This window comes from Anolis sagrei, chromosome 2 (genome assembly GCF_037176765.1).
Source record: "Anolis sagrei isolate rAnoSag1 chromosome 2, rAnoSag1.mat, whole genome shotgun sequence".
NCBI lineage: Eukaryota > Metazoa > Chordata > Lepidosauria > Squamata > Dactyloidae > Anolis > Anolis sagrei.
Window position 1 is genome coordinate 97,435,289 of NC_090022.1, and position 72,089 is coordinate 97,507,377.

General features: G+C 39.5%; 2 protein-coding genes across 6 annotated transcripts in view; both read right to left on the reverse strand.

Moving 5' to 3' along the window:
* Window positions 1–8,167: 8,167 nt before the first annotated feature.
* On the reverse strand, window positions 8,168–58,723 carry PRELID2 (PRELI domain containing 2). 4 transcript variants are annotated; one of them, XM_060765174.2, is made up of 8 exons: window positions 58,633–58,720; window positions 40,171–40,259; window positions 38,304–38,361; window positions 30,158–30,231; window positions 29,179–29,339; window positions 16,655–16,760; window positions 11,039–11,105; window positions 8,168–10,502 (listed from the first exon to the last, which is right to left on the reverse strand). In XM_060765174.2, the coding sequence occupies exons 3-7, from the start codon at window positions 38,347–38,349 to the stop codon at window positions 11,049–11,051; spliced, it is 444 nt and encodes a 147-aa protein (XP_060621157.2). In that variant the 5' UTR covers window positions 38,350–38,361; window positions 40,171–40,259; window positions 58,633–58,720; the 3' UTR covers window positions 8,168–10,502; window positions 11,039–11,048. The 4 variants fall into 4 exon arrangements, with proteins under 4 accessions (XP_060621157.2, XP_067319805.1, XP_060621156.2 ...); XM_067463704.1 differs by lacking the exon at window positions 40,171–40,259 and adding an exon at window positions 51,162–52,499; XM_060765173.2 differs by lacking the exon at window positions 40,171–40,259 and adding an exon at window positions 55,599–55,721 and having other exon boundaries at window positions 58,633–58,698.
* Window positions 58,724–68,583: 9,860 nt separating this feature from the next.
* GRXCR2 (glutaredoxin and cysteine rich domain containing 2) overlaps window positions 68,584–72,089 on the reverse strand; it is an 8,601-nt gene continuing 5,095 nt past the window's right edge. For both annotated transcript variants that reach the window (XM_060765168.2, XM_060765169.2), the window contains one exon: window positions 68,584–70,010. In XM_060765168.2, the coding sequence (XP_060621151.2) occupies window positions 69,831–70,010 (180 nt within the window). In that variant the 3' untranslated portion in view covers window positions 68,584–69,830. The remainder of the gene's footprint in view (window positions 70,011–72,089) is intronic.

The window sequence follows — 72,089 nt, forward strand, 5'->3', positions numbered from 1 at the left end:
ATGAGAGAAGCCTCCCACAAGGATGATAAAACTTCAAAAAATCATCCAGGCATCCCCTGGGCAACGTCCTTGAAGACGGCCAATTCTCTCACAACAGGAGCAGTCGCTCCTGACACGACAAAAAAAAAAAACCCCGAAGGGGACTCAGGGCGGAGCACAACATATATATGGCAAACATTCTATGCCAGAACATAAAATAAACTATAAATATATATACACTAAAAACAGTTATCTCTTTAAAATCAATTGTTTAAACCCATCTCAGATCATCCACACCAAATCCAGTCAGCAGGGTAAAGTTTCCTATTGTTGCCTATTTCACTGTCCCAAAGGCTTGGTTCTACAGCCAAGTTTTTTCCCCATAAGTGTTGCATAAGAAGAAACAAATGTGATTTCTTCTTCCTCTCTTCTCCTTTACCAACCCCATTCCCCATTCCCCCATCAATTCCTGTTAACTCATTAGAGCCAATTTGGAAGGTGCACAGAAGATGTAGGCAGGAAGAGGGCTTAGATTCCCCATTGATTGGATAGATGTTTCATTGAATTGAAAGAATAATTGGATATCAATCCTAGTGTTTCAGTTTCAACAGATAGCATTGTCCAAAGCCATGATTAAGTGCCATGAGGCCACTGTTCAGTTAAAATAAGCATATTTTTCAATCTAACCTGCTCTTGCTATTTTGCAAATCAACCCAACTCAAGCTGCTTTGAGTCTCCTTGTGGAGAGAAAATGCGAGGTAATAATAATAATAATAATAATAATAATAATAATAATAATGACAACAGCACAAAACCATGATCATTTACACTATCACCAGGCTGGGCATGATGCAGAATATTTTGCTATTGCATCTTGAACTCTAATACTTCATCCTCACCATAATGGACAAACATTGATATAAACAAGGACAAGTGTATGTTCATTACCCATGTATTTTCTGTTGCTTCCACTTTTATGGAAATATAGATGCACTGAATGACTTCATTTGCGGATTCTTGATTTGATCACAAGGACTGTATATACAAAAATGACTCCATCTGTTGTTAAATTTATCTTCTCCTAGTCCATTAGCTTCCTTCAGTTGCTTATCATGTCTCACACTTGTGCTTCTGATGCTTAATCCAATTTCCAGGTTTTCCCATCCTATGTGAGGTGGCTATTTCTAGCAGTACAAGGAACCTTCCACTAACAACCATGAATACTCTGCCCTCAGAGACATGCATCTCAACTTCTTCTGTCTGTACAGCTCCTAATGTTTTCTATGATAGGTAGGGTCCCTCCATTCTATCATTTCACTCTGTGACATGACAGGTTGTCACTTTCTTCAGTAACGTTACATACCACTATAATTGCATGCTACAGTCTAACCATCACTTTAAATGATAGTACAGGAGATCCCTATGCTGGCTTTTGACACCCTTCTTTATGAGAAAGGTATTGTTCCTTAAAGGAAAAAATTCTACCAGAAGAGTGGAGGAAGAGAACAGAAGTGAGGCTGTAATCTTATGCTACATGTAATACTATGGGACTTATTTGTGGGTGTATTTACTCATGACTGCACATGTAAAGCCTTTAAAAATCTAAAATATGTATACAGTGGTCCATCAAGACCCTCTACAAACTATCTGTCCAGAACAACAAAAATAAATGTAGTCTCAAGCACTTAGTGGGTTATAGATAGTTTGTACAAGCATGGGTTATGGTAACTAATGGATTTAGACTGCATAGTTCTATCACTTTGACACTACTTTGACTTCACAGCTCCATACAAATCTCCATCTTGGGATTTGTAGTTTTGTGAAGAATTCAGCATTCTGTCCAAGATAGCTCTAGTATCTTATCTCACTAAAAAAAATTCCATAGGATGCAGTTGTGGCAGTTAAAATGGGATCAGATGTTATACTTGTGTAGCATACATTTTTATCAAATACATTGGGTTGCTACAGTGTCTCTGCAAAATACAAAACCCCAAGATTCTATAGGATGCTTCAATAGAGTAAAGAATCATAATGCTATAGAAGTCCGCTTGGTACCCACAGCGTGCTTACAGTGTTGTTGGGGCAGAGGCAAAGAATATGGAAGAGAGGAAGAACATACAGTACTGTAATGGAAAGAAATCCCTGACTCCAGTCCTGAAGAGGAATACAGCTGTTAGAAGCAAGAATACATTGAAAACTTTACCTCTTACAGTCACCACTTTGTATTCATGGATGCTGCATCCAGGACATGAAAATAGGACATTTGCTTTAAGTCACAAATTCCATCTCATTTTCTGTCAATAACTCTAAATACTGTATACATATCCTGGCTCATGAGGGTCCATGTGCATAATTCTACACTGCAGATGCACCCTAAACCGTTTTGCTCTGTGAACTCAAACTCAGATTTTGAAATTCCGTGTTGTGTATCTAACCATTTCTTGTCCTTAAACATTTTGGGGTATGTTCTTCTGGGAAAGTCTTGTATTGCCAAACCCTTGAGGATTCAAGATGTATATTAAGCCCCTAGGCATAACTTTGTGATTCTCTTAAGAATAATTATCTCAATAATTTACATGGTTTTACAAGATCAAATGAAAAACATTTTGAGAAAGGTAAAATTATTTCCTCAATGATATCTTCAAATCCATAATCATGACAAGTTAAAATAACCTTGCAACCGTTTTATTATTCCTCACCCTTCCTGTTATTTGCTTAGGAGTCATGCTTTATGCCATTTGCCTGTAGTTTTTAAGTAATTTGTTTTGAAACCTTATATGGTGTGTTTTTGTTACACAACTTAACAGGGAAATAGAGTGTACAGAATATCAATAATCTATTTGAAGGACAAACATGAAGACTAGAACTTTTAAAAATCAATTGAACATTCATTATACAAATGGACGTGAATAGCTGAAAATACTAATTAATTCATCATTCCTTAATTATTGATTTTCAACTCATGTATACTGTGAGACAAGTTCTAATACAATGAAAAATATCTTGTGAAAGCACTGAATTTCACAAATGTGTTGGGATTTCCAAACAGGGAACAAGGCATAACCAGTGCTAAGTGGAACAATTTCTGGTATTTACTGTTATATACTTGAACACAAAACCCCTAAGCAGTTAACAGACTTGTGCAGCATAGCTTGGGACTAACCATGACAATTGCATCCACAATGGAGGAGTCTTTATAATTACATACTATCATGCTCCCAATCACCACTTTGGGTTTGCCATGGGGTGAGGGGTGGGGTCCCATGGTTGGTAACCATCTCTCCACAATGCAAGTACCATTTTAGAAGAAAAAAGGAAAGACCCTGTATAATGTAGAGGTTTGAATGTTGAACTCTCCGCTTGGCCCCATAAACCCATTGGGTTATCTTGAGCCCATTATATTCCTAAAGAGAAGAAATCTCAATCATATTGGGGTTCCCAAAACAATTTAAAGATATGAAGCAAAAAAAAATATTACAAGGATTTTTTAATGTATTAATTTGTTTTTCCAATTTATACAACAACAAAAAAGAAAACAGAAAAAGAAGAAAGGGGGAGTTATCATTAGTAGATTAAACTATGACAAATATTTAATTTGTCACAAAAGAAGAGGAAAGGCGGTAAAGAAAAAGACAAAGTGTGTATGTATCTACTAGAGTAATGACAGGTGTATTGTTGTCACCAAACAATAAGTCCAATATTGTATCTCCTGTTAGTAAATTAGCATTAAATAAGAAAGAGGTTTTTTTTTCAGTACTCTTGTTCTTTTTATTATTATTATTAATTTTTATTGATTTATCACATTTATTACACACTATTGCATTTTGTACATCAGCCTCTTTAACATGTTGTTTTGTTGTTTTGCTTTGACATTCCCCCCCCCCTTTTTTTTCTCTTTTTTTCCCCCTTTTTCCCACCACAGTGCTCCCCTCCACCCGTCTCAAGCCACCATTCTTACATTTCATCTGTCCAAAATTTCATTTCTTCTTGTGACGGTAATTTTCCTTCCTTATTTTTTAATCCACTTACCACAAATCTTCCCCATACAGCATAAAAATCGCTTTGTTTCCATGTACCTTTTTTAACCTTTAATATACATGTCAATTTATCATTTATTGCTATTTTCCATGCTTCCTTATACCACTCCTCTATTTCTATATTCATTTCTTTTTTCCAATTCCTTGCTATAAGAAGTCTTGCTATAGTTAGTAAGTTTGTTATCGCTTCTTTATCCTCCTTTTTCAGTTGCTTATTGTTATATAATGATAGTAAGGCTATACTAGGACTTTTATCTATTTTCATATTCATTATTGTTTCTATTTCTCTAAATACTTTCTCCCAAAAATTATTTACATATTTACATTGCCACCACATGTGTATATATGTTCCTGGTTCTTGACACCCTCTCCAACAATTTATTGAGTTATTTTTATTCATATATGCTATTCTTACCGGTGTCAAGTACCACTTCCATATTAACTTATAATAATTTTCTTTAACTCGTATCGATAAATTTTTTAAATGTCTTTGTCCCCATAATTGTTGCCACTCTATTTCACTTATTTTTATCCCTAAATCCTCTTCCCAAATCTCCTTAAGGGTACACTTTTTTTATTTTCATCCTTCATTTCAATTAGTATCTTATAAATTTTGCTAATTATACCTCTCAAGTTTTCATATTCTTCTACAGCCCTTCCCTTCTGTATTATTTGTTCGAATTGATTGAGTTGGCTTCCATTTCTATTGTTTTTTTTCCAGTTTATTAACCATTGTTCTAATTGTATACAATGAAACCATGACAATTTTATTTCTTTAAACTCTTCCAACATCATTTCCCTCTTCATTTCCACCTTCATCCAATCCCCTATCCTATCTAGATTTATTTCCCTTACCTTCTTATCCATTACTTTTTTAAAAAAATTGGGAATTTCTTTTCCATCACTATTGGGGTTATAATTGATCCCTCCTTTATTAACCTCCCCTTATATTTATTCCATACTTTCAGTATGTTACTCAGCATTGGGTTTTTAATTTCCCTCATTTCTTTTCTAGTAAACTGTTTAAAAAATATATTCCAGGTTTCATCTTCCACTTTTCCTGAATCATTACTAAGCCAATCTATCCCCTCTTTTTTAACCATTCCTTCTATAACCAAACTTAATCTACTTGCTTCATAATATTTTTTTATATTAGGTAGTGCTAGTCCACCCTCCTTTTGTGATCTATACCATAACTGTTTGTTTAATCTGTTTCTTTTACTTCCATTACAGTACTTATTAATCATTTGTTGCCATCTAGTTAGTTCTTCTTCTGTGATTTGAAGTGGTAGCATCCTAAATATAAAATTTATTTTTGGAAGTATTTTCATTTTTACTAATGCTATTCTTCCAAACCAGGATAAGCGTATACCTTCGTACTCTATTAGCTTTTTCTGAACTTCTTTCCTTAAAGTTACTACATTTACTTCCTCTATCTCTTTTAAATCCTTAGTTATTATTACTCCCAAGTATTTTAATTTATTCTTAATTCTTATTCCCATTTTTCTCTGTTCTATAAAATCTTTTTCTTCTTCTCTTGTATAATTAAGTAGCATCATTTCTGACTTGTTCCAATTAACTTGTAAACCCGTTGCTTTCCCAAATATCTCCAAATGTTCTTTTATTCTATCCATTTTCTCCACTATATTTTCTATAAATAACAATGTATCGTCAGCGAATAAGCTCACCTTCTGTTTCTCCTTTTTTCCTAACCCTTCTAAATTTTTATCGTTCCTTATGTTATTAGCAAACAGTTCTATCACCATAGCAAATAGTATCGGAGACAAAGGGCACCCTTGCCTAGTTCCTCTAGTCACTTTTATTTCGTTTGTCACTCCATCATTTATAGTTACCACTGCTGAGTTCCTTGAGTAAAATTGTTTTAGTACTCCTTTTATTCTATTTCCCATTCCAAATTTATTCAATATTTCCCTTAATGTCTCCCATTCCACACAATCGAACGCTTTAAAAATATCTAATGATAGTATCCCTGCTTTTTCTTTCCCCTCTTTAGCCCAATGAATTTTATTTAATACTCTCCCTATCAAATTTGACATTTGTCTTCCTTTTACAAACCCACACTGATCTTCTTTTATGTACTTATACATACATTTATTCATTCTACTGGCTATTATTGCGGACAATATCTTTGCATCCAATATAAGAAAGAGTTTAACGTATTTAATTATCTTTATTTGTTCCTTTTCTAATGGTACAGAAAATTTATCTACCTCTGTTTAAAAATCTAAAAATAGTAATAAAAGTAAGAGATTTTTTAAAAAATGAGTAAAACCATCCTCTTTTCTTCTGCTCCATATAGTAGAAAGGGGGGATATCAAGCAAGTCTCGTAGGTGATATTAATATACTTTGGTGTTACCATAATTTTGCATTTTCAATTCTAGCTGCTGCCATCATGTAAAGAAAAAGTCTTTTCTGTTGTTTTAATACTTGTTTGTCTAAAAATCCCACCTAAAAAAAAATCTGTATTCAGCAGGATTTTCATCTTTAAAATAGGTTCAATATCTCTATCTGTATTTATCCAAAAAAGTCCACCACAAATGGTAAAATATTCCAGTCTTTTGGTTACATTGTCAGCATAGGTCGGACCTTTTTACATCTGGTGTTATATACCATATTATTGTATAAAACGTTTCTTTGATGGCATAGCTTCTTGTAAATTTAAGTTGTTTCTTCCCGTTCTTCCCATTCTTCTACATTTATTATTCGGCCCACATTTTTTGCACATTGGATCATAGGGTCCTTTACTTGTTCATCCACTATGAAGTCTTTCAGAAGGAATTGATATTGTTTTACTATCTGTTTATCTTTTATCTCTAGCAATAGGTTTCATTTGACTCTCAGATTCCTGTATGTATACCTTTTTTTTATTGCCTAACCAACGTCTTTGTTGAAGTTGATAATAATGAAACCATGTAATTGCTGGATCTTCTTTCTGCAGATCCTGTAGTGCTTTTAATTTAATTTCTGTGGTGCCCTGTTATCTAATAATGGCCAATAAGTAAATATTCTCTCTTTGGCATTCTTAACGGTGGAAACGCAGTGAAACCTAGAATTGCCTATTGTGATTTCATCCATTCCAGTTTTTATTGTAAAAAAAAGTATTTTATATTTATTCCACATTCTTATCAATGAGCTTTTTATCCAGTGTTTCTTAAAGCCCAACTTCATATAAATATGTGCCAACCACATCTTAAATCAATGTCTTTGATTGTTAATAATATTTTGGTTTTAAAAAAAAAATCCATTATTTAATCTATGTCCATACAGCTGAATCAGAGTATAGTTCCATATTTGGTAATGCAAATTACTCCCTCCACTCTCTTTCACATCTTGTAGGTTTTCATTTTTATTCTAGGGGGGTTTTTTGCTATTTTTCCAAATAAATTTTGTTGGATCTTTATTCCAGACTTTAAAATGTTCATTTTTTGTCAAAATTGGAATTGTTTGAAACAGATTTATCATTTTGGGAAATACATTAATTTCAACTGTCGACATTCTTCCAAGTAGGGACACGTCCAAATTGTTCAATCACCCTTACTCTCCTCGGGGAGATAGGGTGGTCTATAAATGAAGTATTACTGTATTTCTTTCTATATTTTCTCATAATTATTTTTGATAGTTCAGAGTTATTATTTGTTAGTTGATGTTTTCCCTTAACTTTGATATAAACCTCTTTGATTATCTTGGAGAAAAGGTAGATATGTCTTTAGAAATGCATATGCTTAATGAGAAAATGGTTTGCTTTTGTTAAAAATAACCATCTTACTTTAGCTCATGTTTTCAGTAGTACAAAATAGTTAAACTTAATATAATTGAACAGATCATATAATCAGCCAACTACACAAACAGTTTAAATCTAGAACACTTCCAACTGGAAGACTGGCAAATCAGCATGGAGGATATGCGGCTTTCTAGAAATTGTTGGACTTCCAGTCTTATCAACCCTAAATAGCATTACTAATTATGAGAGGTGCTGGGAATTACAATGCAACCTCATCTAGAAGGGCACACATTCTCTCTTTCTCCCATTAAATACTAATAGATCTTCATAGTGACAAAAGGCTTGTAGTGGCAACACTAAGCACTGCCCAACAGAGGTTTCAGGTAGTAGACAGGAATCTAGGAAAGCTTCCAAGAAAAGCAGATTTTATTTCAAGTACACCCTCTTATTTGCGGAACAGCAGGAACCAAGTTTTTTTGCAATTTCCTTTAGTGTCTCAAATATATAAAATTTGCTTCTTCCATGTTCTTGGATAGTATTGGATAAGATGTAAGCATGTGTGATTCTTTTAAAAGGGTACACAGCCTCAACATTATTTTCCCATACATTGTCAATGACAACACTCACATCCTGATTTTGCTTACATATCAGTTCAGATACTTCTCAGCCATGTTCCTTGCCCATTGCTTCCCTGTTTAAACCACTTACCTCCTGTGGAGGAGGATGAGTAAAATGAAGGAAAGTAGGGCTAAGAGAAATATGTGTCCTTCTCTTTCCAACACAGTTAAGCAAAAGGGAGCAGGAAGGGGAGGCAACCAACAGGGCAACTCATATCCCTTTCAATCCCATTAGCCAGCTGTCAAAGTGACTGGTTAGTCTGGCATACTGCTGAAGAAAATGAATTAAAAATGACCTGACATACCTGCTAGGCCTGGTAAATCTAAATTTAATCCCAACTGCACCAGCAGTCTCCCTCATAAAAACATGGGTGTCAAGGTTGAAAGGGACATGATTTTATGTCAAAACAAAATAATCTTCCCTACTACTTCAGAATATTATTGAATCAGGACTTAAACATTCCTAACACTATGTTTACATAAGAATGGCATACTAAATAACATCATGTTTACAATGTCTATCCAGTGTGGATGAGTTAAAAATTCTGGATAGATTCTAACAATCTGCTCAGCATGTTTGCTATCCATATAACGTTCTTCAAATTTATTCTAATAAAGAAGAAAATCAAAGATGCCAACATTTCAAAGCTTATTTGCAAATCTGTATTCCCTTGCTAGATTCCACTGTACAAATAAAATGATTACTTTTATGTAGACAGCATGATTCAACAATACAATCTGTAAAAGATATAAAAAATAACATAGAACACAAAAACTGAGCCCCAAATCAATTTACCATTTAAATTTCATGGCAGTTTATAATAAGCATACTCTGAATTCATCCATTATCAGCAGTAAAAGAAATAACAAGGAAATTATTCTCTTTGGAAAAATAAACTTTCACTGCATTTTAACATTAACAAAAATATTTCAAGAATTGGCTTTTACAGACTATGGGCCTGTCTACATAGGCAACAAAAACCATGCTTGCCTCATACATGTTCTGATCCTGATGTTTGTGATTATTCATTTGTAAATGATTTCCTTGGACTTGCCTTTTATCCTAAAGTTTTACAGAAAATCTGCATTTCTAGACCTTGTGGCCAGTCTTTCAGGTGGCGTTGCTTCACTGTATTGTTGTGGGAGGAGTTAGTGGCGGGTGGAACTAGTTGGTGGGAGGAGAGCATTCCTATCAGGGAAGGATTCTTTTTTCCTAGGTTCCATTTTATTTTTATTTTTAAAAAGAAAATTATGTCTGCAGATAGCATTGCTGCATCTCTCTTTAATCGAAAATAGGGTTATTCATGACAGGAAAAAAACTCTAAAGCACCTATGGCTTTGCGACCAAAAATAATGCAAAATAAAAATGGAAATGCAGATGGCCTCCAAATAGCAAGGCACATTCTGCCAGGGGAAAAGCATGGTCAGTTATGGTGACTTCACTCCAACGTATGTGGTATTAAAGGCATCACTGCAGGATCAGTGTGGACTGGGAAAATGCTGTGTCAAACAGATTTCTTTTTATCAGTGTAGACAAGCCCATAGAAAGCTAATGTATAATTCACATTTTGCAGGGCTATATTGGCAAACATTAAAAACCTGAATAGTATTTGTGGATTGTTAAAGCATTTTTTTCCTATGGAGTACCAGAATGTTGAAGATAAAAATACCCTGAAATCTTACAATGTGATAATATAACATCAATTCACAGTATCTATCTACCAATCAAGCATCTTAGTTCTTTTAAGCACTTATATGAATAGATCATCTGTCTTGTGTAACCACACATTGAAATAAGAGGAAATCCTTGTTCATCTTAGCTAATAGAAGCTTCTCCAAAGAGCAAAGGTTCCATGGTCTTCAATTTTTCTGTGATCACTTACAACTTTGGAGATTAGAACATAAGTTCACACTGATCCAGTTTTCAAAATACACTTTGGTTCTTCATGATCACCCTGGGAGCACAATGATATCATTTCACTTATATCACTTAAAGTCATCTGATCAGTGTCTTCTTTCACTCAAGTGTTTCCTTCTTTGATAAAACAATTCTTAAAGTTAACTTCACCAAGAAGCAAAGCTGGTACTATTCTTGTATATAAACTTTAAATGCATGTTTTCTCTTCCTGAAAAATACAACAACAAAAAAAGAATCTCATAGAATATGCATTACACACAAAACCAATAGCAATGTGTTTGCTCTATTTTTAGAACTACTGGTAGAACATAAATGTATTTCTTTTGTGCAATGCTTGGAGAAACTAACTTAAAAATCTAGTTGCTGGATCCAGTCACAGAAGGACTGAAGGCCGACAGGTCGGAGATTCGAATCCAGGGAGAGTGCAGATGAGCTCCCTCTGTCAGCTCCAGCTCCCCATACAGGGCGAATGAGAGAAGCCTCCCACAAGGATGGTAAAACATCAAAACATCCGGGTGTCCCCTGGGCAACATCCTTGTAGATGGCCAGTCCTCTCCCACCAGAAGTGACTTGCATTTTCTCAAGTCACTCCTGACACACACACACACACACACACAAACAAACCACAATAATATGGCAGAAACTTCCCACTAGCAGAGTAATACCACTAAATAAAATCTTAGGACTTTCTTTAGTAAGTTTAATTTCCATACTATGGGAAAGAAACAGAATATGAACACTCACTTTTTTCCAATTACAAAAATGGGCTTCCAAACTGTTCTTGCAGAAGTTTCTCCATTATTGAAATGCTCTGTGAAGGAGAAAATATTTAAATGTTATCATAGTTGATTACAGATAAGCCAGTCTTCAATTTCAGGACATCTGCAGCACTAGAAAGAGTAATCTTAGTCTTTATGGCTATGTAATTAATTTTTTTTAATACTACTGGCTGCCTAATAACAGATTTAAGTACACATTTAGGGGTATTTTGCATACAGAAATCCCTAGCTTCATTTCCTAAAATATATGTTTAAAAGTTTATGCTACATGTGATGAGAAAGACACTGGACAGAAAGTTGGAGACCTTCTGCCAATCAGACTTCAAGAATGTCAATTATGGGCTGGAATATGGAATTTTTAAGAGCTGTGATGATAGTACTATAATTTATGTTAGAATTTGAAAAGGAAAACTACACAAAGGCATAAAGTCACTAGGAAATAATAATGCTAGTAGTAACCAGTAATGCTTATGGAAACTCCTAATCCATCAGAAGGGAAATCTCTGAGCATATCAACTATTACAGACTAAAACCAGGAAATGGCTGGATTCCAGTAGTAGTTACTGTAGCTCAGACATGTCCTCAAGAAATTATGATTTATTCTAGAAATAATGCTGTCCTTCTTTTGGCAGACCTTTATTGTCTACAAACAACCTCCCAATCTCAACCATTCATTTATTAACTGGAAGAACACACAACATGGATGATGAAAAGGGTACCAGACTTTGCAACAACCAAGCTGCCAACTCTGCCCATGCATCTACTCAGGAAATGTAATCACAGGAGCTAAGCACATCACCCACAGTATTAGAGGTATTTTCTCATTTCATAATATAATATAGGCCACCCTTTATTAACAATGCCTTTCAGCACTCAACTTCGAGCAAACAAGACAGTCTCTGTATCAACTAATAAATGGACATAAATCAGACATTAGGAATGGGAATACAGTTGAAGAGCTCTTAAAATTTCCTGGACATTTCATCCCTGACCTCAGAACAGCGATCCTCAACCAAAAAGACTACAAAGAAAAACTGGAAAGAGAAGTAGCTGAATTGAAATATATCCGCAAACCACAATCCATTGAGTGGGAGTTGGAAAGTAACAATGATCATATTATAACAATAATTGACACCCCAATCCCATGGAGGCTTTCTTAGCCAATTTATCATATTGCTTTTCTTGTACCCAGACAAAATCATACTACATCTCATTAGCTCCATTTACCATTCCTATGGTTATACAAGCCAACAAAAAAATCTTTGTCTCTTGGGTTTAGGCTTGTTCCTGGAGTTATTTGGAGAGCTAATTCAGAAAATTACACTGGATAGACGGCATCAGCTTTAGTTTCTTAGATATGGTTATCATGATTTTCTATAGGCAAGCAAATGAAGACTGGTAGATGGCATTAGTTCTATAACCATTTTTGAAATCAGCAAGTATACCCAGAAACTGATCTAATGTTTGAGGTACCAAAATGTGTGTTGGCCTGTGTTATCTACTCAGTTTGGCTTTAGGCAATATCTTTCCTTCTGCCTTTTGCCTGTAATTATCATAATTAAAACTGAAGTTGTCACCTCATTACCATACCCACAGATTTTGCATTTCTATTGCTATTCACACATACAGCCTACTCATAATGGCGTATTCCTAGACACTTCTCCTGGATGCATCTGATAAAGTAGACTTATGCTACCAACTTCTTTCTCTCAGTTTCAAAGGGACTATACGATCCCTTTGCGTACTGATGTAGATGAACATGGCCATGCCTTGAAATTCTGCACATACAATAAATAAAGCATTTCAGTTTTGAAAACACACACACATATACACAGAAAGATGATGGAAAATGTGTGTCACTGACAATCTAAAAAAACCTGTATAAGTCAATTAGGCTGTCATTTTATTTAGTCTCCTATTCAGGCATATCTGGTGGGAATAGCAAAGGGGTGTGTGGCTCCTTCCAGGATCTGGAACTCATTTCCTGGAGAAGCTAGACTATCTCCCTTCATGATGTTTGTCAGGTAGAAGGCAAAAACTCTGTTTCATTCGGGAGGTGTTCGTAGAGGAATCATATTGTTATTGTTGTTGCGTCTTCAAATAGTTTCCAATTTATGGTGAGGCCCTAAGGCAAATTTATCACAGGGTTTTCTTGGCAAGATTTGTTTGTGGATGGGTTTCCATGGACCTCCTTTGACTCAGAGAAGTATGGCTCATCCAAGGTCACCCAGTGAGTTGCTGTAAGTTTTTTTGGGCTGTATGGCAATGTTCCTGAAGCATTCTCTCTTGACGTTTAGCCCACATCTATGGCAAGCATCCTCAAGAGGTTGTGAGCTTCCATTGCTGGGTGGAAATCTGAATTTTGATCTCTTGCTTTTTGATATATTTGGTTTTTTTTAAAAAAAACTTTCATAATTTTAATTATATTTTATATTGTTACTTCTCTGCTCTTCTGTTAATCTTTCTAAGTTGTCTTGCGTCAACTGGGGAAAGAAAATAAATATATAAATAGAGAAAGTATTTTTATGTTTTTCTTCCACAAATTTGCAAAACCACAGTAGTTTTCAAAATAACTTGTATGCTAAACACAGCTTTGAAAAATAATGAAAAATGGTTCAGGCTAGTGCTTTCCTTTTCTGCCTCCTCTATCTCCACAGGAAATGGGAACGGACTAACACACCCATCAGTCTAAATTAAGCTCGCTACTGTTTACTAAGTAGAGCACTAATTGACATGTGAAAACTCTGAGATTTTCCTCGGGCATTTTAAAGTGTTATTTATTGACTCAATTATGTTCACAGTATGACAATTGCTTTTTCTTTCTTCCTCACAGCACAGCTGTCTTAAGGAGTACTGTTTGACAGAAAGGCTAGGGCAGGAAAGGAGGAAAATTTACAAAATGAGGAAGAAAGAAAGGGCAGCTATAAGCCAGCATTTCCATCCTGTTTGTTTAATGGCTAAATAAAATACTAAAATATTATTTTCAAATAAAATTGTTATATTTGCTTGCCTATACATTTTATATTTATTTGAAGAATGTACAGACTCATCTTCATTAAAAATTCTGAATGTTCTTTCTGTATTTAAACATTAGGGATTTACATTACAATTGAACACAATATTAAATCTTACAAAATACAGGGAATAATAGTTATTTACCAGCTGAAAAACACAATGATTTCAAATGTATTAAAGGATAATTGTAATCTGGCACTGAGAAAAATGAAGTGCACATATAAATGCAGCTGCAAAGTGGCATCTGGACAACACTTTAAAATATCTCTAGTGCTCATAATTCAAGAAAACTATCATGAGCTACCCAATAACATTCTCACATAATTTTCTCTAATGTCTTGAATCATTTTACCATTAAATCTTTCACTTATGAAATCTCATATTCATATTCTAAAAGGATTTTTAAAAGAATCATGGCAGAAGACATTAGCTGTCATTAATAGCAAGTTTATTGGATTTCTAAGCTTGATCTATAAAGGAGAGCAAATGAGTTTAATCTAAGAGTACTCAAACAAAAGCAGATTCAACCCATTTATCTGGGTCATAAGTTCACTAAGGTTGTATCACCAAGTTGTAGTCAATTAAATCCTTATATTCATACAGCCTATGTCTCTTCCTTAAACTGTCTTTATTTGAAATCAAACAGCAGGCTATCATTTTTTATGACCGCTATCACTGATATCAGTGAGCTCACCTGCACAGTATTCCCAGCATTATTAGCCATTAAGACCCCAATGCCAACCCCAAGACCACCCCAGCAAGCTCATGGCAGCAGGGTGGGCGGTACACCAACAGAATCCTTATTATGTCCTGGTCACCCATCTTTAGCTAAACACACTTGAACACTATTGATTGTGGGATGAGAAGCCTGATCAGGGGAATGGAATCATGATAGACCACTGCAACACCACCTCCTCCCCACTCCCAGGCCTCAGCTGCTGCTGCACAGAGAATCATGGTGGGCAGAACTCAGAAAGATGAACTCCCCCCGTCTCATCCAGCCATGTCTCTGTGATACAGACCAGGTCAGCATGTTCATCCAGAATTAAGTCCTATGTGGCATTTGCTTTTCCATTTACTGACCTGGCATTCAACAGCAGCATTTTCAGCCTAGATGGGCTGACACTCTGGTTCGCTTGCTTGTTCACTTGCTTCTGTTTACAGAGTATTTGTGTGATACTAAAATATGCATTTGAATGTATAGTTTAGCTCACTAAAATCTCTATAGACTTATACATGTAAGGAAGCAATTAAAAAAAGAAAAAAACAACAACAAATATTAGAGAGGCGGGGTGAGGGCTTCAATAGTCCATAGGTAAAGGTTTCCCCCTGACATTAAGTTACAGCAAATACTTCACAACAACATAATAATATGTAGAAAAAATAAAACTATAGTTTTCAGTTTAGCTCACTAAAATCTCTATAGACTTATAAATGTAAGGAAGCAATTAAAAAAAGAAAAAAAAACCCAACAAATATTAGAGAGGCGGGGTGAGGGCTTCAATAGTCCATAGGTAAAGGTTTCCCCCTGACATTAAGTACAGTAAATACTCCACAACAACATAATAATGATATGTAGAAAAAATAAAACTATAGTTTTCAGGTCAACAGCTTCACATGGGGTGAGCACAGTGATGCTCATAAAGCTCCCAGGGTTATTTTTGCAGTCTCCAAGGTTCCCCCCGCTATCACACCCAAACAATTTGGAGAGCCAAAAATGTTTTCTAATGTCAACATTTCAAAAAGTCTATGGGGTGCTACTGAAGAATTTGGGAGCCCTCCTCATGTTGGGAAGATTGTAAAGGTCTTCTTTTCAGCTATACACCGCTGCCACATCCAAACTCGGTGAGTGACGAGAGTCTCTTCTATTTACCTGCTCTCTCTTTAAGACTAGCTCAAATTTCTGAATTGGCTGTCAAGATCTAGATTTGCTCACAAAAATACATGTGCTTGGCCCAGAATAGCTTTGTACAGAACTTTCTTCTTAATAAAACATTTATTTCTTTTAATTACTATTACATTTATATTTCTCCTTTCTTCCCAAGGAATTAAGAACTTAAGCAGCATATTATTTTTCGCCCTTCAGTTTTAGGCTCAAAACAGTCCTGTGAGGTTGGCTAGATTACCAAATGAGGTACAAAGTTCCTTCTTCACAATTCAAAGGATGAATTATGAATTTAAAGAAAAGGATTAAGCTCTGAATACTGGAGCAGTTCACCCAGAATAGGAGGGAGAAGAATGGGGATGTGGGGAGGCCATCTGAACTAAGTTGTGTCTGCCTCAATTCTGCTCACAGATATTGAAATGCTTTCCAGACATTTGCTTCATCTCCATCAGCATGAAATTTCAAATAAATGAAGTTCAGAGTGAAGCACTTAAGGCTATGAATCTAAATATATACATCACAAGGGCTCTTTTTTACATGGAGCTGCCTTCCACAATCATCAGAAATTGCTGGACAAAAGTTGAAGAGAACAGTCATAAATGGAGATTCATGAAGCGTAACAGACAAGAAGTCAAAAAACTTCAAATATATATTTTAAAATTATAAAGTTAAAACACTTACCTTTTTGACCCCTTGATTTAAAAAGGTCTGTGCAAAAACTTCCAAGAAGCAATTCAGCAGCCCTGCTCCGTTTATTGATATTCTCCCTTTCTGTATAAATTCGGTCCTGCAAAACAAAATGCAGCTGACCTTTTTCTTTTCCTTTTATTGTCAAACAATGCACTGCCCACCCTCGAGATTTATAGTCCACCAATTACACCAAGATCAAATTAGATGAAATAATTTATTTTCTCTTTTCCATGATGGTCTCCAAGACCACCACAACAGATGAGCAGCAACAATCCTTTCCCAAAGGCTCATTTCTCTATTTACATGTATCCTTAAGATATATATATATACATACATACATACATACATACACACACAGAGACACACACACACACATATATATGGATTGACCTTGAAGGAGCTAGAGGTGGTGACAGCCAACAGGGAGCTCTGGTGTGGACTGGTCCATGAGGTCACGAAGAGTCGGAAATGACGGAAATGACTCCAGGAAGTGCTGCAGGCCTTGACCGAGACCACATTGCACCTGCAGGATGTGGTGCACATAGTCGAGAAGGCCCAGTGACACACCCCCCACACATGGAGCAGGACACGACACATCGTGTAATCGATGCACATTAAACCTCAGATTGTCACGCAAAAAAAAAGGATTTCTGGGAAGGCCAAAACATCTGGGGACCCACAGATTGAGAACTATGGTTCTAGACTCAAACATTGGTTATAGAGACCATCACCCTTTAGCCCTTGACAAAGTGCCTTTGTTTTCTGAAGCTTCTGTCTTTGTTTGGAATGGAACTGGACCTTTGAGCTCATCAAAAGCCATCAACGTATTTTCCCAGACTGTACCCTCCCAGGGGGGCAGCTCTGTAGTGGAACAGTCCTTCATTCTTGATCAATTCCCAGATGCCCTTCTCTCTTGCCTACCAATCCTGGAGTGGATACCAGCTAGCCTCTTTTCTGGACAATCAGGGGAGGGGGAGGGAAATATGAATGACTATAAGAAGTATATAAAATATCCTGTATTTCTCTGTATGTTTATGCTCATACTTTAGGGCACAAGCCCACTTGCATCTATTCTTGGCCAGAACATAATTAAAGCCTACCTCTGTCTTCAACACTGGTGTGTCCTTTAATCTGGAACTTTGATTATTAGCATAAGTTAGTTGTTCCCAGCCTTTGGTCCTCCAGTTGTTTTGGACTTCAACTCCCAGAAATCCCAGCCTTTGGGGGGGTGGGGTGTTCTCTTATCGCCCGTCTTGCCTGATCCAAGGGGGCCAGGGCTATGTCTCCAACAGATTTGGCTAAGAGTGCTCACAGGACTCAATTGTGGTTCATCAGCTTAGTCTCATTAGGGGAGACATAGCAGCTGGATCCCTGGCCCAAAGGAACAATGCTAACTAACCGAAGACAGCCAGGCAGACATCTGGGACGGGACTGGAGGAAGATCCTAGGTAAGCAGAGACCACAGTCAGCACTGCCACAGTGCAAATGGACTGGCAGAGGGGGCAACTGGGAGCTAGATGGATCCCAGAGGGTGGCTGAAGGGGCCAGTACAGAGCCAGATCATTAGCTTAGGGTGAGCCCTTCATGATTCAGGGACAAAATTCTGAGCAGCTAGGCAAAAGGGACTGAGGTGTCCAAAATGAAATCCAAGAAGTCTCTGTCCCAAGAACTGGTGAGCTCACTGTCAGGTGTCGCCCAGACAGCCTCTTTTGCTCACAGCAGGTGCTGTAGGATAGCAAGACCAGCAAGCCAAAGGATCTAACTTGAAATTTGTAGGAAAGTGAGAAGGCTAGCCAGCTTAGTTGTGAGCATCCTTTAACCTAGAAAAGGGGGCCAGCGAGGAAACAGGGTGCAGGTTGTCCAAGGGACTGCCAGTACCACAAGTGTCACTATTAGGGCAGATTCTCAAAGCAAGAAGAATGCAATAAAACTATGAGAAGGCCCATAGTCTGTAATCATAATGTGCAAAATTCTTACTACTGGTTATTTCACCTCTTAATATGTAGCTCTATTTATGGTATCATATACAATAATTTTAAAATTATAAATATATACCTAACTATACTTAATGAAATATATCAAAATGACCCCCTGGGCTCATTTTAAAATTTCCTTTGGATAGGATATAAAATGGCTGAAGTATTATTTCTGGCGAAACCTTTTGCTTATGGATAAATGTGTGGTAGGAAAGGGAAAAACATGTGAATTTGGCAAGGCATGCTTTTGCGGACTTCTTTCTGGAGGGGAGAAAATGACAAACCCCCTCTGAACAAATCTTGCCAAGAAAATTCTGTGATAGGTTCATGTTAGGGTTGCCATAAGTGAGCAGGGTTTTGAAGGGACACAACAAATAAAAAATATATGTGGGGAGGGGTGGAATCAGAATGATAACTATCTGTAATGTATAACTTTTTAAAAGTACCTTATCAGGTATGTAAGACATGTGCCTCATGAAGCAACATTTTCATTTCAGATATGAAAGTTTCCTCAGTAATCCCCAACCAATATTCTTCACCAGTTTCTTATTAAATGCCACATTTCTCACTTATTCATATGTTGAATAGTGTTGCATTTGAGAGAGAAAAGGCATGATTTGACACTTCTGCCTATAAAGTCTGACCTGTGACATCTATTACAGCTATAAATTGACCTCCTCATGTTGAATTGGTCACCGACACTAAAAAGGGATCTTTGAACTCGACCACAGTAGAATGGTGAAAAGTACTTTCATGACTGTATGTTCTTTCTGCAGAAATAGGGCTGGACATTTCCAATATAACAAGTGACCCTTACTCTTTATTGGAAAACCCCATCTCTACCCTCTTATTTCTAAACTGACAAGATAACAACTGTCTGACAATGAAAAAAGAGCAGGTTTGCGACAAATTCAGAAAGTGTAAATTGAAACTATCCACACTGAAAAGAAGAATAGCTGAGTTATTATGTTAACCCTGGGAAACAGTTGCTATTTAAATTCCTTTATATCATTGAATGGAGCCCCCAGTGGCACAGTGGGTTAAACCCCTGTGCCGGCAGGACTGAAGACTGACAGGTCGCAGATTCAAATCCGGGGAGAGGTGGATGAGCTCCCTCTATCAGCTCCAGCTCCCAATTGCGGGGACATGAGAGAAGCCTCCCACAAGGATGATAAGAAAACATCCAATCATCCGGGTGTCCCCTGGGCAACGTCCTTGCAGACGGCCAATTCTCTCACACCAGAAATGACTTGCAGATTCTCAAGTCGCTCCTGACACGACCAAATATCATTGAATCCACAAAGAAATAAGAAAATGAATGCAAAGACTACACAGCAATGCACACATACATAGGAAGAAGCCAAACTGAACTTAGGCAAGTTATCTGTCAACACTGCAACCCCATACATTTCATAGGGTTTTCTTAGGCAAGGAATACTCAGAGATCTTTTTGACAGTTCCTAACTGAAATATAGCCTTCAGCACCTGGTATTTGTTGGCAGTCTCTCATTCAAGTGCTAATCATGGTTGACCCTGCCTAGCCTTCAAGATCTGTCGGAATCTGTGCCTTTAAGCCCTCTTAGCTCTGAATAAATTTGCAAATGTGTGTTTCACATTACAGAATTTAAAACCCAACTGTTTTAAACTTGCAAGGCTGAGAGAACTTTGGTTCTTGGTGAAGCAACAAGGTATTTTAGATTTACATATATTTCCACAAATACAAAAGCAAACTAGTGATGGAAATATGTGAGAATTACATTCAAATTCAAACTAGATTCAGATATAAATTTATGCACAGCCACAAATCTACAATGGGGAATGTGGAAGGGTGGGCCCTGTAGGACCTAGCTACCAGCAGAACATCCCAGAAATAGTGAGTAAAATCTCTCCAAAGGGTATGAAAGGATCGTTTTACAGTTAACGTAAGTTTAGGCTACATAATTTCTTTCTGTTTTGTACTCTAGGAGACAAGGACATGGGCTCGCCTGTTGAAAACACCAGAATCCCTATCACACCAGAATCCTTATCACCTTCAGATTAGATAAAATTAATGTAGGGAAAATGAATCTTCTCTTGGCTGCCTGTCTTTAGCTATTCCCACAATTTCTAGCTAATAGGACTAAATCTGCATTTTAAGTAGCTCTTACCAACTTACTTTCTGGGTCAATGTCCACACATTGTTGCTCATGTTTAACTTGTTGTCCACGAGATCTTGGAGTCCTCGTGGACAACAAGTTAAACATGAGCCAACAATGTAATGTGGCAGCAAAAAAAGCCAATGGGATTTTGGCCTGCATCAATAGGAGCATAGTGTCTAGATCTAAGGAAGTAATGCTACCCCTCTATTCTGCTTTGGTTAGACCACATCTGGAATATTGTGTCCAATTCTGGGCACCACAATTCAAGAGAGATATTGACAAGCTGGAATGTGTCCAGAGGAGGGCGACTAAAATGATCAAGGGTCTGGAGAACAAGCCCTATGAGGAGCGGCTTAGGGAACTGGGCATGTTTAGCCTGAAGAAGAGAAGGCTGAGAGGAGATATGATAGCCATGTATAAATATGTGAGAGGAAGCCACAGGGAGGAGGGAGCAAGCTTGTTTTCTGCTTCCTTGGAGACTAGGACGCGGAACAATGGCTTCAAAGAGGAGATTCCATCTGAACATTAGGAAGAACCTCCTGACTGTGAGAGCCGTTCAGCAGTGGAACTCTCTGCCCCGGAGTGTGGTGGAGGCTCCTTCTTTGGAAGCTTTTAAGCAGAGGCTGGATGGCCATCTGTCAGGGGTGATTTGAATGCAATATTCCTGCTTCTTGGCAGGGGGTTGGACTGGATGGCCCATGAGGTCTCTTCCAACTCTTTGATTCTATGATTCTATGATTCTATGATTCAGTCAAAATCTAGAGCAGGAACAGACAACTAGTAGATGGGGTAGTGGCAATTTTCACCTTTGCTCCCCCAACCCCTTTGCAAGCAACACACAGCATCCCAAGTGCATCAGAAATTATGTGAAGTCACTTCTTATCACTATTTCACTGCATTTTTCAGGAGATTGTGCTTGTTTTTCTATATCTTGGAATTCCAAAGTGAGGGTTATCTATGCTATTGTACCACCTGTTTACATTGTTAAAGCTGGACACTGAAGAAAGAAAATAAAATCAACTAATTTAAAATGTGAAGCTAAAAAAGAGCGAGGACTGCTAAAAATAAATAAATAAATGGGTCCCAGAGCAAATTTATTTATTTATTTATTTATTTATTTATTTATTTCTGCTACTTATACCCTGCCCTTCTCACCCCCGAGGGGGGACTCAGGGCGGCTTACAAAAAGAAGGCACAATTCGATGCCCTTATCCAAATACATACATATATAAAACAATTACAATAATTAAACAATTAACAAATCAAGCTCTCCCTAGAAGTCAAGATGACCAAACTGAGACTGTCATACTTTGGACATATCATGAGAAGATAGGACTCACTGAGAACAGACAACAATAATTAGTAAACACAGCAGGACAAGAGAAAGATTGCATTATAAGTGGATAGACCCGGTCAAGAAAGTGATGGCCCTAGAGGAGGCTGCCAATGTCAGAATCATTTGTAGGGGTTTCACTCATAAGGTCACCATAGGTTGACTTGATGACAGTTAGCCACTAAAACAAAGAGGGCTCTGGGAGATGAGCACGTGAAACTGCTATACTTGTGAACCACTGAATTATTTTCAGGGAGAAAATTGAAAATCAGATTGATTTTACTTTTATATGGCAGTTCGGGTTCAGGAAGTGCCAAAGATAAGCTTAGCGTCTATATATAGCATGCAGGCCTTACTCTTCCTACCCCTGATCTAGAGCATTAAGATGTGATATTGCAGCCTAAAAAATTTGCTAGCTTTGTAGGGCCCAACTTACGATATTTGAATGCCTTCCCTGCTCTAAAACACCTGCTGCATCATAATCCAATGAAGCCCACTCTGTAATACTGGTCTTTAAAAATCTGATTAGCTTTAAATCCATGTTGGCATGATAGGTCTGCTTTAGTTGAAATCCACAGTAGTGCCCATCCATGTTGGCAACCAATTTGGTTGCAGAGTGTTGTTTAACCAAATAGATGAATCATGAGCAGAGCACCCAAGTTACTAGGTATTTTCCCCTTTTTTCCTTTGAAAAAGTAAAAATGCTAAAAGAAAATATTGATCTTGGATTGATTCTTGCAGCACAGTGCTGAGTGATGCAGTATCATTATGGCAACACGGACAGAAGGGAAGTCTATTAGTGAGATCCAACTACTGAATTATTGACCAGTTAAAAGCACAGCAAATTTGGCTTAATTGTTTTTGTGACAAGAGTTTAATTAAACCATCTTTACTATAAAATGTATTGCTGGCCACTTAGCTGAGATAAATGTCTCTTATTGTCTTAGAAAAATGCTTTGGAACTTCTACCAGTTGAAATACTCTTCACAAAATCATCAATATGGATTCTGAACACACCTTGACTCCTCAGTCCATCATGAACTGTGCACCACCAATTTAATATTAAGAAATCATTGTGATACATGTGCAGCAGACCATTTGTTTTATCTATAAAAAGAGGGAGGAGAAGTTAAAGAAGCTACCATGGAAATCTCTGTTCAATATAAAGTTTTCATTAAATTAATAAGGGTTTTATTTCTCATGCTCATGTGAGTGGACTATTCACACAAGTAAAGACAATTTCTTAATGTACAAAGCAGAGGTAAGAGAAATCTGGAGGGAAATAGTGGAGACTGGAATTTAGAAAAATATGTAATAGTTACAACTGTTAAAGGGGTTTTTTTCATGTAATTATTTTTAGAAATTTTATGGTAATAGATGGCAGGTTAAATTAACACAACAGCCATAGCTTGAAGAAAAAGTTATCTTGGCCCAACTAAAAACCATAGTTGATTCAATAAGAACATAATGAGACAGGAAACAATTCATGTACATAAGTCACTTGGCCAATGCAGGATAGTATCTCTACAGACAGAATCATTCTCAATACTATTTATACTTTTTTTCTTGTACAAAGTTATTTCCATTTCCTATTTTCTAGAATGTATTTTGCCCCTCCTGCTCATTCAGATAAACTGAAGCTCTGCTCCACAAATGTAGCTTTTTCCAGATACTGTCGAGAATATTTCCAGCATATAGTATTTCATCACATAATATTCACACTTTATCCCTTTATTTTGACCGGAAAAATCACAGGGGCAGTGAAGAAATCATGCCTCACTTGCCTGACCGCCCACCCGTCTTCCTTCAGCTACAGTGCTTCACTCTATTCAACCCAGTGCATTCCAATTCAGTGTGCTAGCTGGCAAGTAAAGCTACATTTGGTCTTCTGCGTGCCCTCTTTCAACTACAGCACCAGCCAAGTGTATCACTATAGCTGGAACGGGGCAAGTGCACAAGCAGGCAGCTGAAGCAGTACATTGGGGTGATGAAACAGTGACTATTATGCGATGAAAGCAAAAACACTGATGGGGGGAGGGGACACCAAAATGAGGATGAGACTATTACACAGTGGCAAGTATTAAGTGATGAAAAATAGCAACTTTGCAATCTTAAGACCTAGTTGTTGCACTCCAGGTCAGGAAAAAGCCCTCTGACTTCAAAACACACCACATGGTGAGTGAAGAAACAAATCCTCTTTTACTGAAGCTTAGTAAATAGCCAATAAAAATAAATGCTTGTAAGGAAATAAGAAGGTTCCAAAAAGTAATAAGTCAGTGAAATGCAGTAACACAAAGCAATGTCCACACAAGAAATAAAAACAGTTCCAAGGCAGTGTTTATCCAGGCAGGAATCAACAGGAAGCAAAGACAATCCAAAAGGCTAAAATTCTCCACATGAACAAGACCCCATGAACAGGATTTCCATGGCACATGAACTTGATTTCCAAACGATGCCTGATCTAACAGGTTTTCCCTTGAAGCAAACCTTATATCCCCAAACCCAGAAACTGGTTTCGCTTTCCCCCACACTTGCCCCTTATCTGATGAAGTCTTTTGGAGCGACGTAAACATTGAGTTTACTGTCGATCCTGGCTGATGTCCAGCCGCCTATCCTTCAACTTCCTATCTGGCTGCTCATTAAAATTTCCAGGTGTCAGATTGTTTTCCAAATCCAAATCTTGAGAGCTCACAGAAAGAGGAAGTAAACCATCATCCCTAGGTTCAACAGGAATATTCTCATGCGAAACTGCCCTTTGCACTGGGGCCTCTCTGTCATTGTCTGTATGAAAATCATTGACCAAACCATCTTGCATCTCAGCCTCAGCCTCGGCACCATCATTACTCACATCATAAGCATCATGATCCTGGAACACAAACACAGGCTGATTCTCAACACTAGTAAAGTTTCAATTTTTCTTCATCTCGGTGAGTCTGTAGTTCATAAACAAATCTGCTCAAAAATCTAACATTGTAATTACCGTAAAAACCGGGGTACTAGACGACTTTTTAGGCATGTAAACCCTTATAAAATTTTGGGGGGCGTCTAGTACCCCGGGTATAAAAATAAAATAATAAAAAAATTACCGGTAGAGCCTCTTGGGGTGGATGCCTTGGCCATGGGCTCCCCTCACCCCTCCCCCTCCTCCCCCTCCTCCTCCGCTGCCTTGGCACATGGCAGCCTCCTGGTCAGGCTCCCTGTTGCTCATCTCTTCTTGGCTTCCACGGGCAGGTCTCACGAGAAGCACCTCTTCTCCCACGAGACACCGTTGTCTCGCGGGAGAAGAGGCACTTCTCGCGAGACCTGCCCAGGAAGAACGAGAACGGCCTGTGCAGAAGGGCTTTTCGCCCTGGTCAGGCTGCTCGCCTTCTTCCTGTCCTTCTTACGAGACCTGGACAGGAAGAAGGTGAGCGGCCTGACCAGCGCAGAAAGCCCTTCTGCGCAGGCCGTTCTCATTCTTCCCGGGCAGGTCTCGCGAGAAGTGCCTCTTCTCCCGTGAGACAACGGTGTTTCGCGGGAAAAGAAGCGCTTCTCGCAAGACCTGCCCATGGAAGCCAGGAAGAGATGAGTGACAGGGAGCCTGACCAGGAGGCTGCCATGTGCCAAGGCAGCGGAGAAGGAGGAGGTGGAGGAGGAGCGGCGGAGGCCCTTCTTTCAGTCCAGGCTGGTGAGAAGCGCTGGATTGGGGAGCCGTCTTAAACGGCGAATATATCCCCAACTCTGTATTTTTGTTATTAAAGTTGGGGGGGGGTCATCTTATAGCCCCAGTCGTGTTTTACCCCAGAATATACGGTAGATGTCACCAAATGTGCAGAGACACCAGGAACTTATCTCAAAATCAATTTAATGATATGAAGATTAACATGATTTAGTGAATCAGAAAAATGTATTGATTCATGCAGCATAGAATAGCCAGCCAACTAATGCAGCATAGAATAGCCAGCTGTATAGCTTTTGAAAATACCCTGATAGGAAATGAAAAATCAATCCTTTTTCTGAAAAACATCACATCTTAACAAAGTTATAGCAATCTAACAGAAATCATACAACCTTAGGAAGCTTTGGAACTACAATATCATTGAGTTTCATCCTCAAATTGTCTTTTTTAAGCCACAGTTACAAACACTTTAAGATTAGGGTAGGATGTGTTAGAAATTCTTCCTGCTGAGAAGAAGCAGAAGCGCATTTGTCTGATCTTCTTATCATATATGTTTCCATTTTTACAATCTGGTACATGGTAAGCTTTTAGTAGCAGAGAGCACACACATTTTGACTTTTCTACCTCTAGTTTTCCGTGACTATTACGATGTGTTACATCATACAATGCAGATTAGAGACATGGTTTGGTCAGATTTAATGGCACTGAACAAAGCTTCAACAATATGTAATTTCAAAAGGAATTAAGTACTGCCACTATAATTTTAAGGGGTACATTTCAGGTACTCCGTCAAAAGTGTTGTCTGCATGCTTTTTATAAAGACAGGGCAGTAAGAAAGCAAACTTCATACTGCAGAAAGCCAGTCTTTTATCAATTTCTCCCCAAATGGATAAATTACTATGCTGTCATTGTTGGTGTAAGAAACCTTAAATGTCTGGAAAACATGCATTTCTAACATCTTCAAAGAAACTGGAAAGATTCACACAGTTCTTTCTAGAGGCATTGGTGTGGTGTTTTCTTCAAAATTCATCAAGAAAGACATTACTTCCAAGTGAGATCAGAATTATTTAACATTTTTTTAACCACAAATAAAGCAATGTTCCAGGTACCCAGTAATCTGTGTGCATGTGTGTGACCTTAGGTCAAGGGTGCAATCATCAGACTCTTGCACAGTGTAAATACTTTAAAGAAAATGAACATCCATGGAGCCCAAAGACTTCAATAAATAACCAAGATTTTATTTAAAGCCTTGAAGCATTTGTGCCAAACAAGCCTCCAAGGGGATGGTACTACACAGCTGAATTATGTTCCCCATTCCCCATGAAGAGGTCAAAGGCATCATAGCACCCCAGAGATTATGCCTAAATTAAGGCAGCCATTTGTTGTTCTGTGCCTCCAAGTAACTTTAGTGTTACTGCAACCATAAAGAGAACCTATTACGGCGCTTTCTGGGACTGGAATTGTGACTTGCCCTGGTTAAACTAGTGGGTTTTCATAACTGAAAAGAGAGTTAAACCTTGGTCTTCAGAGTCCAAGTCTCAATTCAAATATGCCACATTTGCGTGAAATTCCGAAAAGCTACTAATAAGTTTTTTGTGAAAATGTGAATGCACGTTAATTGTATCGAAATAGTATCAAATAGCCTTGTTTTTCTGATTACAGGCAGTCCCCAAGTTACAAACATCTGAATCCTAGTTACAAACAGGGGCAAGACAACAGGAAATGAGAGGAAATCTATCTCTAAAAAGGGAATATCACATCTGGAAGAGTTATCAAGGGGAAAAGGGGTTGGTGCATTTATTACCAATCTTTGTTTCCATGACAACCCAAATTTTTCAAAATTCAATTGTCACAGGGACAGAAAGAGAGGTGAAATCTTCTGAACAGGGGCACAGACAGCAAAACATATGTCACGGGGGTGTTAACCCTTCCAAATGCTTTCCAAAACTAAAAAATGTTTTTGGCTGGAGCTACACTTAAAATGTATCAGTTCCAACTTACATACAAATTCAAATTAAGAGCAAACCTACAGAACCTATCTTGTTATAACCCGGGGGTTGCCAGTGCATATACACATTCATGCACATGTACACACCCACATACACCATCTTATTAAATTAGGAGTGGTTGTTGTTGAGTTCAATTTCTATTTTACAATTTTCTTTAAAAGATTACAGTGACTCAGAGTTCATAATGGATCATGTCATCCCAGATGATTTCATATTCTACTACATCTTCCTTCTTTTACACCATTAATGCCAGGTGCCATTCCTATACTTATCAAAGATTCATTACATTCATCACTTCTCACCAGATGAAATATAATCAATACTATTCCTCCAAAAATGAATAAACTGGTTGAAAATCAGTTTTACCAAATCTTTATTTTGAAAATAAAACATTTTTTAAAAAGTGTGTGATGCAGTTTAATATTTATTTTTATTTGATAAGCTAGATGAAACATTACTGAACTACCACTGTTACACATAAAATAAAATTTAAAAATACTTGCACAAGTCAATTGGCATCTTTCTTGTTCATTTTTATCTGTTCCATTTCATTGTATAACTTTCGTCATATACACTTTTCACTTTATGCTTCTGCATTTATTTACTGGAAATTAATTTACAGTGAGAACAGATTTTGGGAGCAGAACATTAATGTAACAGAAAAGACCCCTAACAGTGACACATCTTTAGCACTGTCATTGCTAATGGATCATGCCATGTGCTTCAGATGAGCAGGAGGAGAGAAAAACCAAAGAATATGAGTTTTGGTGGAATCTCTTGGGAAACTCCTATTTCATTTTTAGCATAAGGTTTCTAACTCAGGCACAACCAGAACATATAATGCAAAACATATAAAAAACCAAATGCACAGACTTTCTTGATTCGCATACCTGGCATGGAATTTCAAATATGATTATTTTTGGAGCTGTCTAGGTGCATCCCAGCTTATAAATATTTTTTGCGGTTTCCTACCATATGATAACAGCATTTTTTAAAAAGTGCCTTTAAATAAAAGAGGCTTTATTATTTTCTACCTTTCCCTAATCCTCCTTGCATACAGCTTGTCTGAACCACTAACCTGTAACACAATACAGTAGTCATGTCTTTGTGCGCACCAGGATATACCAAGATATAGAGGCTGTTCTAAAGGATGCAGGCAAGGCATGAGCCCAGGAGGGTTACTGAGCCCTCAGCTATCCATATCCACTTGGCAGGCTTCCACTGACTTGGTGGTCACAAATTATGTAAGCCTGGCTGTGCTACCATCTTTGAATTTATGCTCGGAAGCCAAATGACTATGTAACAGTTTTTTGTATTCTCAAAGTAAAAGTATCACATTCTCTTGATGCAATGCGTAATAAACAGAATATACTGAAATTAAGAAACATGTCTGTCCCTTACCAATTTGGATTCTCCAAGCTTTCCTGGAAGACTGATTCTTCTTTTAGGGTAGCATACTCTGTCCATGTGAGACAACGTGTTTTCATAGACATAACTCTTTTCTGTATGTTAACCCAAGATTCCTCTTCTAAGTGGACCTCAGATACTTTTAGGACACTGATCTGTCAGACATAATGATTAGACAGGTCAATAAGATACTTTTTTTGGATTTAACATATGTTCTGATCATATAAGAAAGTTAATAGCTATGCTAATGATCATACCCATCAACATTATGTATTCCTTGACAATAATACACAATAGTAGTTAGTGATGAAATCATGCAGGTATTAGGAAACTCATTTTTACTGCTCTGTGCCTTGTTAGATTTTGCAGCTGCAACACTGTAAGTGAAGCAACAACTTAATTTGTGTGACATTTTAGTTGCTTATATGTCCAATTTCAAGTAATGAATTCAAATTCATCTGCTGACTGTTGCACACAACACACAAACAGCCAAAACATTTCGTTCATTTTACATTCTGTTTGGTACCTGCAAATTTTATGTTTTCCCATCTGGAAGAGGCATGAAAGGGGCAAACAGAAATGTGACAAAGAGACATTATTTAACTTTCGACACGGAAAAAAGACTTTAAAAATAATCACTTTAGAAAATGGAAAACAGAAGAATGTAAAAATGAAGGGCTGTTAATTTGAAATGTTCAGACATAAGAAGTTACCACTTATTTATTCCAGAACAAGATTCCTTGAGGGATGCTTCTATTACTTCCTTGTCAAGTTCTTATGTTCAAACTCGTGCTTGTTTCTGAAAATTATCTATTTAGACATTAATTTATGATTTGAAATGCAGCCCTGTCATGAAATGCAACCTGCTATCCCATGAGGTGAATAAATAATGTTTTCAAGTGAACACAAACCTGGAAAGTTTGCCTATGCTCTTAAAAACTAAAAAGGTTCAGTGCTGACTGCAACAAATTACCTTTCTCAAAATGTGTGGAACTACATTCTGGCACGTAGCAATCCTTCTTCGGTATATGATTCCTGTAGACGAATCTGACATAAAAGGACAAACTGAGTCTTCATACAAACAAAATAAATTCAAACAATTCCATTCCATTGTTTAAAAGACATGCTAGCAAACATGTATTTAGTGAAGAGATATATTTTCCCTTCCAGATTCAATCCCAGCTGCTGGATGGACCACGATGAAATACTATAGTTTAAAGCAATGTTTCTCAGCCTGTGGTCCGCAAGAACTAAACTTGTGGTCCGCGAAGCAAAGATCTGTTTGAGGGGAGGGGCTTCCTGAGTCTCAGAGGCGGGGCTTCCTGGTTATCCTTTATAAACCAGTGTCGCGCGCGTACACTCGTACACTCAGTAACCTATACTTTCACCCCTGCATACAGACAACAACATCAAACACACACCAAGAGGAGGTCATTAGCAACCTCCAGATGGAACAAACACGAAAACTTCCCATCTCATGCACAAGCTGTGGCATGTTCAGCTTTTTCGCACTACAATTACTCAATTACATCTGCCCCAAGTGTACACAGATCACTCGCATGGCACACAGGATACGACAACTCGAGGACCGTATTAACACCCTTAAGGACATTCAGGAACTTGAGCTGTTCTTAGACACCACACACCACACTGTCCTAGACACGCAGCCCATATCACACCAACATTACGGGGAGGCTCAACAGAACAGCACCTCAGATGTGGACAACCCTCAGGCTTGGAGAAATGTCACCCTTAGAAGGACACATAGGACCCAGAAGCCTCCTCAGAATACTTCCGCTCAGCTGCAGTTACACAATAGATTCCAAATTCTCACACAACTAGCACCTGACCAAGAAACACAACATATTGGGGAAGACCAGAATGGCTTAGATACTGATCAGTGGCTCATCCTTGATCAGTGTGCGGGGGATAGCCCTGACCGGGACAACACTTCACAACATTCACACTTGCACAATCGTGCAGGGGTACCATCCCCAACCATAGACCAGGAGCAACAGGAACACATACAGGAGAACCATAGGCTCTTGGACGAATCTCAATGGATTGTCCTTGACGAATGCACCGGGGATGTCGAGGAGGAGGACAACACTTTTCACCTACACAATTCACACCAACAGGATCACTTTTCTGGAGACCTACACACTACATTGCACAAAAGGGGCCCTGTCATTCCTGAAAGTAAACAGGTCTTGGTAGTAGGCGACTCCCTCCTTAGAGGAACGGAAGCTGTCATTTCCAGACCGGATGGGATGGCTCGAGAAATATGCTGCCTACCGGGGGCAAAAATACACCATATCACTCAGAGGCTCACCAGGCTCCTCAAGCCCTATCACCGTCCTCCCCTCATGTTGATTCATGTAGGAACCAATGATACTGCAAGGCATACGTTTCAAAAGATCACAAATGATTTTCGAGCTCTAGGAGCAATGCTAAAAGAATGTAATGTACAGGTGGTCTTTTCATCCCTCCTCCCTGTTGTAAGACACGGACCCACAAGAGCCAGGAAAATAGTACAGGTCAATGACTGGCTTCTGTCATCCTTTGACAGAAAATGGTGTCAGGAGGAACGCTTTGGCTTCCTCGACCATGGCCTGCTATTCCAGAAGGATGGCCTACTGGCAAGGGATGGGGTGCATCTCACACAAGTAGGAAAACACCTTTTTGCTCACAGACTCGCAAACCTCATTAGACGCACTTTAAACTAGGTCCACCGGGGGAGGGGGACAACAGCCTTGCGAACACTACTTTACCCATAATGTCTGGGAATCGCCAGAAGGCTAAACGGAGGGCTGCACAAACACAACAAGGACCAAGTACCAAAAGCACAATAATCCCAATTAAACAGCTCAAGGGAAGATCCCAGGGGCTCACATGTCTTTACACTAATGCACAGAGCATGGGAAATAAACAAGACGAACTCCAACTTCTAGCACTACACCACAAATATGATATCATAGCCATCACTGAAACCTGGTGGGATGACTCCTATCGCTGGAATGTAGATATCGAGGGGTATAACCTCTTTCACAGAAACCGAACAAAGGGGAGAGGAGGCGGAGTAGCCTTATATGTCAAAAACTCTTATGCGGCAGAAGAAATTCAAGACAGCAATCTGGGAAACCAGCTTGAAATCATCTGGATAAGAATCAAGGGAACTGGGACTCAAAAAGATGTCGTTGTAGGCATCTACTACAGACCCCCAAGCCAGGAGGAAGATCTTGATGAAGTCTTCTGCCAACAGTTGACCAAACAGGCACGGAAAAGAGATGTAGTAGTCATGGGCGATTTCAACTATCCCGATATTTGCTGGAAAACAAACTCGGCCAAGAGTACAAGGTCCAACAAATTCCTCGCTTGCCTTGCAGACAATTTCATGGTCCAAAAGGTAGAAGAGGCAACAAGGGGATTGGCTACTCTTGATCTCATCCTAACAAATGCGGAGGACCTGATCGATGCGGTCGAAGTGGTAGGATCCTTAGGGGCAAGTGACCATGTGCTCCTGCAATTTGAGGTACAAAGGAAGGCCGAAACTAAGACAAGTCAAACCCGCATTTTGGACTTTAGGAGAGCTGACTTCCAAAAAATGAAGGAAACGCTGAGCAGCATTCAGTGGACACAGATACTAAAAGACAAGGGAGCTACGGATGGATGGGAATTTCTCAAGAGTGAAATACTCAAGGCACAATTGCAAACCGTGCCAACAAAAAGAAAAAATAGGACAAGTGCAAAGAAGCCAGAATGGATGTCCAAAGAACTTCTAACTGTGCTGAGACACAAAAGAGACATGCACAAGAAGTGGAAAAAGGGAGAAATCACCAAAGAAGAATTCAAACAAATAGCCAACACCTGTAGGGAAAAGGTCCGCAAAGCTAAAGCAAAAAACGAGCTCAGACTTGCCAGGGACATTAAAAACAATAAAAAGGGCTTCTATTCTTATGTCAGTAGAAAAAGGAAAAACAAGGAGGCGATAGGACCTCTTCGAGGAGAAGATGGGGCAATGCTGACAGGGGACAGGGAAAAGGCAGAACTACTTAATGCCTTCTTTGCCTCGGTCTTCTCACAAAAAGAGAGTCTTCAACCTCAGCAAGATGGAGTGGATGAGGGATTGGAGGACATCCAACCCCAAATTGGGAAAGAAGTCGTCCAGGAATACCTGGCCGCTCTTAATGAGTTCAAGTCCCCAGGGCCAGATCAACTACACCCAAGAGTACTGAAGGAACTAGCGGAAGTCATTTCGGAACCATTGGCAACCATCTTTGAGAGTTCTTGGAGAACGGGAGAAGTTCCAGCAGATTGGAGGAGGGCCAATGTGGTCCCAATCTTCAAGAAGGGAAAAAAGGACGACCCAAACAACTACCGTCCGGTCAGCCTCACGTCGATACCGGGCAAGATTCTGGAAAAGATTGTTAAGGAAGCGGTCTGCAAACACTTAGAAACAAATGCAGTCATCGCTAATAGTCAACATGGATTTATCAAAAACAAGTCATGCCAGACTAATCTGATCTCTTTCTTCGATAGAGCTACAAGCTGGGTAGATGCGGGGAATGCCGTGGATGTAGCATACCTGGATTTCAGTAAGGCCTTCGACAAGGTCCCCCATGACCTTCTGGCAAGGAAACTAGTCCAATGTGGGCTAGGCAAAACTACGGTGAGGTGGATCTGTAATTGGTTAAGTGGACGAACACAGAGAGTGCTCACTAATGCTTCCTCTTCATCTTGGAAAGAAGTGACGAGCGGAGTGCCGCAGGGTTCCGTCCTGGGCCCGGTCCTGTTCAACATCTTTATTAATGACTTAGATGAAGGGCTAGAAGGCATGATCATCAAGTTTGCAGACGACACCAAATTGGGAGGGATAGCCAATAGTCCAGAGGACAGGAGCAGAATTCAAAACGATCTTGACAGATTAGAGAGATGGGCCAAAACTAACAAAATGAAGTTCAACAGTGACAAATGCAAGATACTCCACTTTGGCAGAAAAAATGAAATGCAAAGATACAGAATGGGGGACGCCTGGCTCGAGAGCAGTACGTGTGAAAAAGATCTTGGAGTCCTCGTGGACAACAAGTTAAACATGAGCCAACAATGTGATGTGGCGGCAAAAAAAGCCAATGGGATTTTGGCCTGCATCAATAGGAGCATAGTGTCTAGATCTAAGGAAGTAATGCTACCCCTCTATTCTGCTTTGGTTAGACCACACCTGGAATATTGTGTCCAATTCTGGGCACCACAATTCAAGAGAGATATTGACAAGCTGGAATGTGTCCAGAGGAGGGCGACTAAAATGATCAAGGGTCTGGAGAACAAGCCCTATGAGGAGCGGCTTAGGGAACTGGGCATGTTTAGCCTGAAGAAGAGAAGGCTGAGAGGAGATATGATAGCCATGTATAAATATGTGAGAGGAAGCCACAGGGAGGAGGGAGCAAGCTTGTTTTCTGCTTCCTTGGAGACTAGGACGCGGAACAATGGCTTCAAACTACAAGAGAGGAGATTCCATCTGAACATTAGGAAGAACTTCCTGACTGTGAGAGCCGTTCAGCAGTGGAACTCTCTGCCCCGGAGTGTGGTGGAGGCTCCTTCTTTGGAAGCTTTTAAGCAGAGGCTGGATGGCCACCTGTCAGGGGTGATTTGAATGCAATATTCCTGCTTCTTGGCAGGGGGTTGGACTGGATGGCCCATGAGGTCTCTTCCAACTCTTTGATTCTATGATTCTATGATTCTATCTTGTAAAATACAACTCCCAGGATGCCATTGCACAGAGCCAGGGCAGTTCAATTTCATAGTGCGATGCAACTTGTGTTTTCTTAAGCAAAAAATATCCTGGTTTACTATGGCTGACTTTTAGAGCGAAGCCAAAAGCAGCTAATTCCAGGAAAGGCGGGAAGGGGAAAGAGCAGGAAGGAGGAGCAGAGAAAAAAAGGAGGAAGAGGAACTGTTTGTGTGGAGACTGCCTCTTCCTGCCTGAACTCACAGCACGCCTCCTCCGCAAAATGCCAGATACAAAAAAAGATGGCTCGAGGGATACCCGTGAGGCTGGGTGAGGAGAGCCCGTTTCTCTTTCCCCCTACTTCTTACTTTCTTTCCTTCCTAATCCCCTCCTTATTTTCTTCCTGCCCTCCCCTCCTTCGTTCCTTCTTTCCTTCCAGCCCTCCCTTTCTGCCTCCAGCTCTTCTTGCTTGCTTCATTCTCTCCCTTCTTCCTTCCCTAGTCCCATTCTCCCTCTCACTCACTCCCCTCCCTCCTTGCTTGCTTCCTTCCTTCCTTCTTTTCTTCCTTCCTTCCTGGCTCCTTTTCTTCTTTCCTTCCTCCTTCGTTCCCTCCTTCTTTCTTTCCGTACTTCATCCCTTGGTTTCCCACACACTCTTTTCCTCCAGCAAGAAGAAAGCACTCCTTTTTTTCTTTATTTGCTCTCCGCCGAGTCTTGGCTTCTGCGCTGCTTCCTCTTTCTCCAACTTCAAAGGCCTCCATTCCTTGGTACTATCCCTTCCTCCCTCTTCCTTCCTTGCTTGCTCCTTTCCTTCTTTTCCTCCTTCCTTCCTTGCTCCTTTCCTTCATTTCTTCCCTCCCCCCCCCCCCCTCCTTCCATCCCTTGGCTTTCCTTGAGCAGCGCTCAATTTTTATTTATTTGCTCTCCCCCAAGGTTTGGCTTCCACTCCGCTCTTTCTCAAGCTCCAAAGTGCTCCATCCCTTGGTACCATCCCTTCTTCTCTATTTCTTCCTTCCTTGCTTGCTCTCTCCCTGCTTTCCTCCTTGCTTCCCTCCTTCTTTCTTTGGTCCTTTCCTTCTTCCCTTCCTTCCTCGTTTTCTTCCTCCTTACCTCTCTCTCCCTCCCTCAATCTCATCCCTTCCTCCTTACCCCTTCCTTCCCTCTCTCCTTGCTTCCCGCCTTCCTTTTCTTCCTCCTCTCCCTCCTTCCTTGCTCCCTTCCCTTCCTCTCTCCCTCCCTCCCTCCCTCCCTCCCTCCCTCAGTTCCATCCCTTTCTCCTTTTCTTCCTTACCTCCCTCCCTGCTTCCATCTGCTTCTTGCTACCTCCTCTCCCTCCTTCCTCAATTCCTTCCTTTCTTCCCTCTCTCCATCCATCCCTTCTTGCTTCTTTCTCTCCTTCATTGGTCCTTTCTTCCTTCCTTCCCTCCCTCCCTTCTTCTTCATTTTCCCTCCTTCCTGCTTCCTTGAGTAATAATATTAGCCCCAGTATTACCCAACTTGTAAAGAAAATATTATAATAGTACTCTTAATTCATGTTACTATTAAGTTTAATCAACATGTTAAAAGTTTTGATTAAATTTATTTTTAGATTAATACAGTTTATTATTCTTGAACCTTGTGGTCCTTGCTAACAACAAAAAAAAATCAAAGTGATCCCTGGTCAAAAAAAGGTTGGGAGCCACTGTTTTAAAGGAAGCTTAGTCCAAAAGAGGAAGCTTAGTCCAAAAGATATCTTTGCATATATCAATACACCAAAAAATTCACCAGCCAGGGAACAGATGGTTTGGATCAAACATTTTATTGGCATCAGTGTCTGTGATAACAAAGCATAACACGCAATGCCAGGCTCTCAGAAGTGGCTGGGACTGCACTGGAACACTTAAGATTTGACATATAGCAGCTGGAGAGTCAATTTCAGAAGCATTTGCATTGCCAGCTACATGCTTCAAACATCTTCATGGGTCGGCACTTGAGATCAAAAATGGCTCTTTTCACTCACTATGCATTCTAAAATACAGCTTTGGAGCACAAAATCTCCCTCCTTCACCCAGTATTATCAGTGTTCAAGAAGTGAAGCAATTCCCTGGAGCAGTGAAGATTTATTTTTCCATTGAACTTGGCCAGTTTTTTTTAAAGAAACTCTTTTTTAAAAAGTGCACATGTGCACGTACACACAACCTGAAACCTATGAAAAATTGCAGTTATTGAGCTACAATGTGACATGACTAACTTCTACACACATTTTACATTTTAATATTTAATTATTCTCTGCAAGTCCAGAAGCCTCAAGATGGTGCTAACTGATGATCGGACTGGGCAAACAGCCCAAGTGGAAAAAGGGTTCTTACAAAGTGACAAATCTCTCACACTACATTTTATCTGATTTTTTCTCCCAGGGAAGGCAATGCTTTGCAGTGGGTTTTAAATAACCATGCTGACAGTATATTTAGCTCACCAATGTGACACATTTACAAGTGGTCATAAGTTGATATTTCACAAGAAAGGAAGATGGATTCAGTGACCATATAAAATAATGTACAATGGAAAGTTCTGATTTTGATATTGGAGAGTGGGGGGATGCATTGGTTATCCCACTCAAATGACAAAATGCATGAGGAAAAAGTAGAAGAAAGAAGTGATGACAGGAGTCCTGCCTGCTTCACACAGTAATAATAATCCCTTAGAATGAATGGCTTATAAAACGGCAGGCATACCTATTCCCCAGCAAGAAAACCTTCAATTTTATCTGGATTGCAATTTGGTTTGGTTTTCCCCTCCATTCCTAACGTGATCCCAAGAACTGGTCCATTCCTAAAGTGACCCCAAAAACTGGCACTTTTATTACCAAGAAACAGAAATAACAGACAGTGGGCCATTGGTACATTTAAGACATATCCTTCCAAATCTATCTGTGAACTGATCATATAGATTAGCCTTCTTCAACCAGACACCTTCCATATATAGATGACCAAATTTGGCTGTGAATTATATGAACTCCAACACATCCGGTGGCACTCCACTGTGGTTGACAAGCTATTAAACCAAGACTCACAAACGGTTTTCTAGGATCTCATATCAAGCAGCCTCCAAAACAATGTGCTTTTCAGTGCTGTCCAGGAAAATATATCTGGGGAGATATAATGGCTAAATGGATATAAAGTCGGAGAGAGATCCAGTAGGACCTAAAGCAGGGTTGGTCAATTTTGGCATGTCCAAAGGCCAATGATCTCCTCCAAGGACATGCACTCCCCCATATTTGCCTCCTAACACAGGTCAGTTTGTAAACCTTGTGCCATGTACACTCTAACAGGAAACTTAGAAAAATAATTCTTAATTCATTTCAAAAGCATAAATAAATAACAATAAATTGTAGACAAAAAATTGCACAGCTTACCTGTTTTCTCTTCTACGGTTTTTACAGCTATAACATTTTTTTCCATTGGACTTGGATACTAGAGAGAGAAAAATATTGAGTGTACATTTTGGAAATTATTATGCAAATAGAAGAAAAAAAACTCACTTATTAAATCAAGAAACATTTTCATAGTATTACCCAAGAGATTTTGGAGAGAGGTAAAATGCATACGAATAGTTTATTATAACTTTTTTCAACTAATTAAAATATTTGCATGACGATGAATTAAAATTTACTTCTAAACAGTTAACTTTCATCAGTGAAACCTCCTCAGTAACACATTAATCATAGTTTTTAAGGTAATTTTTTTTAAAAAAAGTAACTGATTTTAAATAAACTAGTTCCCTTCAGTGCTGAAGTGTTATGACTGAAGTTTGGTTTGAGAACAAGTTGGGATCTGAAAAAATGGTCTGATCCTGGCTTGTTATCTCTAATCACAGTTTAAATAAACCAAGTTCCCAGACTCTAGACTTCAGAGGAAATTGCAGTTTAAAACCAGTAAAGCTTCCAATTTTCTAGAATGCAAAACAAAGTAAATGCCCAAGGGTCTGCACAGCCCACAGGTGTAATAAGAAAATACAGTTAACCATTACATGCAAACCCTATCACTGAATCTCAATATTGTCAGCTATTCCTGTGATCAATGAACAAAAGGGATATATAAGAGAAGAATAACTTGTAATCGTGTTTGTTTATGTAGCACATATTCAATTTGCATTTTAAGTTAATATAAAGTAATGTCTGAATATATTGCATGAATTTGTTTATAAGCTCTATTTCTCAGGTGGTAATTGTAACCATGACAGTCTAAACTTAATTGTAGCATGTCTGTTCATAATACTTAAAACTTAAAAGTAATTATTTGGGGAAATAATAATTCTGTATCCCTGGAAACAGGGAGGCTGCTATTCAGTTATTACTGACATAGCATTTGGCCTTTGAAAGGCAAACTGTGATGTCCATTTTAGCAGTGGCATATTAAAATGAGGTTTAATATGAAGAATACAAAGCATTTCATCCATTTTGTTTTACTATTCTGAAGGTAGGAGAAATCGTCAAAGGATCTATTTTTTCTCTCCAAATCCTGCAGCATTATTCTTTATATCAATTGCTTTGTGATCTAAAAATTCAGTGTGAAATTGTGCCTGTCCACATGAATGCATTTGAACATATAAATCAAGTAACAGTACAAAAATGCGTAAAAGCACAGGTGTTTGTATAAAAAAAAAAATCACACTGCAAAACATATAAAAAACAAGAAACAAAACAAAAAAGAACCAAGTTGATAAAACTAGAACAAAGATAGTAACAGCAAATGGTTTGTATAATGATCACAAAATCCAGATGTGTAATAATATGAAAAACTCCGTAAAACTCCAGAAATGTATACTATGCAATTCTATGTTTATTGCAAGACATTTTTATTAAGTGAGTACAAGACTTTCCATTGGCAGTTAAAACAGGTGCTTCCACACTTCCTGCATTCAAATGGCAAGTAATAGTGTAATTACATTACCAATGAGTCTATAAGACCCATTCATGTGAAACTAGAAAGCTATCTGCCTAAATCTTCCTCTAAATAGCAGATTCCATTATCCAAGAATTTTAACTATGAAAAACTCAATTTTGTATAGTCAAGTATAGTGGATATGAGATAGCTTGCTTGTGAACAGTTAGAAAATTTGACTATTAGCAGGACTATAGCTTCCACACAATTCTTAAAAATAGGATCAGGTTTTCCTAAAGTGCTTATACTCGTATCCTCATCAGATTATGGAAAAACTGACTTGACAGGTCAACTGAAGTATATCTATGAAGGATATATTCCTAGAAGGATCATGATTACCTGAATTTTCACATATGACTGAACTCAGTAAATGAGCTGACTTCTGGTCCCAAAATTCCATAAAGTTACATTGGAGGACCCAGGGATTCCTAAAATACATATAATGTCTAAGAATTTTGCAGCATACCACAAAACTGCCTGGAGGACCTAGCCAATTCTTAAGAGACTCACAGAAAGTGACAACCTGGATTATAGGTCCATGGTTACAGGGGTCTTACTATACTATTCTTTGAGATCTACAGGGTTTGCCCCTATATTCCAAATCTTGTTCGATAGTACTAAAATAAACCAAAAGCAAAAATCGGGGAAGCCGATTTCAAAAAAAGAAGAGAAGTGTTGTCAGAAAATTTCAAAGGTTTGAAGAATGTGGATCAATTTCTAAGGATTTTCAGTAATTTCAATAACATTTCCTAACTTCCTTTCTGCATTTAGAAGTTACATTCAACCTGACTGTCTTTTCAAAAGCTAAACAAGATTTATCTCAGGGTCATCACAAGTCAGGAACAATTGATACCAGATCATATTCTTTTACATCTGATTTAAGGTTAACTTTTCTAGCAGAAGCTATACAGAGTAGCCACATCCATCTGCACCTGATGGGGGCTGAACTAGATGGCTGTTGTTGTCCTTTCCCATTCTAAAATTCTACCTAATCCTTTTATAAAATCTGGAAGTGCTAGGGTTTGACCTTGGCACTCCCAGATTAAAAATCAAATATCTGTATTGATTCTGTATACCCAAATTTGATTTACTGTAGAATTATGCACAGATATGCTAATATGAAAATATGCCATTATTCCTGTGTTCAAGTGTGCATCTAAAGCCTAGAAAGTACAAGTTTAGAAAGTTCAAGCTACAGAAAAATACTGACTTTAAGCAAATTACGTTTTTGGTTTAATTGGCAACTGGTGGGCATGCAATGGATTCTCTTCCTGTCATTAAGTCTGATTTTGCTATGCTCTTTGTGCAAAGAGCAAGAATTACTGTTTTCCTTTATGATTGAGAATAAAAAGTCCATATATAGTTTTAAAAGACCGGCAGATGCAATATTGTATAGGGGAAGTTCTGCTAGAACTATAGATAAGAAACATTCTGGGCTGAATTTGCAGGTCCATTCATTATGTATGTATGTATGTATTTGCATGTTATCCATTGTCTCTCCCCCCATGGCTTATACCATTAAATAAGCACATAGTTCACATATATATATATATATATATATATATTCTCATTTCGAAGAATGAGACAATGATTTGGATGGAAGACGGTGTATATTCGATTTTAGTATGACGACTGACCACTGTAGTTTTAAATATATGTGCTTTTTAAATGTTTTATTGTAATGTGTATTTTGATATTTTACCGATTGTATGTGTTTTTATGGTTGGAAACTGGGCTGAGTCCCTCTTATGAGGTGAGAAGCTTGGTATATAAAACTTTGAAATAAATAAATAAATAAATAAATAAATAGACATATAAACGAAGACACACAAAACAAATTGTGCACTTGTTTTAATATAAAGGCAAAATATGTCTATATCACTGAAAATAAAGCAGGCACTAACAATAAAGATAAAAAGAGACACTAACAATAAATATTAAAAGTAGTAAAGCAGTTTAAAAGCAGCACAACACACTCCTTGTCTCTCACTCAGCTCTCTGTATCATGGCACTCTCCAATTGCAACAGGGTCCTCTATCTGTCCACCATTGCATCTAGTGACATCTGACAGGGAGATTGGGCACCAACATAGGGAGGAGAGAAGGAATCCACCTTCTTCCTCTTCCCTTCCCACTGCCCCAGCTGACATCACTGCTCACAATAGTGGACAAGTAGGTCCCATGTCAAAAGACCACCATGACAAGGAGGGTAGGGGGAAAGGGAACTGCCCTCCCATTCCCATGAGCCATCCATGTCCAGGAAATATAGGATGGTTATGAGGACAGTTGCAGCCATTTCCAAACTGCCCTAATTTTTCCCACAGGCTCAAAGTTAGGGTGCAGTCCAAATTCTGTGCCACAATTTATACTTTTCCTTTGGCTTTGGGTAAAGCAGGGGGAAGGCCTTGCTAAAGTGGCCTTGTCCCATGTTACCATGGATTAGTCCCATGTGCCATTTGGCTGCCACAGGACTAATCCTGCTCTATAATGATTGGTCAGTGTAGAAATAATAATAATCATCATCATCTTTACAGGGATTCAGGGTGGCTCACAACAGAATGAAGTCACAATACATACATAAGTAGCCTTTGTGAAGAAACAATAGCAACAGGCAGCTGCCCTGTCTTCTCTAGATAGAGAATTCCAAAGCCTAGGAGCAGCCACAGAGAAGTCCCTTATCACATGTCCCTGTGAAGGTGGAAAGAGAGGGAGGCCTCACCTGAAGATCACAAGGCCATGCATGCTCATATAGGAGGGTAAAGTCCTTCAAATAACCCAGGACCATGTAGATTGGGCTTAACAAGTGCTCCCTATAGCCAGCTCTCGTCACCAGTTGGACCACAGCAGCTCTTTGGCCTAGCTGATTTTTTTAAATACTTTTAAAAATACTTTTAAATACTTTTCGAAGGAACCATACAGTAAGTCTGTCACAGTAAGCAAATAAGATATTCTTGTATTGTTGATTGTATAAGGACCATCTCTCCAAAACTATGTGCTGGATCATTGAAATTATTGTGCTGGGCTGTGTACATATGTACACACACAGATATACACATATTTAATTGTGGATTTTTTACCTGGTTTTCATGTTTTAAATTGTTTACTGTCTTTTTAAAGGTTGTATTTTGTGTGTTTTTGTTTGCTGTAAGTGGCTTTGAGTCCCAAATGGGAAAAGGGTAAGATATAATTTATTACACAGCCCAACCAAAACACAAAACAAAACAAAACATTTGAGCAGGTAGAATAATAATATATACATTTATGGTGTCTTGATTTTAGGCCTGTACCTGGGGTTATTTGGGGCCCCGATTCAGAAAATTGCATTGGATAGACCGCATCAACTCTAGTTTGTTAGATATGGTTACCATGATTTTCTATAGACAAGCAGATTAAGTGGTACGTGGCATATGTTCTGCATCTCAAAAACTAGAGCTGCCTATCCTGTATACCTTGTGAATAGGTAGAACCACATATATTGGTTCCATGGATGGTGGAAAATTGTGTCATTTTTGGAACCAGCAGGTCAAATATACCTAGAAAGAGGGTTGACATTTGAGGCACCAAAATGTGTGTAGGCCAATGTTATTGTTTTTACGATTACTATAATTCCAACAAGAACCTCCCAGGCTGCTGCACAGACTACTGGAGAATTGGCACAGGCTGTACACAAGGCATGTCATACAACTGATAGAAAACTATCCATGCAGAATGAGTCAAACAGAGCAAAGGCGATGTTCCAGTATCCTTCACCAGAACTCTTTGTGCAAGTATCCCTATTGTCGATTTTAAATAGCAATCCCTTACTACTTTTGCACTCCAGAAGATGAAGCGTATGTCCTTTACAACAAAATGGTTTATGGTTAGTTGCATTTGGCAGTCTTATGAACTATTTGCAAGGAGACAATTGTCATAAACCGCTGCATCCATCATGGGGTGGAGCAGCATTATCATCTGTTGACCATAAATTACTTAAGGCAAGGAAAGGAGTGAATCAACGGATCTCCTTTACAGAAGAATTGCAGGTAAGTCGCTGGTTTTACAACAAAATAGCCAAAGGTAACAATGATGTATTATGTGAGAGGGGGTTAAAATGTGAATAAAATTTAAGAGGCATGTACAGCGGTAGAGTACTTCAGTGCATTTTTCTGTACAGATAAAAAGTACAGATCCGTAAGCTTAGTGGAAAGTTGTATGTTTACTGGTAAGCAAAATTTAAATATTTGTAAAAAACCAAACTGTACACTTCTGTAACTCTACTACACCACCTCCAAAATGATTTAATGCCATCTAGTGGTGATGTGCAGAAGCATATGAAATATGTGAGACTAAGATACAGCTATGAGCAAAGTATACACATATATGCACATGAGTGAGTGACTGTGCAAGCAAAAGAAAACTAGCAAAATATATACTGTGAGTTTGGGACTGAACTTCAGTCATTATGGTAAAGCTTCTAAAATAATCTTCATCCAATTTCTAGAATATATGAGAAAGTATTTTAGGTAAAGGTAAAGGTTTCCCCTTAACATTAAGGCTAGTCATGTCCGACTCTGGGGGATGGTGCTCATCTCCATTTCTAAGCCAAAAGTTCATAGACATCTCCAAGGTCATATAGCCAGCATGACTGCATGGAACGCTGTTACCTCCCCACCAGAGCGGTACCTCTTGATCTACTCACATTTGCATGTTTTTGAACTGCTAGGTTGGTAGAAGGTGGGGCTAACAGAGGGAGCTCACCCTGCTCCCCGGATTCAAACCACCAATCTTTCAGTCAACAAATTCAGCAGCTCCGTGGTTTATCCCGCTGCACCACTGGGGGCTCTTTAACTCAGCTACAAATGTACAACAATGCAACCTCCATATATGTGGGGTATGTTATTTCATGTGGATATATGAAACTGCAGATCATGGCAAACCTATTATAGTCAATGGGACAAATGATAGAAATATCAAGAAGAGGGTGTACTGATAAGGTGATAATTAAAAGAAATATCACTTCTATCCTGTATTCCTTGTGAATAGGTGGAACTACATATATTGGTTCCATGGATATGTGGGTCATACTAGATCAACCACAGTAATCTGATATTGTAGTGGCAATTACATCATGAACTTTAGCATCAACTTTGACTGACATCCCATTAGTCAATCTCTAAAAGAGTAAATCAATTAACTGCTGAATGGTGAGTCAACACATTGGTAAAACCTGCTAATTCGATGATTCTACTCAAATCAGGATTAGCAAAAGGATCTAGGTCTTTATTTTAAAATATTGCTAAGTTATCATGGGGATTTGTTAAAATGATTTGGACAAGACCGATCAATGTTTGTCGCAGTGCCATTCCATCTCTAAATCAAATCCATACAAAGTAAGGCATTTTTAAACCATTCCCATCCATGTTCAATTTACTACCTATAGAAAGAAGTTTTTGTGACAAGAGTTAAATTTGCTGAAGAAAGGGAGCAAATTCTATTTATTTTTTAACTAAAGTGATTGACATAGATTAGAATTTCAGCATTAAAGTTCCCCAAAATTAAGTAATGAACAAGCCGCGGTACTTAAAAGTCAATGCATTTTACATTACCCAGATGGTTCTTTTTGCAATGCCTGATCATGTCAAATTTTTCCAAAGCTACTTCTCATTTACCTTTAATTACCTTAATCCCTACAAAATTTCAAAGTTTAAGACACAATTAGGAAGAGCAGCTTAGGAGGAAGGGATAGTTTTTACACCAAGATGGTCTTTAATATTTTGCATCGGAAACCATATGGAGGCCCTTCATCTGTCCAAAGAAACTCAATTTTTGTCATAATCCATGTGAGAATCAGTAAGATTTTAAAAGGGGAGAGGGGGTAAGGAAATTAAACTATAAGGAAAGGAAAAAGGAAAGTAAATATAAGCTATTGGATAAGAAATTTGGCTTTCAAAACTATTTCTCTCCTAAACTCAAAAAAGGGACCAGGGGAGATAAATAAAATGGACATAACTCCTCACATTTATTAAGGTAAGCCTTTTTTTTTGTAGTAGTAGAGTATGTTGGCAACTCTGCAACTGGTAGTAGGAGTATCAGAGGAGGGAAAAGAGGTGTTCAGGAACTAGATGAGGAACAGCAGAGGAAGAGGATCCGGGAGATGTCACCCACTGATGAAGAATCCTTTGAGGGGTTTTCCGAGAGTGAAATGAGTGAGGAGGAAGGGGATGCAATAGGTGTAAACAGGGGAACTAAGAGGATTACATGAGAGCAAGAGTCAGGCGAAGAGAGAAAGAAGATCCGGGAGATACTTACTGCTCCCACGGAGGAAGAGGATTTCATGGGCTTTTCTGGGAATGATGGGTCTGGGGGTGATGGGGATGAGGAGGAAGCACTAGATTGGACCAAGGTACAAGAAGTTCAGAATGTGTGTACTCAACCAACGTCCAGTGACACATTTGCAGGGTTTTCTGGTGGTGGGGATTGGCAATTGGGTGATACTGTAGATACCTGGGGAGACCTAAGTCTTGACAAGAAGTGGAAGAGTTGGAGGGATAGGCATTGGTGCTCAGCTGTGAAAGCTAAGTTAGCTGAGAGTGATGAGGATGGGGTAGAGGGCAGCTCATCATCGGATGATGAGTTGTAGGATAAAAGACACTGAAATGTTAGAACTTTGCAGTAGGCAAAGTGTTGGTTTCGTGCCTTGGGTCTTGTCGCTACCACTTTCCTGTTGGGCTTGGGTCCTGGATCTGCAGGTTGCTGTTTTGCTTCATGCACCGACCGGCTTGGATTCTTGTAAGTGCAGATTTCTCCTCTCCTTGAGTTCGGACTGCTTTTGACGACGACGCTGCCTTGTGGACTTTGGAACCTTTCAACTTTGGACTTGGATTTCTTTGACTTTGGACTTCATTTGGACAACAGCTCTTCTTCACGGCTCTTTGTGGGACTGTTTTCCTTGTACTGTGTGATTTTGGGGTGTTTTGGAAGAACTCCTGTTTAATCCGGGGGTTTTGCCAGGATAATCCAGATTATTGACTAAGTTTATTTTTCAAGATAGAAATTGCTACAACTTTTGAATTTTGACCAGAGGCACTGAAGAAAGTGTCTCTGAATCCTGTTTACTTTGCTTTAATAAACTATACTTTTGGACATACTCTTGAGTCTGGCTCTTTAAGGCGCCTGGGTTCCGACACCTTTTAATGTAACATTAAATGTAATTATCATTTTAAAATTAATTTAATGGTCACAATTAAATGGGTTTAAAATGTGTTCCAGCCTAAATTATATGGAACTAGGTTTTTTTCTATTTATTAACAGTTTAGTAAGCTAGCAATATTAATGTGTTAACCTTTACCACTTCCTTCATTATCTCTGAAAAAACATGGTATATAAATTGACACAGGTTAGCACATTTTTCATTTTTAAACTCATAAGTCATGGTCACTTGTTTAGTAGGTCACGTGATTAATTTTGCTTGATGATTTTTTTTTCCTGATTGTATATATGTAGACACACATATGAATTATTCAATTTTCCTCTAAATTTTGCCAAAATATTACCCTACGTTTAACAGAAGGACAATAATTCAGGAGGAGTATTTAGGATTGCTTGCCAAAGCTTTAAACTTTTTTTTTTTGCTAGCCTTTCTACTGATCTCCACAAAATACCAGATTGAAAACCACTTCTGAAGCCCCCTTTCACTACGATTATAAAGACACTTGCTTATGTTCTTTAGGGAGTTTGTTTTTATTTTCAAAATTCAGAGTCAATGTTTATTGCCTTTTATTGCTTTTCCTGTTCCCAACAAACACGGGAGCAATCCAAGGTGGAACATAATATTTGATGAGCTCAGTTCGAGAGACTGCAGACCCTTCCTTACCATTACAACATGCAGACATGTCTTTATATTCATCCTGCATTTCTCCCTGTCTGCTCTTAGCAACACCTTCCTTCAATAAGGGGCTTAGAAGATTGCACAGATGTATGTGTCTTGCTGGTTAGCTTTGTACAAACATTATTACAACATGGATTTAGGAACTTGTTGCAGCAGGAGATACCATTTTGTGATGAAAGTACTGCTGTGTAAAGAGCCTGTGGTCTTCTTTTCAAAATCCTGATATGGGATCATGAATTTCCTGTTTTGTTGTTTGTTGAAAAAGGTGGACAACCTGAGATACAGTGCAATTGCTGATTAATATATTTTTATCTGTTGCTATTTCTGCAAATGTATTTGTTTCCCTCAATCACTCTCATCTCAAACTTTCTTTTTAAAAATATAAGAAACCATAATCACTTTTAAAGTGAAGCTCCTACTAAGAAAGTTAGGAGATTTATTATTATTCTACAGGTGTACTATGTAAACAGAAATATGCTTTCAAACAGTCCGCATTATATAACATTAGCATTATACAACATTATATAATGTTCCCCCTCAAAAAAAGTTCAAACAAAACAACATTCTAGTCTTGCTCTAGGATTTTCAAGTTTTCAAAATAACAATAAGAAACAGCCAACATTCATGATACAGAGTATCATGGTGCCGGATGAACAATTTGGAAATAGTTATATGTTATACACCTCTCATGTATGTATGTACATGAACGTGTGTATGCATGCGGTGTCCCCAAAAATGTATATACCCTTTAACAGCTATTAGTACCTATGATGATTATTTGAAGATTAAGCAAATGCATTTACATTGAAGAATAAATGTAATAATGAATTAATAAAGGTTGTCGTAATTTATGTTGTTGTGTGCCTTCAAGTAATTTCTAATTTATGGTGACCTCAGGTGAAGCTATCATAGGGCTTTCTTGACAAGATGTGTTCAGAGGAACTTGGTTTTGACCTCCTCTGAGGTTGAGAGAGTGTGACTTGCCAATGGTCATCCAGTGAGTTTCCAACTCTGAGTGAGTCACAGTCCAACATTCAAACCACTACACCGTGTGTGACCCTTTTCTGGGGGCATTTGAAAACTGACTCCAGAAATTTCTGAAGCTGTGAATTTCATTCCATTTGCTGACAAAAAGAATAGTACAGCCCCCGAGGAAGGCCATAATATATATATTAAGAAATGCATTGGGTTTTTGCTATAATAAAGCAGCCATCTATTGAGTACTTTGAGATGTGTTCCCAGTTTTTCCTGAGGGTTTTTGTGTTACTACCATATGAAAGAATGCTATATTATTTTCCCCTCCCCAATGAAACTTACCTACACTTGGAATCCTTAATATACTCCTAAATTAACATGAATCCCCTCCACACACTGTTTAGGCTTTAAAATGTCTTGAGTAGTCTTTTGTATACATATTTTTTTCTATCCTCTTTGAATTTGGGGGATCAGCATAATGTCTTAATATGAGTGGTGGAATAAGACTTTTGGATATTAGGGACAAATCTATATTATCAGTACAAGATCAGGTATGTTGCAGTGCAAATGTAAGTTTGTATAATTCTCTCACTCTATATTTAAGCAATAATAGCAACAATATTTTCTCACAGGAGCTCTAGAAATGTAAGTACATGTACACTAAAATCTTGCTATTCGCTGAATGATTCTTGTCCTTTTAAATAGTTGCCAACCTTTAATCTTGAAGTGACTGTGAAACTACAGTTTCTACAGTCCCTAGCCACTGGCCATTCTGGTTAGGGATATTAGAAGTGTAGTCCATTAACACCTTGGGACACAAGGTTATTACTGTATATACTATTGCATAAATCAACTCCATAAAAATATATGTTTGGAAAGAAAAGCACAGGTTTTCAGACAAGCACATTTACCCCACAGTAAATGTGCAATGAAGGTGGGGTAGAACAATTTGCTGGCATCTAGAAAGAGGTCCTAAAGCACTGCTGTGTAACTATGGAATGAGGCGCATGGCCTCTGTAGATTATTTAAATCAGCCACTATTTGAAATTTGTCTTCCCCCGCCCCCTCCTCACAGTGTAGCAATGTGTGGTTGCGTTAGAGAATGAGTAGGATTCCCCCCCCCCCCCTTTATGGGTTTTTTTCCTACCCTACACTATCATAGAAATATGGAAAGATCGGCTTCAGGTGGTGTCAAATAAGCAGGTACTGGGAGGGAAGTTATGATTTGGTGTTCACCTACTGACACTATTTGGTGTTGGATGGGAATTTTGAGTCCCCCTTGTGGGTCAAATGATCTTGGGGCTGGGGGATTAATATCATGTCCTTGGGGCTAGTCTTTGGAGTCTTGGCTCTAGTCAAAAGCTACTTCAGGAGCTTACACACCTTGATAAGCCTTCTAGTATAAGAACTAGTGTTTGAGCAACCATGTAAATAAGAAATTGCTTTTAGGGGTCCTGGTGTTATGCCTAAAAGAAGGTTGGCGGCTCGAGACAGGGATGGGTGATTGCCTCAACTGCTCCAGTATCAGACTGCTCCCCAAATAATTTTGGCTGTCTTCAAGATACAGCATAAATAGCCAACTAATTAATAAAAGTTTCCCTTTGTTCAATCCACTACTGCTGTATGGCCTCTTTATTTACATGGTTTGTCATCAACATTCATGAGGAACAACAGACGGCAAATGTCACATCTATGGTTATCTTCAACCAATATGCAAATGATGTCCATTGCAAACACACAATGTGCTTATAAAACACATTATCTGGAGCATTGACTAAGGTAACTGGGATAGAACCACGTTTTCCTAGCAACCACAATTTGTAGCTAAAGTGTTGGGAAAATGCAATTTCCTCACAAGGGGCAAGTTGATTTTCGCTGATAAGAAGGATTATCCAACATATAATGATTTCAGCCAACTATTAATTGCATCCAACAATTTCTATTCCTTTCGTCATCTTTCTTACACCCATGCTCCTTGGTAAAATTTTATCATTGAGTCAGGCCCCTTCCACACAGCTGAATAAAAGTATTTGCCCTTGCATTTAAACCAGAGTTTCAGAAATGTTTGTGTCCTGCTTCAGTTGACTCATGTGCTCCATGTAGTCATGTTGGCCACATGACCTTGGAGGTGTCTATGGACAACAATGGCTCTTCGGCTTAGAAATGGAGATGAGCACCAACCCCCAGTCGGACATGAATGGACTTAATGTCAGGGGAAAACCATTACCTTTACCTATCTGAGTCCACACTGCCATATATTCCAGTTCAAAGTAGATAATGTGGGATTTTATTCAGCTGCGTGGAAGAGGCCTTAGTCACCCAGAGAAGAGAACATTCCAACTAGCTGTGTTCAGTTAGAACAGTAAGTCAGATTCTTTTGAATTCTTGTGTATTTGGGCCAAGCAAAATTTCATGTACATGCCCAACATTTCCACCACAAGAGAACACAACTAAACAAAGCACATACCTGCAGTTTATGGATTATTTACCTGTGATATCCACACTCAGCACTCTAGGATGACTCTTCACAACCAGAAGAGAAACAGGCTGATTTGCTGTTTCCAGTTTGCTAGAAAGAAAACTCGCCAGAGTGTTGGTTTCAGGAATCACCAAAAAAAAAAAAAAAACACCCCATGTATCCTGCATGTTGATGTGTGTTCCCACTGGTCAATGTATGGAAGTGCAATCTCTACATCAGCCCAAATTCATTAGACATAATAATAATCACCACCACCTTGTTTATATGCCACCTTTTCCATAGACCTGAGACCCAAGCTAGTGTACCACATATCTGGACGTGCCTTCCGAGTGGTGGGAGGAGGCAGTTCCTTAAGCATAAGGTATACTATTTTAATTCTATTGTGATTTTAAATAAACAACTGTATTTTTTGCAGCATGAGACATAAGAATTTTACAAAAAAATGACCAAAGAGCTCTGGTCTTTTCAGCAAAGTACATTCTGCTGCCAGTCCTCTTTCTTCCTTTTCAAATGTACAGGGGATAATATATTTTTATTGTTTGCTGTTATTTACTGATGGTAGCATTTCTGTTGGTAATGTCTCCCAAATAAAACAGGTTGTTGCTGAACAGCTACTGCCAAAAAGCTACAGGGCCGCAGCAATAATTGTGGTGGACGTGACACTGGCGAAGGATACTGAAAGACAACCATGGGGGCACTTTAACTAACTCATAGTACTGCACAGAAAATGACAATGAGAAACCACTCCAGAATGCCTTTTACCTTGAAAACCCTAGCACAAGAAAACAATCTGTTCTACTATCAACAAATCCTGTTGGGGGATATGAATGGTAGGCACCATGGTTATGGCGCTACACCATGATTCCTGCCCAAAGTCACTATGCAGCAGCCGCTGCAGTAAATGTGGATCTGTCCTGTCTATTTAAGAATCAGCTCATTGGTATTACTATCCCTTCTCACAGTGACTGCTATTGTAACAGGTAGAAATGGGGGTCCTGTTGTAATTCTTCCTCCTCCTGGAGATTGCTTACATGCATGGGAGAGACACCGTTATGCCAGCTACTTTCTGAACAACAGGGGAACAGGCCCAGTATCACAGAAACTGCTGCCCAATAAATGGGAATTGGGAAACTTTTACAGTTGTCATAGATCAGAATTTATTTGAAGGCACACAACAACAGCTAATGTATCCCCTAAGCTAGTGTATATGCAATGTATCCCCTAAGCTAGTGCATATTTTGTGAATACAAAACAATTACTGCTGGTAAAAGTAAGTATCTGCCAATGCATTTAAACCAGAGTTTCAGAAATGTTTGTGTCCTTCTTCAGTTGACTCATGGGTCCTTCCCTGTTTTAAGAGAGAGAGAAAAATTAAAGACAGAAGTCTCCTAACCTAAAATAAGATAGTGAACAGAGGGTTTCTGTGGGCAAAAGTTGACTTTTTCAATGGGGGACACAACCTTCAGAGATTTCCTGGATGACTAATGTGTCCTCTGAATGACAACAGCTGCCCCCACCTCCATACTATTTGAGTACAAAATCTCTTGATAGTTGTAAATGGACTTTTTAAAAACTAAGGTCAAGAAAACCATCTCAGTCAATAACAGAGCTGAGCAATGGAAAGCCAGCAAACAGGGATGCAGATAAAAGGAAGACACACAGGACAAAACTGCACGGAAGAGAAATTCAAATGACAAGACAGATAAGTATATCATTACTTGGAGTAGGCGAAGTGCTAAAGATCAGATTACAAAATGACTCTGGTAACAGGATGGCTTGCTGTCAGCTTAAACTGATGGACATAAAGCGGGGGGGGGGCTCACTCACTGGACCTTCCTATACACTAAGTAACAAAGAGTAAAAATAAGAAGAGCATAGCAGAAATAGAAGACTGTCCATAATGTCTAAAATAAGAAGTATGCAAAGCTCCATAAGACAAAAGTTGTATGTCTAAAGAACATTTTGTACATTTTGAATAAAGCAGAAATGACACTGAACAAAGTAATCTGAACTCTCTGTGGAGAACGGAAAACAGACTGAGAAACTCTAATTATTTTAAAATCTCAATTCCATTTCTAAGAAGCCACAGCTAGAGGGCAATAAAGTCAGTGTATTATGAGTACCTATAATTAAACAACAGACACTTCTATTCAGATGAGAACAAAGGAGGAATAGGAAAATATACCTGGGAATTAGAATCTAATGGGCAAACCAGACATCAGATACATGTAAGTGTTTTTCAAAGAATAAAAACCAGTCTTGTGAGACTACAATTAGGAGAAGAATAGCAGGAGGCAAGGAATGCAGAACATGACTTCTTCAGCTGCTAAACTAGGATGTTTTGTTAAAAGAAAGTTGGAGAAATTCATTTATAACATCCATCTTCATTAGTACTTGGAAAAGTTACTCCTCTGGAGCATAACTCCCAGAATTATCCAAGGTATTCTGGATGTTATAGACTAAAGAAAATAATTTCCATTTACTGCATTTAGATTTAATGGGTGGTCTCAGGTTTAATGCAGGAATCCAAAAGTACATCCATATTCTATTAGTACTTGCCACCAATTCTCTATTGTCAAGTAGGAAAAACTAAAAGAAAACATGTAAAACAGTTGAGAAACCAATTTCCCTCCCTTCTCTAAAAACATCATCATGCAATTCTAGTTAAGAAGCAAATGTTCATAGCTACAGATCCCCCATGGATAAACATCCAAAGGAGGCAGAAATAACCCAGAGAATTGTCTGTTTGTTTAACAGGAGGGTGGAAGCAGGGACTTTGGACACACTTAATGACTTGTTCATTTGGGCTTCAAGCCATAAAGAAATATGATTTGCCTGTAAAGGAACACATCATAGTAACACTCATGTGCTTGGAGCAGACAGAAGCTAGAACTCACAACTTCTTGTCCTATGGATTTCTTTGCAAAATGTCCCATTATTTTTGTTCTTGCACGAGTCTGAGAAGAGCAACATGACTGCTCAGTAGAATATCTACACTCCAAAGAGAGAAGCAGGATTTATTCCATCTTTGTTTTCCTTTCATACATATGATGCATGTATGTTTATGCACATATATCATATAGGGCCCCTTCTTGCACACACTCAACTAGAGCATCTAGGAAACAATATAATTATTAGGTATTCTCTTTATTGGCCACACAAGAAGAGAGAGCTGGGTCCTGCTATATGGAGCAGTTCATATCTATTACAATACCCTCACTATTTCTGCACTCAACCTAAAATGACCAAAAGTGATCTTCCATGACTTAGGTCTAAGTTCTTTGAAAAAGCAAATTGTCCCAAAGTTTTGTTGGAAAAGGACCTTCTCTATGTCCCACTATGACTAGAGAGATCCTTGGCTGGACCACAAAAAAGGGGCACCTCCAAGTCTTTGGAACTCTCTACAAGGAGTTGTAATTTCGCTACCAGGCAAAAGGCATTTTTATTTGGCTCACCATTTGGTCATTTAGATAGTGCAGCTTTTTTCATCCATGTAGTTATAATTATATGTATGTATGTGCACACGCATGATTGGCCCTCGTTATATATTGATTTGTTCCAGGACTTCCCAGGGACACCATAATCCATGGATGTTAGACAAATTCAGAACTTCTTGCCTATCTGATGGCATTCCCCCACCCCTCCCCCGGTACCATATTTATGCCTGCTGCCTCCAACTGTTTCTTTCATTCTTGGGAACTCAGACAAGCATCTAATGATTCATGGGCCAGTCTAGAGGCCACCACATTAAATACCACTGCTCTAGCTGACTTCGCAGATTTTTTAAAACTGCCAAAAGCACTGCGGTTACTCTCAAGCAACTCATTCATCAATGTTGTGAAAAGGTGTGCCCACTGCACAGCAGCTTTCTCTAATGGGTCTCCAGATACTGCCGGGTTGCAGCTCCCATTAGCTATCTAGGCAGCATAGCCAATGGTGAAAAATGCTAGGATCTAGTTGTGTAACATTTAGAAAGCCACAGTTTTCCCAACTCCTGCTCTAAAGCAGTTTGTAGCAGCTATCGCAAGCAGGTAGGGATAGAAGAAATTTCAGAATCCACAAACCACAAGGACACCCAGTCACCATTCCTCAACAGTATTTTTTTTTCTAATTTGGCAAGGTGGTACTCTGCTGGCCATGAAACAAGGTCATGTTTCCAAACCCATTTGTGGCCTTGATACACCTCTCCCTAAAGATGCCTGTTTGAAGGCACTTGAAGGGACCCTTCTCTGAGTTTCATCAGTGGGATGACTACACTGTTAAGGATATGTGAGCAGGTTTTCTCTGCTCTAGTTCCTCAAGTGTGAACGGGCCTCAGAGGCCCAATTGGATTTGGTTTCATTTAATGATAAAATAAAGAATGGCATTTTATTAAAAGCCTTTGGGATCTAGCTTTTTACTCAGTTTACACATACATGATTTTATTTTAGTTGTTTTAAGTCATTACCTGGAGCCCCCGGTGGCACAGTGTGTTAAACCACTGAGCTGCTGAACTTGCTGACCAAAAGGTCACAGATTTGAACCCAGGGAGCAGAGTGAGTTCCCGCTGTTAGCCCCAGCTTCTGCCAACCTAGCAGTTTGAAAACATGCAAATGTGAGTAGATCAGTATGTACCACTCCGGCGGGAAGGTAATGGCACTCATGCAGTCATGCTGGCCACATGATCTTGGAGGTGTCTACAGACAATGCCAGCTCTTTGGCTAAGAAATGGAAATGAGCACCAACCCCCAGAGTCGGACGCGACTAGACTGAATGTCAGGGGAAAACCTTTACCTTATGTCATTATCCAGTTCAATATATTTTATGTTGCAATTCCTTTCCTGCTTAAAATTTTAAACTGCTTAAAATTGTTTTAATTGAGTGTATTGTTTACCATCCTTGGATATGAGGCTGCATATAAATAAATAATATGCATGTGAATTTTCTCACCTCCAAATATCTTTATTTTTCATCTAGCTTTAGCCCTATCTGGAATATTGAGATTTGGGGATTGTCAGCCATGTTTGACAAAGAAGGCCCTCCCCTATTAATGGAGGGGAGGGCTTTCCTGGAAGAGTGAGCTTGTGCAGAAGCCCCATCTTTAAAGGAGACCCAACAGGATAGAGGGTTTAACCACCACCTTTACTTGAACCAAACTATCCACAAATTGACTAAAGTGTGACTAAAATGATCAAAGGTATGCAGAACAAGCCCTATGAGGAGTGACTTAAAGAGCTGGACATGTTTAGCCTGAGAGGAGATATGATGAGGGCCATGTATAAATATGTGAGGGGAAGACATAGAGAGGATGGAGCAAGCTTGTTTTCTGCTGCCCTGGAGACTAGGATGTGGAACACTGGCTCCAAACTACAGGAAAGGAGGTTCCGCCTGAACATGAGGATGAACTTCCTAACTGTGAGAGCCGTTCAGTAGTGGAACTCTCTGCCCTGGAGTGTAGTGGAGGCTCCTTCTTTGGAGGTTTTAAACAGAGACTGGATGGCCACCTGTCGGGGTTGCTTTGAATGTAATTTTCCCGCTCCTTGGCAGGGGTTTGGACTGAATGGGTCACGAGGCCTCTTCCAACTCAATAATTCTATGAGTGCCAAGATTATTTCAAGACACTGATTTTGGATTCTCATGTATCGGGTACTTTACTGGATACTTTTCCTCAAATGAGCCCACCAATTTGAAATCTGCAAGTGAGGCTTGTATCTCTGAACACAGTAGCAATGAAAATAATCTCATGGGGATCATTTCAGTAGCCAACTGCATGTTTGCTATCCATCAGCTACAATGATGGGAAGATTTTACAGTGGGAACTGAAAACACACAGCCTTCCAGCATCTGTGTGCCTTCAAGTCACTTGTTGACTTATGGTGATCCCATGAATTTGACGGGCTTTTCTTAGGCAACTTCCAGACTGGGGAATAAAATCCCACAGTATCTGCTTTGAACTGGAATATATGGCAGTGTGGACTCAGATAATCCAGTTCAAAGCAGATATTGTGGGGTTTTCTGGCTTGATATTTTGGGTGGAGAGCCCCTTTGACAAGGAAAATCAGAGCTGGTTTTGCCAGCTCCTTCCTCTGAAATGTAGCCAACAACATATGCATTTGTTAATAGTCTCAAATCCAATTACTAACCAGAGCTGATGTACTTACCTTCCAAAGATCAGATAGGATCTTTGGAAGTGAGTAGAATATTTAAGCTTGTCATCCAGCTTCCTTCAGCATTGTTTGTACTGCCTAACCCTCTTGGGATGTGCAATGGAACAACATGGAAGGTGTTTGCATAATCCACAATCCTTCTTTAGATCATATTTATTTAATTTGTTCATTGTAGCAGAAGCAAACTGAGGATGCAGTTGTAATGTATTTAAGAACACAACCAAAGTTTTAAAAACTTGGAATTATACTAAATGTCCTTTGACCAGTATCTGGCCAATTGTGGCCCTGCCACACAGCCCTATATCCCAGAATATCAAGGCAGAAAACCCCACAATATCTGCTTTGAACTGGGTTATCTGAGTCCACACTTGGATAATGTAGGATTTTCTGCCTTCATATTCTGGGATATAGGGCGGTGTGGAAGGGCCATTGGAGTGCCTCCGGTGTTGCTGTAAGAAGGTCCTCCCTTGTGCATGTGGCAGGGCTACTACTGCATTGTAACAGGTAGCCTGTGGTTTGCTCTCCTCCACACTCGCATGTCATGGACTTCTCTATGTGGCCCCATTTCTTAAGGTTGGCTCTGCACCTCATAGTGCCATGAGAGAAGTCTCCCTGTGGGATCATAACACATCCCAGTGTACCCTGGGCAACGTCTCTGTAGACGACTGATTCCCTCACACCAGAAGCGACTTGCAGCATGCAACCAAATAATCATATTTGATAAACATGTGGGTTGCCAGATGTTGCCAGCCTCCACTGTCCACCAACTCCTACCAGAGTGAATCAGTACAGATAGTGAGAGCTGCAGTGCAACAGCATATGGCAACCGTGGGCTTTCCACTTCTGGTTTGGGAACACATTGGGTGCTTCCCGCATGAGGAAGAGGAGCAATGCTGAGGAAGGAGGCGGGGGCACACTGACAACAGGGGGAAAGGCATGAAAAAGATGGGGGAGAATCCCAATCCACCCACCCACCCACACACCATCCTTAGGCCATTTAGCACCATAACACAGAAAGCTGCCATAAGGAGGCAACCAGAGAGGGGAAAGATGGAGACAGTTAGTTGGAGAGTAGAGATGGGTTCAGAGCAGGCATGGGCTAACTTGGGCCCTCGAGGTGTTTTGGACTTCAGCTCCCACCATTCCGAACAGCCTCGGGCCCTTTCCTTTTCCGCTTAAGCGGCTGAGAGGGAAAAGGAGGGGGCCTGAGGCTGTTCGGAATGGTGGGAGCTGAAGCCCAAAACACCTCGAGGGCTTAAGTGAGCCCATATCTGGTCCCAGAGCAAGAGGGCTGCAACAGAAGAGGCTTCAGGACTGGAAGGGAAGTACTTTTACCTTTCGGAGGTAACTGGCCACTACCTGCTCGAAGGGGTAGTGGTAGATCTTGTGCGTCTCCACAGTCACCCCCATGGCCGGCCCAAAGAGCAGGAGGAGGAGGAGGAGGAGGAGGAGGAGGAGGAGGAGGAGGAGGAGGACAAACTCCCGCTCCCGGGCCCCGTCACGCAAGGCACGCCCCCTGAGGTCACAATGTCCGCACGCGTCCCGAGCTGAGCCGGATGAGAGCCATTGGGAGGCCGATTGTGGCGGGCGGGCAGGAGGGAGGGAGGGAGAGAGGCCTTCCCTCTGAAAAAGCGGGCCCTCCTGGTGGGAATTCCGCCGGGCCCTTTGGCACACTCTTTGGGTCAGGGAGAGAGGGCTTCCTCGTTGGCACCCAAGTTGGAAGCCAGGTCGGCCGCTCGCTTCCCCGCCGCTCCCGCTCCAACTTTCCAGGGCAAAGTTTGCGCGCACAGCCGAGCAAGGCATCTGGAGCGGCGCCCATCTCCTCCTCCAATCTGAATGTTTTGAACTGCTTTTGTGGCTGCTGTGAGCCAAAACGTGGCGCTAAAACCAGCCGCGGTTCCATCGTCCCTCCATCCACTTTCTTGGGGCCAAACCCACTGCAAGCCTTCTCTTGCAGGACAGAAAAGTAGAAGCGTATGTATCGTCGAACTTCTGAGGATGCCTGCCATAGATGCAGGCGAAATGCCAGGAGAGAATGCTTCTAGAACATGGGCAGACAGCCCGAAAAACTTACAACAATCCTATAAGCCTATGCTAGGCCATCCATTCTAATCAAGGTGGCCAATTGCAACAGTCACACCTACCTCCAACAGGCAAGAGTTCTTTCTCCCACCCTTGACATAATTCCACAGAGTTATATATATAAGCCCCCACTTTCCTGGTTTCCAACAGACCTCACCATCTCTGAGGATTCCTGCCATAGATGCAGGCAAAATGTCAGGAGATAATGTTTCTAGAACATTGACATACAGCCTGGAAAATCTACAAGCCTATGCTAGGCTATTTCACTCTAATCAAGGTGGTCAATTGCAACATTCACACCTACCTCAAACAGACAAGAGTTCTTTCTCCCACCCTGGACATTATTCCATTTCCTAGTTTCCAATAGACATCACAACCTCTGAGGATGCCTGCCATAGATGCAGGTGAAATGTCAGGAGAGAATGCTTCTAGAACATGGCCAGACAGTCCAGAAAACCTACAACAACCCTATAAGCCTATGCTAGGCTATTAATCAAGGTGGCCAGTTGCAACAGTCACACCTACCTTCAACAGACAAGAGTTCTTTCTCCCACCCTAAACATTATTCCACAGAGTGATATATATAAGCCCCCACTTTCCTAGTTTCCAACAGACCTCACAACCTCTGAGGATGCCTGCCATAGATGCAGGTGAAATGTCAGAAGAGAATGTTCTAGAACAGTGGTTCTCAACCTGTGGGTCCCCAGATGTTTTGGCCTTCAACTCCCAGAAATCCTAACAGCTGGTAAACTGTCTGGGATTTCTGGGAGTTGTCGGCCAAAACACCTGGGGACCCACAGGTTGAGAACTACTGTTCTAGAACATGGCCATACAGTCTGGAAAACCTACATCAACCCTATAACCCTATTAATCAAGGTGGCCAATTGCAGCAGTCATGCTTACCTCCAACAGACAAGAGATCTTTCTCTTACCCTAAACATTATTCCACAGAGACATATAAATCCCCATTTTCCTATTTTCCAATAGACCTCACAACCTCTGAGGATGCCTGCCATAGATGCAGGTGAAATGTCAGGAGAGAATGCTTTTGAACATGGCCATACAGCTCGGAAAACTCACAGCATCCCAAAGTACAAGCTTTCAACAGCCATTCTTGACCTCCCTGGAAGCCACGCTGGGCTGTATTTATAGCACTGTAATTCCACATTAGCTGCCATGGCAACATCTTATAGGTATTGGCGTTCTAAATTCCTGTCTTTATTAAACTGCAAATCTCAGACTTCTATAGGTGTCACTGAGACAATTAAAGTAGTGCTAATAGTTGCACATCCTGAAAGGAGTCTGAGGCCCCTTCCACACAGCTGTATCCGCATTACACTGGATTATATGGCAGTGTGGGCCCTTCTAAACATGCCTTTTATCCTAGGATCTGATTCCAGCCTCACCTCACCTTGCTGACTTCCAAAACCCTATTTTCCTCCCACAACTTTGGGTGCTGTCATTGAGCTTTTCCTGCAAGGCAGAAGAATGTTGAACAGGATAGCCCTTGGGGTTTCTGCTATTATTAATATTATTAATATTATTAATAATATAATATTATAATATATTATTAATATTAATATTATTACAAAGGCTGGGTGGCCATCTGTTGGGGGTGTTTTGATTGTGCTTACATTCAGGTTTCTTGTGACCTTCACCTCCACTTTCTATGCACTGGATAATCCAATGTTTATCTCTACTTTTGAATTTATCTGTTTAGTTCCAATTGAAGAAAAAGCCTTCCGGCCATGCCTTCAATTGTCCCTTCCTAACCTCTTGGTATAGATGTTAGGTGTTTTCAAGCACTCAGGCAGAAACTACAAGCAACATGTAGTTACACTTTTATTTTCCCTGTTTGCTCTTGAAATCAAAAATCAACACGAAAGGTTGCAGTCTTATTCCAAGTGGGAACTGGTGAAGAGCATCACTGAACTCAGCTTTGCCCTTGCTGCAAACTCTCTTTCCACCCACAGGGGAACAAAGATGTAGGCTGAGGTATTTTAATGGGTGTGGTGGCAACCCTGGGCTTTCTGCTTTTTCCAGCACTCAGCACCACCAGCCCTCACAAGATGGCTGCTTAGTCATAGCACTTGGAACAGAACCAATATAACCATCATCACTTCATCCTACATCCACATCACCAAAGTAAGCACTGTAAGCTGTAAGATCCCTCACACCTTTTAGATTTCCCTAATGACTAGATGTACACCACACTTTATTATTCTTACACAAGTAAGCCAAATGCCCATCATCTTGATGGATGCTGGGTGTATGAAGGCACCACATGTGTGCTGTAATGCTGTGGGTGGGAACAACAAACTGAATCCCAAAAGAGCTTTTTACTTTCTGGAAAGAGGGGCTGCTAATGAGAGGAGGAAAAAGAGATGAGATCAAACTGGAAAGATGTGTTTGGCATCCATTGCAGCCAAATACAAGTTGTGAAGAGGTATGTATCTGTGCAACAAGGCAGGGTAGGCATTCCCAAGGGGTTGTACACCAAGACCTTGGATATCCCACCTCTGCCAGCATTAAACATATATGTATGTGCACACGAGATGAGGCGATATGAGGAATCAAACCTCACAAACTCAGTGACTTGTAGTTCACGCCTGAAACACACTTTCTCTGTCTCTGTGTTGCCTTTCTTTATATGAGTTTGTTACAGGATGCAATTTTTAGATGTTCGTGTATATTTTCTTCAATGTGTAACCCAAACCTGGAGTCAATATGTAGCTTCCAACTTCTCCTCACAGGTTACATCAATGTAATCTCCAACAGATTTCCAGCCATGTAACTTTAGTCCTGTAACCTGACACAAGACTTTAATATATATGTTGAAACAAGGAAATGTTTATTTGTGAATTCTTTTACACATAAGCTTATATGTTACAAAGTACTTTACTTCAGTTCCACTTGGATATTATTGCAACTGTCTCTCACTTCTTTGAATACATAAAATTATTATTATATAACTTTCAAAACAGTTGAACTTATTTCTACTCTGTTAAGCCCCTTTCTTCTCCTTCAAAATATATTTCTCCTCAGCCTCCTGGCTGGCTAGCTTATGACTTTTAGTAACTCTCTTCTGTCAATAGTTTGACTGAAAACTTAATCCCAAAGGAATCTCTATCTCTCAGTTTTATCTAACTGAGAATTTAGACTTATATTAGCTTTTTCTTTACTTCAGTATAATGATGGAAGCTACAAACTCAGTGGGTTAAACTGCTGAGCTGCTAAACTTGCTGACTGAAAGGTCACTGGTTTGAATCCGGGGAGTGGGGTGAGCTCCTGCTGTTAGCCCCAGCTTCTGCCAACCTAGCAATTTGAAAACATGCAAATGTGAGTAGATCAATAGGTACTGCTCCAGCGGGAAGGTAACTGTGCTCCATGCAGTCATGCTGGTCACATGACCTTGGAGGTGTCTACGGACAACACCAGCTCTTCAGCTTAGAAATTGAGATGAGCAGCACCCCCCAAAGTTGGATATGACTGGATTTAATGTCAAAGGAAATCCTTTACCTTTACCTACCTGTTGTGTATTTTGATATTTCTGGACTGCATCTCCTTGAAACCCTGGTCTTTGACCATGTTGGTTAGGGTTTTAGGGAGCTGAAATATAACCATCCCTTCTTTTCTTTTCTTTTCTTTTCTTTTTCCCCCCTTACTTCTCATATCTTAAGGAATTCTACAGTCTTTGTTTATTAATCAGGACATTCAAAATACATTTTGGCTAGGGCAACTGGGATTTGCATTTCAAAAATATTTGGAGGATCTCATGGTTCCCATTCTTGGACAAAATCCATTTGTTAGACGCAAACAGACTAGACACAACAAATCTTTGGGGATTTGGTGAGTCGGCACATAATGTAAGTACCGTTGATTCAATGGGTCTATTTCATTTGAAATTAAATTGGATTTAGGATGATATGGCTTTCAAATTTTACCAATTTGAAGCTATATTTTAATGAAACGTTGTCATAAATTGGTACATTTTAATTATATTCATGCACTAAATGACACTCCTCCGCAACAAACCCTTTAATCTTAAACACTGAATATATTTTCAAATAATGTGTTAGCATGCAATTTGAACAAAGATTAAGGAAAGGAATATTATCAGTGGCAATTACAAATATAATCCCTCATATGTCTTCATGAGCATAGATGCAGACAACTTTCTGTGCTTATTTTTTATGTATGTGCAGAACTTTCTCCATATAAAATGTAGACACATCTATGCTTTTGGTTAACCTTTTGGATCTCAGCTAATCAATTAGATAATATAGATGTCTCTACCATTAAGTCAAAGGACTCTTTGAGCCCTCTTAGGATATATCTTTTTCGGAGACTCAGTTAAAATGGGATAGTTGTAAATCTGTGCCTTCCAGAGGAGGTATGCTCCAATGACATCTAAAGCTGAGAATGAGGAGGGAGAATTGATTTAAATGCACCAGTGGAGCATGTGGTGTGTATGATGAATCCATTCTCAGCTCCATTACTTCTCTCTTTTAATTCTGTTGTCTAAACTACCATGAAGCCCCAGAATACACCAGAATTTCTAACAAACTCTGAAATATCCTGTGACTTTTCGGAAAAAAAGGCAAAGTCAGCATAATTAGATTCATTGAAAGTGACTGTGTCATGAGATCAGTGTTCCATTTACAGTTAGTACAGTGGTTTTGGTTCATTTTTGATTTCTCTCTCTGCTTGATACTGATATCAAGCAAGAATTTAGGAGTCTTTGCCAGGAGGCAGAAACCAGCCAGACCCACCAATGAGAGTCCGTTTCAGCCCTGGCGAGAAAAAGAAGCACCAAAGAATTTTCCCTGATTTTCCCAATAAAAGTCTCACCAAAGTTGAAGAAAATGCCACTGAGTTGTCTTTATTTCGCCCCAGCTGGTACGGATGTCAAACTGCAATCCCTTGCCAAAGTCGACATGTTTTTCAAGGCAAAACAGTACATTTTTATAGAAAAAACAGAGCTGTCAAATTTGAATTTCCCACTCCCGCCCCCCTTGCCGGCTTCATGTTGATTGGATGGTCTCATCAGCTGGAGGAGGGGTGCCGGCTCAGGCATGCTCCAGCCAATCAACAAGTCAGCGCTGCTTCGGCCTCTTGGCCAATGGGGAAGAAGGAGGTGGTCCAGGTGGGAAACAATGAAAAATGAATGGAATAAGTGACCTAATGTCTGTATAATGACCGGTAATTACTTTGGCAGTCCTCGAGCTGGCTTCTTTTATTGTCTTGAGTGTTTGAAATATGCATCTTTGTTTGACCCAAAAGTCAGACCCTTTTGTAATCCTTGGGTCGGGGATATGGCTCCATTGATAGTATCTGTTTTTGGTATCAGCCAGAGGGATGTAAACAAAGAAAGAGGCTGTGGGGACATCAATATCCTCCTCAGGCAGGATGTCCCCCATTGTGAGGAGTGATTGAATCTGCCATGGGGCACATCCTTCAGATGGGCTAACTTGGGTTACTCCGAGGTCTGAAGGATTGTGCCCATTGTCTTATTGTCCATGCAAGAGTTTCTGCTGAGTCCTTTTGTTTAGGGGCTTTTCTGGCCCAGGAGAGGAGAGGAAGTTTCCTAGGGCCCATGTGTGGCTGAGTTCACGAAAGGGTGACATTTCATATTTTATACAGATATATATATGGTTCACAAGGTATACATTCATAAAGAGGGGGAAAAGAAATCATACCAGCCCATCCCACCCACCAGAGTCCATTAAAATAGCAAGAATTCATAAGGTTTGGAAAGAAAAAGTTTTCAAAAAGTTCAAAAAAAGTTTGCCAAAAGTAGACATGAGCCCAGTAAAGATTTGCAGAGTTCACGAAATTAAGAAAAAAGTTTCTCCGAGTTTATTGGGTTCATATTGGAATCACTGCAAGCGCTGAGGGTTGGGGTCCATGCATTGGAGTGAAGAAAACTATAAATCCCATTTCGTCAAGTGACCAGGATGGCCTGTCTGTTTCCCAGGGGTCCCAAGGGGTGACTGCAACAGGTCAACAGGCTTCTATGGCAGCAACAAGACGGTGGCAACAATATGGGGGTAGGAAGCCAGCTGGTTTCCATGTGAAGTTTTGGGGTGCAAAAAGGGTTATTTCTGGGGCGGAGGGGTTAAAAGTGCAAAAGTGATTTTAGCCTCCCCAGGATGCTAAAATCACATCCCGGGTGAGCCAGCAACTGTATGCGGCTCAGGAGAGGGAAAGTTCATGCTGGAGAGAGTTTGGAGGCAATAAAAGGACACAATGTATCACTGTGGAGAGGAAAAAGTTACAATTTAAAGATACTTTATTGGGGGTTTTGTTACAATGTTAGGGCAAGGGAAGAAAGTGAAGCAAGGCAAGGCAAAAGGAGGTCTTCTGGTTGAAGCTGTTGATGCAGTCACATTCCCATCAATGCTGGCTCAATTGAACAACCGGGAACTGCGGAACTCCCCACTGCAGGTCAGATCAGCTTAAAGGCAGGGAGCTCCTGGTTGTTCCTCATCAATATTGCATGTGGGATGGAGTAGGCTAATCAGATATCCAAAACTTCTGCCTCGTGTATTTGTTGCCTTGCTTGAGAGAGCTACTACAATCTCTCACAACCTCTACTAGGGAGAAAAAACCCCAGAAATGGTCCCTACTAAAAGGGAAGAAGCAAGTAACATTTGGATCTTTTATATCAGTTCCACACAAAGTGATGGTTCATGGATCAGTATTAGTCCATGAGCCATCAGCTGCCAATGCTTGAAAGGCTCCAGAAGGGAAGGGGAGGTGAGGTGAGGTGAGGGGAGGGGAGGGCAGGCAGGCAGGAAGAAAGGATATGAGATCATGACTCCACATTTTATATGATTTTTTAATCTGTTTGATTTATTGATACGTGTTTAAATTGCTTATATGTTTAGATTGTTTTATATTTTGATAAGATGTGTTTTATTGTTTACCTGTGCAGCATTGAATTTTTGCTGGATTTATAAGCCACCTTGAGTCCCCTCTGGGGTTGAGAAAGGCAAGGTAGAAATGAAGTAAAGAAATTAATAATAGTAATAATAATAATGATGATTATGAATATGGAAGGAAATAAGCTATTGGGCACCAATATGCTATCAGTCCCTGGCACATTTGGGGCAGGGGGAGAGTACTGGTCCACTACATATGACATTACATACATACGTGTTGTTGTTTATTCGTTCAGTCACTTCCGACTCTTCGTGACCTCATGGACCAGCCCACACTAGAGCTCCCTGTTGGCTGTGACCACCCCTCATTCCTTCAAAGTCAAGCCAGTCACTTCAAGGATACCATCCATCCATCTTGCCCTTGGTTGGCCCCTTTTCCTTTTTTCTTCCATTTTCCCCAACATCATTGTCTTCTCCAAGCTTTCCTGCCTTCTCATTATGTGGCCAAAGGACTTCATCTTTTCCTACTATCCTTCCCTCCAGTGAGCAGTTGAGCTTTATTTCCTGGAGTATGGACTGGTTGGATCTTCTTGCGGTCCAAGGCACTCCCAGAATTTTCCTCTAACACCACCGTTCAAAAGCATCTATCTTCCTTCGCTCAGCCGTCCACATGCACACATAGACATTCCTCTTTCAACCATGGGTCTGTCTTTTACATAATTAATTGTATATATCTACATACACATAGACATATACAATTACTTATGTAAAAGACAGACCCAGGGTTGAAGAAGACATGGTATTTTCCAACATCCATTCAGAATATGCTATGGAATTTCCATCTCAAAGTTATAGAACTCTGAAGGCGATTCTGCAAACATAATTGATTCCAACCCCTTGGCTCTGTAGGAAATCCACAGCTAAAACATACCTATCAGATACATTCCAAGCTCTCTTTAAAAACCACTAATGTCAAATATAATTTGTAAGACACAAAGCAATTTTTTTTAAAAAAATCCAAAAGAGCCTGCTTTAGTGGTATATCTATAGGGGCAACCAAATGAGGCATTGTCCTGTTCTCCCCCTCTCCTCCACTCCCCCTCACAGTGATTCATTCATTTACATTTTTAAACTTTTTAAATTAATTTTCACTGGCATTTCAAAGTTGTTTGTAACAAAATTGTTTTAAAAAGCTTTAATACAACAGTGGAAATGGGGGAGGGTGGCAATACATTCTAAACAGGAGGTACAGCGGCAGGACCAAAGAGTGATGAATTATCACAGCTGCATTGGTGTGGAGAGGTTCTATAGTGATGCTCATCATCCTAATAAGTTGCCGTTATTCCTGATCTCACAGATATCAGGGGAAGTGGCATTGTCCACAATATGTGAGATGCTACAGAAAAATAAACTTTTGAGTGTAACTGTTCAGCAGTGGAACTCTCTGCCCCAGAGTGTAGTGGAGGCTCCTTATTTGGAGGCTGGATGGTCATCTGTCAGGGGTGCTTTGAATGAAATTTTTCTGCTTCTTGGCAAGGGATTGGACTGGATGACCCATGAGGTCTCTTCCAACTCTATGACTCTATGACTCTAATGGCTTGTGTTAAGATACAATTCTCCACATAGCAATAGAAACACACAATCAGGATGTTGCTCTTAGCTAGGAGTCAACATTTGCAGTGCTTTTCATTCCCCCTTCTCACCCTGATCATACTTCTACAATTATTTCTACTAGACAATGTTCAAAGCAGTATTTATATCAAGGGGAAACACACACTGGTGAATTCTGACATTAAAGAATCTAGACAGGCCTTAGAAGCACTAATACAACTGTTTCAGAGAAACCTAACATATTCTCACCCTGAAGTACACACTTGGCCATAAATTACACCGGTTACATTTGCAACCTCAGCAGATAAAATGAGTGAGAAATCTCTTAGCTCATCAGGAGCCTCAAAGCTCATATGCAAGCAAAGCTAGCATTGACATTAACAGGGTTACAATAAACTAAATCTACAGGCTCTGGGAGAAGTGTTCCCTTTGCCGCCTTATTTGAACAGTTTTGTTGCCGCAATTGGTAGCATGCTAAATATTCAGCGCTACTTCATCTAGACTAATTAGAGTTCATGGTTTAGAAATGACAACAGGAGATTCATTACGAAGAACATGAGCCCCATTTGTTAACAACTGAATCCTGAGAGAGGCAGATCTTCCCCATTAACATCACTGCCAGTGTCGCTCGGAATAAGACCCATAAAACATATTTGTGTTCTGCTTCTTTTTTCCCTTTTTATTTGCACTGATGTTTTTCATTTCCCAGCCTCCCCTCATTTCTCTGCAGTATTGTGTAGCATTGGGGAATGCTCCCTGAATCATACAACAGAAGAAAACAGTGTTCTCTAATAACAGTAAATTTGAAATGAGCCAAATCTGCAGAAAAAGGCACGCACCACTGGAGGGATACATGCTCAGCTAATTGCAAAATGGTATGCAAATTGAAAATGCTTGTGAATGTTAACATATAAACAGAATGTTTTGCAAGGCAACTGAAATTGTAATCATGCAGAATCTTAGCATTTATTTCATACGGGCTGAGGAACACTTTCTTCTGGTATTGTACCAATGTCAGAATTGGTATGTTAGAGATAATTACTTTCTGCCCTCCAATCCTTATATCTCAAGAGATACAAGTGCAAAGTCTGAGTAAATTTGCTCAACTGGTACACAGTTTTAATAATCTCTAGAGAAACAGCATGGAAGCAAACATCTGAATTCTGCAACAAGGAAAACCTTTTCATTCTCATTTGCTTTCTTACAGAGTGTTGATGGTAGCATACATAATAAGTATTCAGTACTGCGTCTTCACTGGCACAAATCAACTAGTCTAATTTACAGAAGAAACACTGGACAACAAAACCTAAGTCAGGCAAAAGTCTTTTTATTCAGACAGATTTGGAGCCAGGAAGCAGCTGTGAAAGGATCTTTTCAGGAGAAGCAGTACTATATCCTACTTTTTTGTGGTATTGAACTCTTTTAACATCGCATGTCATTATAATATGACAGCTTATTTAATTTATTTTACATTATTATTTCATTTTATAACCTGTATTTTAGTAGGATTTTATTTTAACCTTGTAAGACACCTTAGGAGCTGCACTGGGAGAAGAGTTGGGGGAAAAATAGAAATATGTTTCAATCAAAGTGAACCACAATTTAAAAAAATTATTGATGTCTCCCGGAAACCGATGCTTACATTGTACCCACTACCATTAGTGAGACTTGGATTATGGCCCAAATTTGTCAAAATGTTAATTACACCATTCATGCAAAGAAAGACTCATGCAATTTTAAATTTGCTACCACTTTAAATAAAATCCACCACCAGATCTATGAATCAGAGCTTAGAAGAGTTATTTTTTGGACAACTCACATAGTCTCCAGCCACTATAGTCCAAAATGTATGTAACCTTTATAAACTCTGTTAAAATGTAGTCTTAATATACAGCATCATAGTAAATGTACAAAATCTGGGAAATGCTTTTCCTACACAAAACCAAAAGAGTCAAATCAGTGAGCACACATCTGGCAGGGTTGCCGGCCATTTTCATTGCAAGCGGGACATCGCAGAGCTCTGTAGGATTCTTTAAATCTGTTAGCCAACATTGAAAACTTGCTTCCGTGGCACACAGAGCAGGGTGCAGAGCCCGATCCCTTGCACTGGGAGCAACTGTTCTCATCCTCTGCTTCCTGAAACAAAATGGGGTGATTAAAGAAAGTTTCCTTAATAGTAATTTGCACAATGCTATAGCCAAAGTAAATGCACCTTATAAGGTAAATATAGTGGAAACTGCATGTCTGTCTAAAGCAGAGGCAGAGTTCTCCTGTGCTGATGTGATATGCTAATATTGTTCTGTTTGTAACCAGTCCTACAATTAGGCACAGCATGTAGCAGAGGCCCAGAGAAATGCAGGTCTGTAGCCACTCCTTCTCATGCCCCTGACCATTCCATTTTGCTCAAGAAGAGAATTACCATATGTACATCACAGAGCCTAGTCTAGACCCCTCAACTTTGCCTGTTGCCTTGAAGTGTACAGAAGAAAAGATATCATCCTTTTTCCAGTGTAGAAATAAGACTCATCTACCAACTTGGCTGCAGTACATAGAACAGAGAGTGGACTATTATACCATTTACCATTGGCAGCAAAATGTCTTGGTCCAGCTCTAATTGTACTCCATCTGAACAGGACCTATCTCTGCATGTGTGCAATAAAGTCTACCACATTACAAAATAATCCAGAGCCACATAATCCTGACTGATTTAAGCCTGTGACAATATTTGAGGAGCATCTGCACTTGGACATGTACTTTTCCCCCAAGGGATGGGAATGTCCTTAACTCTACGATGTTATCCACAGGAATGCTATCTTTAGAAGTCAGGGTAACAGAGGCTTTTGCAATATGTTTGCAATTGTCTATTATTGACACTTGTACATTTGTACTAGAGATGTGGTCAAGAAACAAAGGCACAAGCAGGAGTTTAATCAAAGTCCACCTCCACTCTTTTTCTTTCAAATCCCTAATCGGTTCTCTGCCAGCTAAATCCAAAATATTCCCATTTAGCTGCCCACTGTAGTATGCATTCTAGGCACATTAGCTTCAACTCTCTTAGGTGAGCTTGACTTGTGAATTTACAATGAGCTTTGATCACCCATTGTTCCCCATCAACCAGTGTGATCATACTAAAGGCATCTCTCCATCTGCATAAAGGGAGATGGTAGTTATGAGAACAACTATAGCTGACACTGTGCTGTTGCTCCAGCGTTACCTAAAGGGCACACCCAGGCAATTTTGCACTGTGCCACTTGGGCAAAGCAGTTTCACATAGCCACCTTAATTAGGCTACTAAAAGGAGATAGCATTTAAAAAAATGATTTGTGGCTGCAACTGACACTTCCTTCAGACTTCATACATTGCCATCATAGGCAGCCAAGACAGATAGGAATGATTGGTTTACCACAAGCTGGCAGAAAGGGAGGCCCTTATCCACCTTTTATGCTTCTGACCCTGAGATTAATTGTTTATCTGTGAAAATATAGATAATATACCAGCAATGTATGTGCATGTGATTAGTGCAGCCCACACACATCCGCAAACTATTCCCAACCTTCATCAGTCTTTTCTGCTATCCACATCGTACCCAACAAATGGAACCTTTTTCCTATGGATATGAAAAGCTAAAAAAGAAACAACTGGCATTTCTTGGAGCACAGCATTCCATTTCTGGGGTGCAGTCATAGAACTGCACCCCAGAGAGTATGTAGTAGTACCCTGGAGAGTATGTAGTAGTACCAAAAAAAATAAAAGCAGAAATTGGGTCAAAAATTTTCTTTTTAGTTTCTCATATTTTTTGTTGTGGCATGTGGTTTGGGGAAAAGAGGGAATTGTCCATAACAGAACACTTCTCAATGGCTGCTGCTGTCCTTTCACATGTTATTGGACAGCACCTCCCCTGCATAATTCGCCATTGGCTGTGCTGGCTTGGGATAGTGGAAGATGCAAATCAATATCATATGGCAGTTCCCTGTCATTGCTGTATGCAAGAGGCAAAGCCAAGGGCATACATGGTGTGCTTCTCAATGAGCAGGATCCATGTTGCAGATGTGCTGCAAAAAAAATGGGATAGGAACATGTGTGTAATTAAGCAGGGAAGAAGAACATTAATATTTCTTGTGTGTTGCTTGCTTTTAAACACATTGTCCCTACCTGTATTCTTTTCTTGAAAATAAGGAACAGAATGAATGACTACAACAAGGACCGAAAACAACC

Excerpts from the sequence above, each read along its gene's own strand:
- PRELID2 (XM_060765170.2), bottom strand. The coding sequence starts at position 58,707 with ATGGGGGTGACTGTGGAGACGCACAAGATCTACCACTACCCCTTCGAG. Across the intron at positions 16,761-29,178 it reads AGCTTGGAGAATCCAAATTG|GACCGAATTTATACAGAAAG; the intron begins GTAAGGGACAGA and ends TTTGTTTTGCAG. Across the intron at positions 11,106-16,654 it reads TAAATCAAGGGGTCAAAAAG|AGCATTTCAATAATGGAGAA; the intron begins GTAAGTGTTTTA and ends TCTCCTTCACAG.